This window comes from Chenopodium album, chromosome 12, assembly GCF_948465745.1.
Source record: "Chenopodium album chromosome 12, dcCheAlbu1.1, whole genome shotgun sequence".
NCBI lineage: Eukaryota > Viridiplantae > Streptophyta > Magnoliopsida > Caryophyllales > Amaranthaceae > Chenopodium > Chenopodium album.
The window spans coordinates 50,390,686-50,451,633 of NC_137845.1; the positions used below are offsets into that span (position 1 = coordinate 50,390,686).

The window sequence follows — 60,948 nt, forward strand, 5'->3', positions numbered from 1 at the left end:
TCAAAGCTACTGCCTACCCGCAGGGAACTAAGATCACAACAATAATGTGGTGACGAGGGCTTGATTCCTTCTTAGGCTCAAACTTAAGCAATTGAGCACCATTTGCATTACACAACTCCAACGCCTAAGAGTTTCTTTACTCTCCTAGTTTCTAATTGAGAAATTCTCAATGGTGTTCTTAAGTTTTTTACTTTTCTCAATAGTAAACAACAAAAAAATTAAATTATCGATCTTTACTAATTCGGTAGTGACATTAATGAGATTAATATAATCTACAATTATAAGCCTAATGATAGTTAATTAAAGGCGAATTGACTATTATATCCTTGAAAATTATATTTTCGCTTATTATTTTAATAATGAAATTATTTTTTAAAAAATCAACAAAAAAAACCCACCACCTACTCTTTCCCCACCCAGCCAACCAACCAACCCCCTGCCACCACCATCCCAGCCTCAATCCCCTTCCCTCAGCGCCAGCGCTACACGAACCACCAACCCCCTTCCTTACCCCCCCCCCCACATAAAACCCTAAACCCTCTAAAAACTATCCTCAACCCTCAAAAAACCCCAACCCGAACCCTAGCAATGGCCGAGGAGGGCCAATTAGGGTTTTTCAAATGTGGGTTGATGGTTTTAGGGGGTTTCGTGGGGGGAGGGTGAGGGGTTTTTGGGAAAGGGTTAGGTGGTTCAGAGGAAGGGAGATGCGACAGGGAGTTCAACGAGGTGCCGAGAAGGAGGGGTCTACATGTGCTGGCGCTAGGGGCGGAGAAGGGCGAGGTGGCTGGGCTATTGGGATAGGGTGGTTTATATATATATATATATATATATATATATATATATATATATATATATATATATAATAAATCAGTAATGTTATGATTAATCAATACTAAATTACTAACAATTCGTAATTAATTACCAAAGATAATTAGAGTTTTTGATATTCACCATTGAGAAAAATAAATAACTGATGAGGACCATTGAGAATTCCTTTCTAATTAAAGTATTTATAATCCTATTTGATGTTTGCATAGTTCCTAATGCAATAATAATATTGTAACTAAAATATTTCAAATTACGTACGCATTGCAAAAGGTATAAAAATTACTCGTATATATTTAATTGAGACCAAACTAGCAAGAGTTCACGTGTCTATGTTTTGAAGTATATATACTTAAGATATTGGATTTCATATGCATTAAAATCTCCCATTTTCCAAATAAGACAATTAATTAGGTACAAAGAAGGTATAATAAAGTCTCTAATTACGTATTTTAAGTTCAACTTTCTTTTGCTTATTTGATCTGATTGTCTGATTCGACTAACTTTGGCCTTATAAATACAGTAATATATAAGGAAAAAAATTAAACTTCCTCCGTTCTTTTTTTATTGCACCATGAGGAGTTTTCATGCTTTCCATTGCATTACTTTGGCTATTAATACCTTTAATTATACTTGTGTAAAAATTATTAAATTTTGATATTTTAAAAGTAAATTTCGAGACGAATCTAACTAGATACCACATGACTATATTTTCCCTAATGGATAAATCACAAAAGATGATCAAAGAAGATTAAGTGAATAGCGTTAAAGTCCTTATGGTGCAATAAAAGAAAAACGGAGGAAGTATCGAGTTTAATTTTGTTAAAATCGTAATAATGTGAATTTTCATAATTTTTTAAATTACGAAATTAAATATATATATATATATATATATATATATATATATATATATATATATATATATATATATATATATATATATATATATATATATATATATATATATATATATATATATATATATATATATATATATTTACCATTAAAAAATCGGCACATCTATATTATATTTATATACTCCCTCCGTCCCTTAATACAAAACCTCATTTCCTTTTTAAGTAAACCAAAATGCAATGTCTCTTTCTATTTAAAGATGATATTTTTGACATTATTACCCTCTTTTTTGATGAGTTGTCATCTTTTTTTCCTTTAGTTTTTTGTACTTTTGATATCAATTTCTAACACTTTCTCTCTCTATCTTTTCAATTATTTTCAACTACTTTTCTTTTTCTCTATCTATCTCTAGCCCCACATGCACATATCTACTTTTAATCATTAGTTTTAAAGAATTTACAACTTTCTTAATTCTTGCGCAAAAACTAAAAAAGGCTTTGTATTAAGGGACGGAGGGAGTATTAAAAAGCGTTCTTAAACATAATATGGGTCACGTGTCACCCTTTAAGGCTCTATAAATGTGCCAAGTTATCAATATATGCCAAGTGTCATCTTTTTAAGCACTATAAACATGTCACGTCACCTCCGCAACATGATTTAGATTTGACATCTAAAAAATGCTTTTTAGCAAGACTTGAACTTGAGACCAACAGCTATTACAATACAAGTCTTTCCAACTTAGGCTTAGCTATCCATCTATCGTGTGACCTTATTCAACCAAATTATAGATAACTTGGATAATATGATTAGTCCTTAATTGTATTATTTGTTATATATGATAAGATAAGTTAAAAACTTTAATTTTGAAATTTAGAAAATTGTATTGTTTTTCGATTTGATGAAAAAGAAAGATTTTTGTTAAATAATCAATAGTTAAATATCTTTGAAGCATACAGAGTAACATACAAAATATTGTATATGGTTCTCCTTATACAAATCTTAAAATACAGTATTAAAATTTCAAGATGATTCCATATATTAGGAAAAAAAAAAAAAACAACCAAACGTTACAATCAAATTAAACAAAAACTAACTAGAAACGGGGTATCATGTGAGCCACATACTAGTAACATAATATAATATGACCAAAACTTTTTTTTTTCTATTTGATGTAGTGAACTTATTTTTTCCTATTTGATGTAGTGAACTTAATTTTTCTAATATAATTTTATTTTTTAAAAAAAAATAGTAAATAAGATGAATTGCACATAGCATTATTCAAACAAATACAACTATACAAGTATGGAGTAACACGAGAATATGAGCCAAGTTGAGACACTGTGGCCAAGTTGGCATCAACCAAGTTGGGCATCAAGAATAAATCTCCGCTGAAAATGAGACCGTGTTAAAGCTAAGCTGTTGAGCACGGGCCATGTTGAGTCATATGGGCTGTGGAACCCAGCATGAATAACACGCATTGGCTAATTAGTTTGGGGCCCAAATGTAGAACACGTAGTAAAGAGTAGCATATCTTTTCTTGAATGATTTTTTTTTTTTTTTTTAGAGAAATAGAAAAACTTTCTTAAATAATTTGACATGCACATTTTGTGTACATGACTATTGAGTTATATTTGTACAATTTCTAAGGGTCTGTTATGTTTAGCTTAATTTCAGTTCAGTTTAGCTCCAATTAGTTCAGTTTACTTCAGTTCTTAATTTTCTTCTCTCATAAATAATTCATTTCAGTTCTATGCAGTTCAGTTATGCTCCAATTAATTCAGTTCAGTTCAGCCACAATCAGTTCAGTTCAGTTCAATTGTTTTCAGATCAGAACATGCCCTAAGCAGTAAACATTTAGTTTTATTTCCTTCTTTGATAATTATTTTCAAGTGGAGGTGTCAATTTGAACAATCGGATAGAGTTTAGATCGGGCCTATGCGGGTTAGATATGTTCGGGTCAATATTATTCTTTTAACTCGGATCGGGTTGGGTCGGGTCAATTCTAGATCGGTTCATGTTCGATTCGGATAAATTCAAATCGGGCTCAAAATGAATTTGACCGAGTTAATTTCGAGTCGGATGAATTTGAGTCGAGTTGATTTTGGTTCGGAAGATTTCGGTTAGGTCAAGTTCGGTTTGACTAAGATAAGGTTGATTCAGTAGTTGGTCAATTCTGATTCAAATCCTTTCCGTGTTTGTCTAGATTTTGGTCGAGTTGACCTAATTCAATATCCAAATAAGGTCATTTTTGAATTAGAGTAATTATTGAATTTTACTTTATTATTGGGTGATATCAAGGCATTCATGTGTCATTTCTCATATTGTGTGGTTAATTATTACAAAATGCGAAGAATTAGTTTTATCATTCAATCAATTCTTGTGTAATAGTTATCTTGGAGCCAAATTTAAATTGAATAATTATTGATAACTTATCATACCTACGTACATAAGTGAGACGATTAGTAATGAGCTAGTGATAAACTGATAGATTGCTAGATTATAGTTACATATGGTGATATTCTAAAAAAATGTCTTCTTTTTAAGGCACTACTCTTCAATTGTTTAATCTCATGAGGCTATGAGTACTAGCTATTAGTTTGCTTTATTACTAATTCATCAATTTTTATGAGATATTTGTCCGAGTTTCAGACTTTCTAACTTATTAATAATTAGTAAATTTGTAAATATATAGTAGTATAAGAACTTGAATAAATAAGGTAAATAATAGGTTAGGTTTAAAATTATGGCCGGGTTAAAATTGGACTGGGTTAGAATCGGATTGGTTTGTAATTGAGTCGGGTTAATATCAGTTCGGGTTAGAATAGATCGGATTAAATCGGTTATTTGTCGGGTCAAATCGGTTCGAGTTGAGTTCAAGTCGGGTCAAATCGGTTCGAGTTAAGTTCAAGTCGGATCATATCGGGTTCGGGTTGAGTTCAAGTTGGGTCAAATCGGTGACGGGTTAAGTACAGATCGGGTTAAATTCGGATTCGGATTAAGTTCAGGTCGGTTACAGATCGAATTTGGGTCCTGGATTTCTTGGGTCAAATAGGATCGGTTACAGTTCAAAACGGATAATTTTTTTTCGGATCGGTTTGGTTTTAACACCTCTATTTTCAAGTGTATGGTTATTACATTTTTACAAGTACCGAGCAAAAATAACACAAATTTCAATCTTTTAAAATTGTTATAGAATTTTATCTAGTGATTAATCTTTTGATAATTCAACAAATATTTTAGATGAATGAAAAATATCTTGTAATTTGTACATTATATCAATTCTTCATAGATAAAACAAATCTAGCTAATTGAATAACAAAAATGATAAAAGAAAATGATATAAACGTAGAATAAAAGATTATATTATTTCTTCGTATAACACGATGAGCTCATAAATGAAACGAAAGCGCAACCATATTTGTTAACAAAAACCCAATCTTATTACATTGCTTTCTTCATGTCTTTGTTAACAGATTGAGGGACACAAAGTCCAAAACTCTCCAAATCCATTACAAAAGATGCCATTGGCAAAGCTAAAACAAAAGGGTGATGAAATCAATCAAAAAACTTTTACACAAAACATTCCAAAGACAACAATTTCATCTTCAAAACTCAATCAAAGTTCATCTTGGTGGGTTTTGACGCATGAGAACTTTTTGCATGCACAATTGTCCACGCAATTGTCTGATGACATTAAACTTTTAAGCCAAACTTCATCACTAGGGTTGCCATAATCAGAGTCATCTTCGGTTCGGTACCATGCGAAGTGAGCCTTCTTGCTGTCGTATATTCTCAATCGCCCGTGCCCGAATGTTAGCTCTCTATGCAATGAGGTTGATGGAGCGGATTGCTCAAACCTACAATGTGTGTAGTGTTGGATTTAGAAACTTAGCAATAAATTAAACATTTAAGGGTATGTTCAATTCGCCTGGTTATAACTTTTCTAAAATTATATAATCTTATCTTATCTGAATCTATCTTAACTCATTAGAACTTATATTAGTTATCTGTAACTAGAATGACATATGCATGTAATATGCCTCTAGATCATCATAATATATAAGTTAATACTAAATGAAGAATTACGAAACTTGGGAAAGTGATTTTAGCACACTAGTAATTGATTTTGGCTCACCCCTATGTGAGAAGAGCATAGATAATTGTGCTCTCACATAGGGGTGTGCCAAAATTAATTTTGGTGTGCCAAAACCATTTCCCCGAAAGTTGTACATACTCGAAGTTTGGTTTGAAGCCAGCATCTCCAAGGGTGATGTAGACGGGCGCACAAGCATCGGGCTTGTTGTCATAAACTCTAGCCTGTTGTCAAAACATGCAACAATATTATTATCATAGCATATGCATATGATTAATTGAATATAAATGTTTAAGAAATTGTTAGAGTTAGTGTGAAAAAAAAAGTAGATAAATAATAATGTAGATTAGGGTTACTTACAAATCGTTCATAAGCATTGACACGAGAGGCAAAAACCACATCAACTCTAAAAGTGTAGAGAAGACTTTCCATGGCTTTCCTCATGGACTCGCCTTCACCCTTGTAGGCGACGTTAGAAGTGTACCATGGTGTGTTAACCACGACGATGACCCAAGGAGTCTTAGCCCTATCGATGTTAATCAAGTCGGCCTTAAGCCACTCGTATTGAGCCGAGCTAGCATCAAAGTCAGCATACGAACCAAGCATGATGAAGTGAGCTCCGGCGACATCAAAGGAGTAGTAAAGGTTAGAGGATGAACCACTCTCATGGTAAGGCATGAGCCACCTCGCATTAAAGGCCTTAAAGGGTTGAGGTCCTTTAGAAATTGTGCAAACACCCTCAATTTCGTATTTGCTAGATGTGACCATCCATGGCTTTTGGCTAGCGTATGGCTCAATTAATCGACCAAAGGAGTCCCAAAGTGATTGGTGACCATCGGCGTATGATAGGCCTCCGGCTACAACCAATGCATCATAGCATCTTTGGCTAATGCGGTCTAGTGTGGCTTTGGTCCATTGTGTTTGTCCAACTCCACCTATTTCAAGAAAATAAAAGACGAGTACATAAGTTGTTTAGCTATGTTAGTTCTTCTAAAATTTTATTTGTACGTGAACAATGATTATTCATATAGTAATAACATTGTTAACATCTTATTACTTGTAAAGTATTTGTGCAGCGTTACTTATAACAAAATAAGGAGTCACTCTTTATAACTAAAGTCATTTTGACCTTATAATAGCAAGTTATTATAAATTCGTCTGATATATGCTTGTGTCAATACAATTAAGTACTCAGTTAATTAATTATTGAAACATACCGACGAGGACAAATTCAGCGGGGAAGGCAGCGGGGGCAGTACGGAAGGAGTATTCGGGTCCGGTACCACCAACACGGTAGTAATAGGTGGTGCTAGGCGTCAAAGGTCCAATAGTAACGTAGTGAATTTTGCCGGAGACATAAGAATAATAATGGTAGCTAAAGTTGTCACCAAGTATATATTCGTTGTAGCTTCCAGACTTGGTACCAAATTCCACAACAGATGTTGCCATTTTGTAAGTTGTAATCCATGATATTCTCATGTACCCATTTCCTGCCAATGAGATATGTACCTACATATCCATACATAAGCACCAACTTTTAGTTTCAATTCATCATCAAAATTATTGCATTCTAGTGCTTTAATTATTAAATATTTTCTTGTCAAAAAAATAAATTTAATTAATGTAATAATGTATGTGCTTTCTTATACACATCAATGTTTAAGACTTTAAGGCAATCATTTTTATAGGGTGTGAATGAATAGGGTCTGTTCACATTTATTGAATTAAGCTGAACTGAACTGTACTGAACTGAACTGATTGGAGCTGAACTGAACTAAATTGAACTGATTGGAGTTGAACTGAACTGAACTGAGCTGAAATGAGTATTTCATGAGAGAAGGAAATTAGGAGCTGAACTGAACTGGACTAATTGGAGCTGAACTGAACTGAAATGAACTGAACTGATTGGAGTTGAACTGAACTGAACTGAACTGAAATTAAGGTGAAGTGAACAGACCCTAAGACATAAGGGAGTTACAAATAACAAATAGGGGGAGGGGGAGATTCGAATGTGTGACCTATCGTACACAGATCCTTAGTTTTAGGCTTTTAGCAAATAAATCATGAAAACTAATCCAAAGTATCCAAGACATTAAACTATTTTTTTTTTTTAATTCTAGATCTTAATTATTTAAAATTTCAAACCAAATCTTCAAGATGAATTTTGAAATTTCCCAATTTAAATACATTAGAATAGATTTAATATCAAAATTATCAATTATTATTATTCAAATCAAATTCTAATTTATCCCAATTAAGTAGATTCAAGCTATCAATTACTTCCTCTATCCCCAATTATTTGTCCCAAACCATAAATTCACTTTATTAAGGCTATGGACAAAAATTGGTGCACGTGGATTGACACAAATATCAATGAAGAGAGATAGAGAGAGTATAAGTAGGAAAACATGCCAAAAGTAATATGGGACAATCTTTGGGGACACCTTAAAAAGGCAAGTGGAGCAAACAATTGGGGACAGAGGGAGTATTCATTAGGTGTATATGCATGTGAAACCAATCTATACATGTAATAGGTTGTGACAATGAGATTGTGAGAGATTGAGACATTTATAGTTGGCTCTTCATACAGCAATGCATGACCAACTGGCAATTCTATGACCTTTATTACGACAGATTCCTTTGGCTTATTAGTCTCATTCATAATGCTTCGTATATATTGTCCACTTTCATATATTAAACAATTAGTTTTGATGATATAATCTAACTCCACTAATTACGGTCAAATTGGCTTTTCAATTGCTCACAATTTGTCCATCATTCTTGTAATTTGCTTTTTCAATTTGTCCACTTTCAAGGTAAGGTAGGCAAAAAAATTCATCACTTCTTTGACTGATTGTTATTGCTAGCTATAATTACTCTAATGAACTATAATAATTACATCAATTACGTCGATAATGGCCTAATGACTAAAAACTAAGGACATGTGCAATAGGTTACAGATTTAAATCTCTCTTCCTTATTTGTGATTTATAGTATAATAAAAGAAAAGGATAATATTTAAGCAATATTTATTCTTGTTATAATACGGGTAGGATTGCTAACTTTTAGCATAACATTTTTACTTTGATATATTGTGTAATAATATCTTACTTAAAAAAAAAAAAAAAAAAAAGCATAATGTTTAAATTTGAACATTATGCTACTTTGTTTCAAAATAAGCTAGATCTTATCACACAATATAATATGTCAATTTAAAAATGTTATGGTAAAAATTTGCAACCTTAGCGAAGTATGTTCTTACTCCAACATTGATTAGACATTTTCTTAATCGCTTGTTCGATCAAATAGTACTACGATTTTTTTTTTATTTTTAAATGTAAGTTGGCTAATTGCCTTTCTATAGTATTGTTGAACAAATCAAATTAAAATGATTATTCAACAAACTTTTAAGCTTTTTATTATTAATTTGTTATTATAATGATACTACATATGGTCGTTATGCTTTGGATCAAGGATTCAAGAGTCAATTGAAAACAATCTTTCAATTATCATAGAGGCAGGGCTATATAAATAATTTTAACCATTTATTATACGAATTATAAACTAAAGGAGCTGCCCATCTATGACATTAGTATAGATAGTAATGTTTATAAAATAGTTCCATAATAATAAAATAATAATAATAATAATAATAATAATAATAATAATAATAATAATAATAATAATTATAAAAAAAAAAAAAATGCCACTACTCATTCTACTGATCTTAGAATGCAACCATCTTAATTAGTAAGCATGATTGTGATTTACACGAATAAACACATTACTAACGGTTCTCATCAGAACAGTAAGTAGTAACCAAATAAGTGAAGATCGTGATTAATTTATCTAACAGTGGTGAATATTAATCGTATATATATAAGAATAATAAGATCATAAAATAATAATTATATAAGCAATAGACATGTATATACTTCGTATTAATCTAGTATGTAATTAAGTTCATTTAGAAAAATAAAGGCATATACATTATAATGCATGTCAAATCCATATTTCAGTAAGCTAGCTAGATAAATAAATGTATACATTACTCTCTCCATTTCTGAAAGTTCAACTTAATTTAACATTTTTTTTTTATTTTTTTTTTTATTTTTTTATAAGATAATATATCATGCCCAAACACGAAGAACTTTAAATTAGAGACAGAGGGAGTATGTAGAATTAGAAAGAGGAGAGAGAACGAAACCTGTTGAGGTTGAGAGTTGCAGGGGCTTGAAGTTGAGGTTGTTGCAACACATCCATTATCTGAGGCAAGAGCTTGCAATTGGAATAGCAACTGAGGGAGGAAGATCATAAGAAGAAATGTAACTTTCCTCATTTTTATTTTCTTATTTTTGTTCGTGTTTTCCTAAAATGGTTAGCTAAGTGTTGAAATTGATGTTTATATAGCTGAAAAATATAATGTCACTAGTACCAGGTCTTTCAGATGCATTATCAATTATTTTTATTATTTAAATAAAAAATGGATAATTATATCTGCTGGCTATGCATCTCTAAGGGTTACATATAAGCATTTATAACATTTTTGTAATTACTATAAACGTAATTGTTAATGGACCAACTTAACCAAAAGTTTAAGCTGATGGTTGAGGCCCAGAAATATGTTTTATACTCTATCAGTAGTCATCAATGGTTAAATTAACTTAATAATCTACTTCAAAGTCTTATGCAACATTTACAAAAACACTACTTTTGTAACAATTGTTACAAAAATTAATTAATCAGTCTCTTTGATGGAATACAATACTTAAAGCTATTCACATATTCTTACTCCATCCCGGGTGTGTATAAATTATTTCACCCATCCATAATGTTCTTATCATATTTTCTTCATTGCTTGTCTCAATTGCATATTGATTATTTACTATGCTCGCTTCAATTTTAATTAGAGACATTACTTTAAATGAACATTTTTGTCAATGCCTCACTGTTTAATTAATACTTGAATATAAATTACGACAAAATAAACTATATTTATTTTGAATTATTGATATAAACTCAACAACACTTAAAGTGATGAAATTTATTTTACATATTATTGAATACACAGTCAAAGTTAAATAAATATTTAAAACTTCAAAATAATACATCAAAATCTATTGGAAATAGATATATAACACCAACTTTTATATGTGGCTAGTCATCATATGGTATGGCTAGTTATCACACGGAGTGACTAGCCATCGTGAGGATTATTTTATTTGTATTTTAGGTGTACTCGGTCAGTGTTACAGAATTACTTGATCAATGTTATAGCTTATAAGAACTACTTTATTTTTATTTTTTTATGTACATCCACGTGATGTGACAGCCGCACCCAAAACGCGATAGATATATATACAATTAGTATGGTACATTATTACATAGATACCTAACGTATAAAACTTGGACATCCTTAATTCTTACCAACTCCAAATTGTCATTTCCTGCTAGGGATGGCAACGGGTCGGACTCGAAGCGGATTATGCTAAATCCGACTCCGATCCGACAAGAAGTCGGATGTTAAATCCGACATCCGACTCCGACTCCGACATCCGACTCCGACTCCGACTTCAATATCCGACCTCCGACTCCGATCCGACCCGACTCCGAGTTTCTTTTACATTATTTAATATACTTTGAGATGTTGGGCTATTTGGGCCTTGACAACCCACACCCAATGCCACCATGACCCACACAAAAATCCACTATCTATTGGAGTTGGAGTCGGATAATCCGTCAAAGTCGGACATTTGTCGGTGTCGGATTTTTTTCTCGGATTTTTTTTAGGATCCGACTCCGACCTTCCTCCGACTCGGAGTCGGATTATTTTAACGGAGTCGAACTCGGATTACTTTTTTCTCGGACTCGGAGCGAATTTTTTACCTCGGATCGGGGCAGAGTAGGGTCGGATTCGGACTGGATTGCCATCCCTATTTCCTGCTCATATTTATATGCTTTTATTTATTTATATATTAATTAGTTTATTTATTAATTTAGACTGAGCACCTGTAATATAATTCTGATTTGCACGTTTCACTCACATTTTCCTTTGAAATATATTCTTGTCTCCCTCAATCATGGCTGTACTCCTACTATTCTAGGTACCATTTAATTAAAGTCTATCCAAATTTGCTAATTTTTTAAGAGATAGAACTAAGCTGCTTAGTCGCTTAGAGAATTGGACAATTTGGCCGGTGTATTCAGGACAAGAGTTGTCTCTTGGCCAATATTATATATATATATATATATATATATATATATATATATATATATATATATATATATATATATATATATATATATATATATATATATATATATGCTAGCTTATAAGGATAATGTAATTTCCAAATCAAATAAAATCAAACTTAAATGTCTCTTTGAAATTTCTCTCTGTAGAATGAAATGTATTTAAATCTTATTTATTCCGTTCTTTAATAATTGTAATGAAATAAAACATTACATTATAGTGGTTGAAGTGCTTAATTACGTTAAATTAGATGCATGTTTGAGGGTCAAATCTTGACCCCTTCAATTCATTGTATTAGTCTAAAATCCACTAATGATGAGCATGGTTAAAAGTTGTATAAGATTAAGAATTTTTTGATAATTACCACCTACAATTATTGTCATTTTAGCAATTACCACCTACAGTTTTTTTTTTTTTTTTGAATTTTACCACCAACTACTTTTTAAAATATCAAAACTTCTCACCTACTTGGCTCTCAACTCAAATGTAATGTTATCTGGGGCCCACTAACTACCTTCCCTCACTTTCTTCCTTTCTCACTCGGTTTCTCATTCCCGTATACTGTACTCCTCTCAAAATCGAGCAAAATCGAGGAAAAACTTCAAATTAAATTATATATTCATGTTAATTATTTCACGAATTGAAGTGTTTCCCCAATATTGATAGGAATACAATACATGGGAATGAGAAATCGAGTGAGAAAGAAAGAAAGAAAGGGAGGAAAAAGGTAATTAGTAGGCCCTACATGACGTCACATTTGAGTTGAGAGCCAAGTAGGTGGGAAGTTTTGATATTTTGAAAAATAGTTGGTGGTAAAATTCAAAAAAAAAAAAAAAAAAAAAAAAACTGTAGGTGGTAATTGCTAAAACAGCAACAATTGTAGATGGTAATTGTCAAAGTTTCCTAAGATTAATCTAATTTTACTCTAATTTTGTTAAACGAGGTAAGATATGAAAATCTATCTTCCTAATTATTACTCCCTCCGATCCGTTTCGCATTAGTTGCAATAGTAGGCATGGCTTATAGTTTAAGATAATTATATATTAAACTTATACGAGTAATATAAAGTATTATTAATAAGAGATATAAATAATAATAATAAAAAGTAGTGTGTGTGGGGTTGGTAGGAAAGAAAAATAATAAAATATTTGTGAAAGTGGAGTTAATGGGAGAGAGATATTATAAAATATTAGTAGGTCCTTTTCAAATATAATAGTGTTGCAACTAATATGAAACGATCGAAAATAAAAAATGTTGCAACTAATGCGAAAGGGAGGGAGTACTATGTAATAAACTTTTTTTTTTTTTTTTTTTTTTTTTTTTTTGAAGAAATGTAATAAACTAGTTGATAAAGGTGATATATACCTTATACTTCCTATATTACATCAAAATGGAAGATCCAAGACAATATATTACTCCATGTTAACAAAATAATTTAAATTTTACTTTGGGTACTAATATGATGTGCTATATTTCTGACCCTCAAGAATTAGTCATTTTGGTGCAGTGCCTAATTATAGCGAAATAAAAATAACCTGGACACATGTATACTACAATCTTGGCAGTATCGTTCTTATAATATACACATTTTTAGATCGAATCTGATAATTTCATTTATGTATTCTTCTGTCCCCCTCAATTTCATATTCAATATTGGCAAATGGCAAAACTATGCATTACAATTTACAAGTTATGCAGAGCATGTACTAAATTAATTCATGTGCGATTCCTGACAAGAAAAATAAGATATAATCAATTTGCGTATATTTTTTAAGACTTTTTTGGATTTATATTTTTTAAGTCCTATGGTATGTGTGTGTGTGTGTTTTTTTTTTTTTTTTTTTTTTTTTTTGACGAGGAGAAAAAGGATTTTATTAATGAAAGATAGTCAAACGACACTTACAAACAATTCCTAGGAAATCTAAAATTCCAACACAAGTACAAATCACCTTAGAACTAGTTATATCGCAGATTCGATCAACGATCGCCTTAATAAAAAATTTCATCCGAAGTAATACAATCTGTGAGTTAGCACTAATTCGGCTTGAGATCCACAGATGTGTAGTTGTTTGGGTAAAAAAAAACTCATATGGCCTTCTAGATACGTTAGGAACGATGAAACCCTAAATCTTCAAACTTTAGCACGCGAACAAACAAAGAAAATAACCCTAATTGAATAAACACCATCATAAAGATGAGATCCGTTTATTGAAAGCAATTAAAAAGGCTTTTGGGGCTTACCACCAGTAAACCGGTGGAAGCCCCTACAAAAATTACAATTGAGATTAGAAGAAAAGAGATGAAAGAGAAAGAGAGAAAAGGAAAAGAGTGAAGGAAAACCTTCAAAAAAACATAAAAAATCTAGCAATGGAGGTTAGAAAGACCCTCCTAAGAAAAACCCTAAAGGGAACCAAAAAAGCCTTCCAAAGAGAAAAACTAGAGGAAATTACAATTGGTATATGTCATGTTAAGAATAAAAAATTAGTCTAATTTATTGAAATCATGATTATTAAGAAAATTGACAATTGAAAATTGAAAACTAATTTTTTTTTTTTTTTCTATATTTGTTTAAAAAAAAAAAAAACCAATTTTATTTTTAAATGTATTTCCCTTCTGTAAACGAAATCAAGATAAACAATAGTATAGATCTCTCTTAATGTATCATTACTTCATTGTTGTTTAATTGATTTCTCTTAATAAACTTAAGTGTGGATATGTCATGAATCAATAAAGTTATAAAAAACACAGTTCACTAATGACGACAAACTTAAGTGGGCTGAATAGAAGGCTGGATCCAGAGGACTGTGGAAGGATAATTATTCTGGACCAGATCCATCACATTCCTTGGCTTACTAAAACTTTTTTTTTTTTTTTTTTTTTTTTTTGACAAGGGCTTACTAAAACTCTAAAAGGCCCATAGAATTATACATACTAGTTTTGAGTCCATAAAATAAAATTAATTATCTAAAATCATTGATTACATGAATACATGACGAGGTTAATAATTTCAAATCATATCTACACAATATAGTTGTTAATGAAAATACAAATTCCATCAAATCACCCACTTTTAATTGCAAATCCTGAGGCTAAAAAAAAAAAAAGAAAAAATCCTTTGCGCATTTACATAATGAATTGAGATGCAAAGCTAAATATTCATTTCTCTATATGTTATATAGAAAAAGAAATTTTTAAAATTCATCGTGTTTAGTCATTGAGTCATTAGGCAAGCAAGAGGTGGAGGAGCTTAAGCTTTGAAGCCATACTTCATCTGCAATGGTTGAGGCATTCGATTCTTTGTTCCGATGCCATGACCAATGAGCTTTATTACCATCCAACAATCTTAGCCGTCCATGTCCGAAGCTTGCTTCTCTGTACTTCGAGATTGATGGCGCAGGATCCTCATACCTACATGTAAATAGTATGAATCAATTTATGTTGAGTTATGCACTTAAATATTGGAGAATCCGATTTCACAAGTCCAAGGTTCGTTCCATCACAAAACCATATGACAATAGGAAGAATAGCCCTTTAGCCTTATAAAGTGGTTATTCTCTCATCTTTAACCAATGTGGGACACTTTGTTAAAGCTTAAGAGTTTTGATGATGATGAGAATAAGCAAACTTCAACTAATGCGATTTCTCTAAGAGTAACCTACCTATGAAGACTCAATTCCAAGGAGATTCCAAGGAAAGTTAAAGAAAGTAGAAGAAGAGTTTCTTAATGGAACTAACTGAGTTCCCTAACAGGAACATGAAGAGAAGCTTTCCAACAAGAGCTTGACAGCAAGTTAAGAAGTCTGACTTGGTCTGCGTTGAAGACAGTAAGTTCTATAAGAACTTGGCCTGCGAAGTTCCAGCAAGGAGCTGGAGTATGAAGGACAGCAGGATCTTAATCCTAGACTGTGTAAATCCCAAGTATCCTTAACCTATAACAATTGACAAAATAATCTAGCTAGAATATAAGTGTATGTTAAGTTTATTTTTCTAAGGATTATTGTAAATATGCCAGTTTAGTTTATGCATGGAATTTATTAGAGGCGTGACAAAGCTTGGCAAGCTTTATAAATGGAAAGTTTATAAAAGATAAGTTTTAATTTAAGAAAAGATTTTCTATAGATTTTATTTTATAAAATCCGGTTCTACAAAGATATTATTCTTTTCATGAATTCATCTTTGATAAGTTTTCAAAAAAGATTTTCTTTGCAAAAGATTTACAAAAAAAATGAGTTTTATGAAAATGGTAGTTTTACAATTTCTATCTTTTGAAAAATCCTACTTTACATATAGAGTCCCACTTGTATATAAAGTAGAATTCATAATTAACACAACTTGTGAGTTTATGCGTGAAAAATCTGAAGAGAGCTCTAAAGTGTAAGTTTTCCAAGTCTAAATTTTGTCATATTAGTTTCGGATTCTATGTGTAGCTTTCCTATCACATATTAGAAATCAAGTGTTTGTATTGTTTTGGTTCGGGTGAGTGTTTGATATTATTGCATACAGTTTGTAGGCTTCAAGGTTGAAACTGAGTGAGAGAGTACTCATGGATTACTGAGTGAATCTGAGTCAGGGACTTGGGTTGGGTAGAATAGGGTTTTACGGTGTAGCAAGTTCAGTTTGGAACTTGTGAGTAAAGGTTTGATTATAATAGGTTGTAACTAGGAGAGTTTTCCCTATTATAGTGAAGTGGTTTGGTGTTTGAAATCCCTTAGAGGGTCGAGGTTTTACTTCCATTTGAGCTCTGGAAAGTTTCCTCGTTAAATTCTATGTGCATTGCTAAGTTCCTTTTTATGTTCTGTTAATTCAGCAAAAGTAGTCACTAGGAACTCACTACAATTCACCCCCCTCTTGTAGTGTTCGTCTCAACTAACACACTTACATGTGGTGATACTTGGAGGGTCTATTCTTCAACAGTTATACATTGACAAACATTACAGTATATACTAACGTATTATCTATAGTTAGTTAGGAATATAAGTGAAGTTGCAAGAAATATACTTACATTAAAGCAAGGCCTTCTCTATTTCCTCCATCTCCAATCGTAATATAAATAGGACCACACGGATCAGCCTGGTTGTTATAAACTCTTGTCTGCAATAAACCATAAATGAAAATTAATCGAATTATTTATCAAAACATGCTTAATAAACACACAAATCTATTAAAAGAAGGTTAGTTTTCTTAAGGTATGATCAATATAATTGAGTGCTAAAACTTAATGAAGAAAGATATATGAATTGACGACTTACAAAACGTTCATAGGCATGGACATGACCCGAAAAGACCACATCAACTCTAACTTTATACAACAACTCCTCCATAGCTTGCCTCATCTCCTCTCCTTCGCCTTTATGAGCAGTATTTGAGTTGTACCATGGTGCATGAAGCAACACTATGACCCATGGTGTCTTACCCCTATCAATTTTAGCCAAGTCGATTTGTAGCCACGCGTATTGGGCTGAGTTAGCATCATAGTCCGTGTATGACCCAAGCATTATGATGTGAGCTCCAGCTACATCAAACGAGTAGTAAAGGTTCGAGGAGGAGCCACTCTCCTCGTAGGGCATACGCCATCTTGCGTTGTATGCCCTAAATGAGTCGGCCACTAAGGGGATGAACTCAACCTCATGGTTTCCCTCGGTTACCATCATTGGTCGTTGGCTCGCGTAAGGCTCAATTAAACGTCCGAAGGTGTCCCAAAGTGGTTGTTGGGTATCGGCATATGAGAGGTCACCCGGTAGTAGAAACACATCATAGTCATATTGGCCAATATGTTCCAATGTCGATTTTGTCCACTCAGTTTGACCAAGATCCCCTATATATTTTTTTTGTAAGAAAAGGTATACAAGAAGTTAGAATATTAAATAATAAATGTTGAGTCAAAAAGTTGTAGTGTCTGTTTCAAATTACTCCATATATCGATAGCTTGTAAAACCATAATTTCAAAAGATTGAAATGGATCATGATAAATGAGATGACATGAAAGCATCACTTTACCATAACTAACAAACCATCTAACATGGAGTATCAAACTCTACTAAATTTCACATAAAGGCATGCATCTAATCATCTAAAACATGTACGTTACGTAAGTAGTAAACCAGAAGATTTGGAGTTTAGATAGCACAAATTTTTTGACTAAACTATAGCGTGCCGTTTAGACAAAAATTCTGTTTTTTTAAACTTCTATTTTTGGGGGGTTGACGACAACAAGATTTATGCTTAAAGCTTAAAATGGAAATTGGTGGATCAAATGGTACTTTGACAACCAGAAAGAAAGGCCAAACAGAAACCCACTTTAAGCAAAATATTGTTCATATTGCCAAACATTAGAAAACAAAACGCCAAGCCCAATTTGTTAAATGGGATAGGAAGTTATGCCGTAAAGTGAAACCCAAGTACTACTAAAGTACTAATAGACGCCTTAACTCACTTTCATTTTTTTATGTCACCATTTGCAAGTAGGGTACTAGGGTGTCCATTCTAAGACCCTCTTTAATGGTGAGACTCAAGTGAGTATTGTTAGAATAGAGAGAGTATTTTTTATAATGTATACCAATAAGTTGGTATCTAAACTTAAAAGAAAGTTGCAAAGTTTAGATATTCAACTTTAGAAATTAATTTTGGCACACCCTTGAGGGAAATGATTTTGGCACATCCTTAATTGATTTTGGCATACCCCTATGTGAGAAGAGCATAGAAAACTGTGGTCTCACATAGGGGTGTATCAAAATCAATTAAGGGTGTGGCAAAATCATTTTCCCTCAACTTGAGTCTCATTTGACAAAAAGTGTAGGGCCCTTGTCAATATTCAAATATATATTGTAATTTATTTAAGTTTTACATTTTTTTTTCTTTATTAATCTTATAGTATTTGATATTAAAAAAGAAATGAATTTGGTGGGCCATGAATTGAAAGTGACATTTGTATATTTTAAGTGAGTTTCACCGTTGGGAAATTAAACTTCACATGAATTGCTAAATTGAGAAGTGGATATGGTATCACCATTGGAGGTAAAAAATTACTCATTTTGTATTTCAATACTAAAACTTGAGTCTCTCCATTGGAGATGTCTAAACTCGATGAAAACCCACAAAATTTATTCAAATATATACTTATATTATGTGTTTATACCTTTTCAGTACATTATTAGTGGCTAAATTTTACAATGATTACGATTTAAAGTAATTTAAATTGTAACTAAACTTATTACTAATGAAGCTAAGGTAGGTAGAAGGATTGAGATTAGTCTTCTTAATTTAAATCTCACACTCATAAAGTGCATTATTTAATTCTATTCAATCACACTTTAAAGAGTATGCATCAATGCATGAATGTAATATAATTTACCTATTAAGCATAATATTGTTGGACCATTGAGCTCATTAATATATAATATAATTAATCAAATCCATGTTACTATCTTCAATAAGAAAATCCCATCCGGCATCCATTATGATCAAATATTTAACTAAATTTTGCTGAAGATATACAAGTTAAAAAAAATATAAATTATTTCGTATATATTATCGGCAAATACAAGTTTTGTTAATTTGGTGGCATTTCTGTAAATATATTGAAAAAGCATAGTCATTTATTCAGCACTTTTGGTGAGCTGTTTAATTACTGTTTGCAACTTTCATTTACTGTTTGGTGAGGAAATTACGCATGTACCCCTCAACTAGTACATGAAAAGATGTGTGTACTCCTTTACTGGTACTTGAAAAGACGATTATACCCCCAGATAAACAAGTATTGTTTATCTGGGGAATTTACTGACACAACTCATATATTATTACATATATATAATCCGTAGTTAAACTTGGATTTCATGGTTTTTAAAATATGAGGGTCTTATAAATATATCTTTAATTATTACTAGTTTTGTGCCCCGTGCGATGCCCGGGTTGTTTATTATATTTTAAGATAAATTTTTAATCTATATGTCAAATTTTAATATATATTATTGATATAAAATTAGTTAGGAATTAATGTGATTTTGTGACGATTTGCTATCTAGCAGGCATGTAATGACTAATAATAATGTTGGTGGAAATGTTCGAATTAATACATTAGAAAAATAAAAAACTTGAAAAAAATAAATTAAATAAAATAAATGTTCAAAACCCGTTGGGTTGACCCGAAAACAAAACTTTGGGCAAGTGTTGAACATTTCTTGACTCGTAATCTGAAGTGAACCAATCCGAGATTGCTCATGACCCGTCCCTAATTGACAGGTCTACATAGTAATAAAATTCTATTAGATTGTGAAGTATATTATTTTAACCGATTAATATATATTATAAATGGATGTTTTACGCTTTGAACTAATTCCTTCGCTCTAAAAAATATTATGATATAAAAAATAAATTTATATGATAATTTTTGAGAATTATAATTTAATATATTTTTTTTTGAATAAAACTATAATTCAATTTGTACATCTGAAACATTGGTTTTTTATAGAAAATAAAACTCTAAACTAACAATTTTATCCTAAAATTCCATCGAAATATAATTCTAAAATTAACTTTTTTATCTTTTGAAATCTATTTAAATCTATCCAACATGGCACGACACTTGGCGAAAAGTTCGAACGCCAAGTGTCGCTGTCTCGTGACCTGGCTAAAAGTTTAGTTTTATATATTAGTTACTAGTTTTGTGCCCCTTGCGATGCCCGGGTTGTTTATTGAATTTTAAAATCAATTTTTAATCTATATGTCAAATATTAAAATATATAATTGGTACAAAATTAGTTAGGAATTGATGTGCTTTTGTGACAATTTGCTATCTAGTAAGCATGTAATGACTAATAATAATGTTGGTGGAAATCTTTGATTTAATACATTATAAAAATAAAAAAAATAAAAAAAATAGCAAAAAATAAATAAATGTTCAAAGCCCATTGGGTTGACTCTAATCCAAAACTTTGGCAAGTGTTGAACATTTCTAAAATATTGGTATTTCATTGAAAATAAAACTCTAAACTAACAATTTTATCCTAAAATTTTATCCAAATAGAATTCTAGACTAACTTTTTTATCTTTTGAATTCTAGACTAACTTTTTTATCTTATGTCAAATTTTAAATGTGCTCTATCCAACGTGGCGCAACACTTGGCGAAAAGTTAGAATGCCAAGTGTCGATATCTCGTGCCCTGGCTAAAAGTTATATATTAGTTATATGATATGATTATTTTTGTTTTTCAAAAGTAATTTCTTATTTTAATGACATGATGGATGCATGAATAAATTTTTTCTCACAAAAAAAAAAAAGCATGAATAATTGAGTATTACCTCTTGATAATGAGCTACATACACATAGAATAAAATATAAAGGGAGCAACTTTTTTATTTTTTATATTTTTTAAAAAGGAATAATAACCATCATTTTGGACTGCATGTAAGCCACATATTGGAAGAAAATAAAATAAAATGAATGGCACACTTAAATCCCACGTAACCAAATTTCAAAATGAATTGGAAGAAAAAAAAGCAACGAAATAAAATAAATAACTTACCAACAACGACAAACTTGATGGGAAAAGAGGAAGGAGGTGTTTTGAAGGAAAACTCGGGCTGTTTTTTGCTACATCGATAATAATAAGTTGTGTTAGGCTTCAATGGTCCTATTACAACATTGTGTATTCTTCCCGAACTATACAAAAAATAATGGTACGTCTTGTGATCTCCTTTTGCATTTGACTCATATTCTCCTGACTTTGTTCCGTATTCCACTATTGATGGTGCCATTCCTTTGCCTTCCGTTATCCATGACACCCTCATTCGGTCATTTCCAACTAGTGACACATGCACCTAACACGCATTTTGAAACTCTATTAGTTTAAGATAAATGGTAAAGTTGGTCATGGGTGACAGTTAAAATGTTAGCCTAGACTATTATGGCTTGAGGAATATAATAGGGTCGAATAAATCATGTCACAAGACTATAGAATCGAGTCAAAGACTTATAATAGTTTCAACTTTCAAATTGACTATACGGGTTGGCCTAAGCCCATCTTATATTTAAATTCGAAAGAGATAGATGATAAACCTGTTGGGGATCTGAAGCGGAACGCTTGTGGGGAGTAAGGACAATGTTCCGAGCTGGTGGCCGGACAAATTCATCGGAAGACGATGCAGCGAGTGGTCGAGGGGTGAAGGAAGAGAAAACAAAGGAGTTGAGGAGGAGGGAAAGGAGTAAATTTGTGCACCAAGTCTTTGGTGTCGCCATTCTTTGTGGCAAAAATGGGTTTATGTTGGTTGATTTGAAGGTATGTGTAAAATTTACATATATTTATGTTGTTGAGTTTTATTATGGTGGGATTCTAATGACGTGAAGCAAGTCTAATCATTCTATGAAAATGACATGTTATTAATCAACATATTTAACAGAAAATATTATTCAAAGACAGTTGAAATGGACCATCTTATTCATAACTATGTATAGATCGAGGTACCTAAGCATCTAGCTTCTATATTTTCTTGTGCAAGTTTTCAATTTATTCTTCAAGTAGCTAGCAGAAGCTTTCTAAGCTTTAATTGCTTAATTAAATTATGAAAAGGAAGTATATACATGCATACATTGTACCAAAATTAAAATTGGCGTAAGCTAGCTTGTATGATCAAATACAAGTAATCCTTAAGGACCGTAACACGTACATGATAAATTTATCACACTAATTAATTTCAGTACTAAATGTAGCAAATATTTACATAAATACAATAAAAATTGATTTTGGCACACCCTTAATTGATTTTGGCACACCCTTATGTGAGAAGAGCATAGAAAATTGTGATCTCACATAGGGTGTGCCAAAATCAATTAAGGGTGTGTCAAAATCATTTCCCAAATACAATAATATGTCTCACCTATTTTGAAAAGACAGAAACATGAAAGAGGAGCGCAAAGCTACCTCATCTTTAACACTTCTCTTATTTTTAATATATTTTAAATACTTGTAACGCGTTCTTTAATGATATAATAATTTTGTCCCTTTTTTTAAGGTGAAATAATACATAGTACGAAATGTAAAATTAAAAGATAGGTGAGTGTAAAAAATAAAATTAATATAGATATACAATAAGAGAGAATGAGGGAAAATCCAATGATAAAATATGATTTTAATAATATTGAACAAAATATGAGTGAGTTAAATTAAAATGATGGCATGTACTTCAATTTTTTTTAAAAAAAAAACTTTAAAAAAAAAAAAGAAAGAAAGAAATAAAAATTACAACCAAAAAAAGAAAAAAAGAAAAAAAAAAAAAAAAAAGAACCAAACGAAGGGAGTGATTTTAAAATTCTCGTCAGTGAATAATCTCATTTTAATGATTATTGCTTATTTAATCATCAATGAACAAAAAAAATACCGTGTAACTTTAAATGCACTTTGCAACTTGCTTCTAAATGGCTGAATGTATATAAGAATTGGAAAAATTGTCTAAAAAGTATTTATATATTCAATATGTTTTGGTGAACAAGGATCTTATATGTTCAAAATGGTGAAAAAAGGTCTTTATAGATCACTTTTTAAACATCACGTGCATTTCATGATGGTCAACACCGAAAAAGTAAAGTTAACGACCACATTTCGACGTCAAGGTCCCTCCTTATAACAAAAGTGACTTATATGACTTTTTTCATCACTTTAAACGTATAAGGTCATTCTACGCAAATAAATAAATAAATAAATAAAATAAAATAAAATAAAATAAAATAAATATGAAAATGAATATATAAGTATAAGGTATCTTTCTGACAAATTTTTCATGAAAATTTTTAAATAATTTAATGATTCTTGTATGTTATCATTACATAATTAGAATTTAGAACGATTGTCTGATTGTGGTAGAAAAAGCTTGAATTATTTCCTGGTGATAGGTGACTTCACCAAGATCGTTGTATCTCTACCACATGAATCCTAGCTATAGCATGCCGACATGCTTAAGTTCGAACCGATTGACAATGTTCTTCAAACGAGATTTATTTTGTTATTTACGGAGTATTTTTTTTAAAGCAAATGTTCCATGTAAAGTAGTAAACTAGTAAAATATGGAATTTGTTTGTCATTGTTTGTTTTTCAGTAATAGGAAGTATTTTTGCAACGTCATTATAATAAAATCAACATAATTGTGAAAAATGGAATATGCCATTCGTATATACTAGCATAAATTTAGCCTTGTCCATGTATCTCTTGATGTAATTGTCTGTGATTGCTTATACAAAATAATTTCAAACGGAATATATATAAGGGATAAGGAAAGGATATTCTTACATTAGTCCTAAAATATTATCAATAACTAGTCTTAAAAAAGTCAACTTAGATCATTTTTAATGTAAGTTGATAGTTAATGAACAAATTTGAACATTCAACGGCTGAGATGATGCCATCTTCCCTGTCGGAAACGAGGATACTGGATCCAACGACTGAAATTCTTCAAGTGTATTGCATTCAAATGATAACAGTAGATGCAAAAGTTTGTAGTAATTATAACTTCAAGTGGATTTTTGGGATTAGTAGGGTTATATATAAGCATTTAATATACTTCTTTTTTAACATTAAGTTGGAAACTTATCAATAATTCACGAGTAAATCGGTGTAATAAATGTTTATTTATTGTCAATTTTTTTCTATTTTTAGCTTCTTATATGCATACATCTTTTTTTTTTTTTTTTTTTTTGAATGAGGCACAAGCTCAATATATACATGATTATTACAAATGAGAACTAAGCATTTAAATTTGTGACTTATCGTACACAAACCTCGTGTCATATCTATTAGGCAAATATCTCATTAATAGAACATGTGAATAATACTCTCTCCGTTTTATAATGTTTGTCTAATTTACGTATATCGATGCAAAATTTTGATTGTAAATATATACTTCGTGTCTTTAATATCACACTAGAAAAGATTTTAAAAATTAAATATTAATTATTTACTCATGAAGATGAATTTTTTTTTTTTTTTTTTTTTTTTTTTTTTTTTTTTTTTTGGTGAAGAATCATGAAGATGATAATAAAACTATATCACCTATGACTATATAATGTCTGTTTTTATATATATAGAAAGAAAAATTTAGAAGAATTCATTTAATTTTTAGGGTAATGCTATATGCCTGCTTTCTAAGAAGTGAGTGAGATCGGGGCGGGCTGCATATAAGCATTTCATATACTTTCTTTTTAGTATTAAGTTGAGAATTTATCGATAATTCACGAGTAAATTGGTGTAATAAATATATATTTATTTATTGTCTTTTCTTTTCATTTTTAGCTTCTTATATGCAGTCCTTAGGGTTGCATATATCTTTTTCCTTATTTTTAATAGTCAAAAGATTTTAAATGAGACTAACATTATTATGAAATGGAAGGAATAAAAATTTAAAACCCCCACCCCCAAAACTCATATGGAAGAACAACTTAAAAAATATTTATATTGAGAAATTTGCGTAGGGAAATGGAGAAATTAAACCAAACAAGATTCAATATCATATCTTAGCCTTATCTTTATAACTATAAACAATTGAATTAATTGAATAATTGTTGTCCATAATTAGACATTTATGTGACTTGGAAATTAAATCATGATCATATTCATCCTATTGTATTTATTGTATGCAATCTCTCAATTCCCTCCATAAAATTAGACTTTTATGTGATTTGGAAATCATGATTATAGACTTATAGTCATCCTAGTTCACTAGTTGTATACATACAATCTGTCAATGTCTTACCTCCATAAAATTAGACTTTTATGTGATTTGGAAATCATTTCCATCTTCATCCTGCTGTATTATTGTATACAATCTCTTGCCTTTTTTCATGTAATAAAATCTTGATGATTTTAGAAGAATAAGTGTTTTTTTTTACCATAATAATAAGACCACAATTCTTTCCTGTATATAAAGAAATTATCTCGTAATCTTATCCATTATTCCCAAGTATGATTGCTTTTACTCATTATTTTTGTCTTTAGATAAAAAATTTTAAAAAAAAATTCTATTTTTGTTGAATTCTACATAGTATCGAACCTTTTGTTTTATTTGTTTTACCTACATGCTATATATAAATTAGAGATCTTCAAAAATGATATTCTATGGTTAGCATACAAACAAATTATTTTCTAGTTTTGTAAAGGTGTCCAAATTGTCTGCATTTAAATAACCAATTTCTTCTGCATATAAAAATCAGATAAATATAACGCAGGTTCAATTTGAATATTCATAAAATATCTAGCTAGGTACGTATGTAAAAGACACTTTCCTCCGCGTATGAAACACAACAAGAAGTGGAGCCCGCATAGAGTTTGGCTACGGCAGGAAGTTGCGAGAGCATGGCAAGACTGTAGTACTTACAATTAAACGGTTGTCGACGTAACAAATATTTATTGCACCCTACATAACCAAAGCCACACTACACATACATCTCCTCTCACATACTTCGTCTATAAATACATACTATATTTCATCATAAATCAACCAAATCACATTCCCATTTTATTTCTTACATTATTGTTAAGAGATTGTGAGATAATTTCTTTAATAATAATCTTAATTAATGGCAAATGCTAGTGTATTATTAGTACTATTCTTAGCCGTCATTTGGGCTGCATTTTCCGGTGAAGTGACAGCGTACACCCGTCCACCACCACGAGAAGCACTTTCGATACCGTCGGACGATTCTTATGGCTCCACCACTCCTCAGCAGGTATACACCGCACCTCGGCCCCTATTCTTTTTTCCTCCATCTTACATGTTTTGACGAATACATTGACATATTTTTAATTGATTGTGTGTTTAACATTTAGGATGGTGTATATTAGCAAATGGAGTTATTATACAATAAAAAGTTTGAATTTCCTTACGTAATGTTGTTAAGTGTGTACTTTTACAATCTACATAAATATGAAAACATGTATGATAATGTACTTAAGAACACAGAATTAAACTTAAATGGTGGTAAACTGAATTGAATTTCTCATACTTTATTCTGTAAAAGCCTCTAAAGTAAATGTTTGGTTGATAAAAATGGTCAAGTAATCAACTGGTGATATAAGCCAATATATAAAACAAAATTTTGAGATATTTTGGTGTATATTGTACTTCATATAACAACAAAAATAATTGTGCTTTTTTTAGAAAATAATTAATATGTAATATATTCAACTTTATGTAAATATTGGTGAAATCAATCTCCTTTCTATTCTTATTCTTCCACTCCATTATTAAATTGGAATAGTATTGAAAATATAATTTGTGATTCATAAAATTTAATTTAATTTCTAATTGTGTTATAGAGTTTTTGAATATTTCAAATTAGTACCCCTGAGCTTTAAAATAATCGATTAGGGTGAGGTTTTGGTAATAAAAACTGTACACAAAAGCGTACAATTCAAGTAAATCCTATAATCAAAGTCTAAATGGGAGCATGTATGAAGAAATCTAATTCATGTAAGTCCTAATTAGGAGTATAAAACCTGGAATCAGAGTTAATGTGAAACGCAAAATTTGAGGCAAATACATGCACTATTCTCTGTTGTTTTAGATTGGATAAACAAACTAACGAATACGTGTCCTTGAATTATTACACACTTCTGCTGGCATAGTCTGCTAGATCCTTTATTGCACATTTGGAGTGTCGCACGAAAGTTACAACTCACGGCAAAGCTAGTCAACAACCAGGTGGATTTCATGGTTTAAATTTACAATTATGGTTAGTGTCTAGGTGTACGTACTCCACTGCATAATAAAAAATAGATATTGTGAAATTGCGCGTAAAATATGTTTAAAGTGACTACGGGCCTGTTCTCTTCATCTTATTTTCACTTCAGTTCAGCTCCAATAAGTTCAGCTTAGTTCAGTTCCTATCTTAATTTCCTTCTCTTATAAAATATTCAGTTCAGTTCAGTTCAGCTCCAATAAGTTCATTTCAGCTCACTTCAGTCAATCAGAACAGGCCCTACTTATGTGTGTCAATTTCATAGAATTCAATTATATATAGGGATTTGGATTTTGATCGCATTAGTCAATAATTAGCTTAGTTAATTGATACGTGTGATATTGCTCAAAATGTACGACCACATTTTTGAAAATTAGACTTACAATTAGTGACAAGAAATCAAATATTACTAAAAATGTTATAAACTTATAATCATAAGTGTATCCCGCATTAATTACACCCCTATATATGAAGTATGCTAGAAATTTTTGTTAGGACTGGAATTTTACGTTTATAAGAAGCTAAAAGAAGAAAATGCTTTGCGCGTGATTTTTTGTCATGCATTCCTAACCTAATACCAAATGTGGAATTAAGTTTTCAATTAAAAATTACCGTGTGGCTATAAATAAATTTTTGCACTCTTGAAAAAGAAAAAAAGAAAGAAAGGAAAAAAAAAAAAAAAAAAAAAAAGCCTCTACCTAATATCCTTAATTTGTGACATTGGTGTTTTTTTTTTAATTGTAATTGTTTTGTGGCATCATAAATTTCTGAATTGTTGTAAGGATCTTGCTAACGAACGTCTTATTGTAAATACTAAATACATAACAAAAATCCTTGGATCTAATGGAACCGTAATTGGCATATGTTGTTTTGTTGTATTGGTGTTAATTGTTATAGGTACATATCTCCAAGGTAGGAACAGACCAAATGAGAATAACATGGATCACTCGTGATTCAGCTTCTTCTAAAGTAGACTATGGTCTCTCATCTGGTGCATATAATGTTTCTGTTGATGGAAGTGCTTCAACCTACAAGTATCTTCTATACAAGTCCGGCCAAATCCACGAGGCAGTCGTCGGACCTCTAGAGCCTAATACGGTCTACTACTACCGCTGTAGTGAAGATGCTTCTCGCGAGTTCAGTTTTAAGACTGCCCCTGCTCAATTGCCCGTCAATTTTGTTGTTATAGGTACATTATTCTTATCACATTATTAAAACATGCCTTTGAACATGCAGCTGTTACATACCACACATAAATTTAAGTCACATACACGATAAAATTATACAATTGAACATTTGGACACGTACAATATTCTCGTTACAGGCTACACTAACATGTTACATCCAATCTCTACTCAGTCATCTCAAAAAATTTGAAAGTTCAATTAAGTTTATTTATGTACAGGTATTTTTTAATTTTACCCAAGAAACAATGAAATCTAATCAAAATTTGTAACAATTGACGTATATAGGTGATTTTGGGCAAACGGGTTGGACAGAATCAACACTACAACACATATCACAAGCTAAATGTGACATGCTCTTACTACCAGGAGACTTATCTTATGCAGACTTTTGGCAACCTTATTGGGACTCATTTGGCCGCCTCGTGGAACCCTTGGCTAGCCAAAGGCCTTGGATGGTGACCCAAGGAAACCACGAGGTTGAAAAGATGCCGGTAGTCCATAAAACTCCCTTCACTGCCTACAATGCTCGATGGCACATGCCTTTCGAGGAGAGTGGCTCTACTTCAAACCTTTACTATTCCTTTGATGTTGCAAGTGAGGTTCATGTCATCATGCTTGGGTCCTATACCGACTTTGATCAAGGCTCGAGCCAGTATACATGGCTCGAGGGTGACTTGAAGAAGATTGATAGGAAGAAGACACCGTGGGTTGTGGTGTTATTTCATGCACCTTGGTACAACACCAATGAGGCTCACTCGGGTGAGTACGAATCAGTGGCTATGAAACAGGCCATGGAGCAATTACTTTACGATGCAAGGGTTGATGTTGCTTTCGCTGGCCATGTACACGCTTATGAGCGCTTTGTAAGTCAATTTTTCTCTTACTTTACATTATATTTTTACTTAAAAACACGACATTGTTTGACATAGAACTAGTATTGTACTTTATACACGTCCAAAAATCTTAGTTTTATCGACCTACAAAGCTTTAGACTTGATTATTAGGACACATTTAGGTTATATAGAGCTTGAAATAATTGAAAATTAACATGCTTAATTAATCACTATCATACTTCATACGTTGGTATAATATGTTCTTTGTTCATCTTTAACGATGGTTGCACTTCAATTGAAAACAGACTCGTGTTTACAACGGAACAGCAAACAAGTGTGGTCTGGTGTACATCACTATAGGGGATGGAGGCAATCGCGAAGGCCTTGCCACAAAGTATGTTCCTAATCATATCTTAATTTATGTTTATATGCTTCTTATTACCTATTTAAACTTGCAGTGGTATGCTTGAAGAAGATAGAAAGTTAATCATGTATGTATGACAAAATTCATGTTTTGGAAACAAATGACGGTTAGCCAAGAGTATTTTTGGTCCTTGTCAAATGACAAGCTAGAAACTATATCATGAACCCTATTGAACTAATTATCTAAGACATATACAAGGTGTTTTGTTCAAGCTTACTATTCTAGATTAAAGAGTGCAATCTGTATAGTACACTTCCGCGGCCTATAAAAGGCAGTTAAGGCACAACTTAGTGGTCTAAGTAACACATAAATGTTACATGTACAATACATAAGTATTATATACAAGTACAGTATATAGGTGTTGCTTAGGTTGTCTTTTCCAATTGATTGTATTTAACTAAAAATGAATATTTCCACAGGTATACCGATCCAAAGCCAGACATCTCCCTTTTCAGAGAAGCAAGTTTTGGGCATGGACAATTACAAGTTGTTAACTCAACTCATGCTCAATGGACATGGCATAGGAATGAAGATGATCAGCCTATAATATCCGATTCAGTTTGGTTAACTAGCCTTATTTCTGATCCAGATTGTAAACTTTAGTAATTAGGTTAGGCTTTAGACACATTGAAAAATTGCTACACATTTATTTGTATTACCCCGTATTCAATTTGTTGGCGTAAATATAAGAAGATGACACCACAATCTTGGGATTTATCGCGTCACTTTTTCCTTAATTGAAAGAGTAATATTGATTAAACTATTTGTTCATTGCTTTTTGCTCAAAAGAGCACGAAATAAAGGAAATTACGAACTAATGGCAAGGGACATGATACTCGCATGCATGGGGATTACTTAATAGAGAAGAATGTTTTTACTTTATTTTATTTTATTTTATTTTATTTGACAAAGAAATTTCATGTTTACTACAAGTAATAAAACTATGTTCGAATAATGGTCGATCAGATCATGCACTAATTAAGAATTTTTTCTTGAGATAAGAATTCTGTTTTGTGTACATTTTCTATGTAAATTAATAGTCGTAAATAAAAAGAACAAATAACTATCAATTAACCAATTCGTTCAATTAAATTGGGAATAAAAATGCTTTTACTTCCTTGTACCCTTAGTATTCCATACAAAATTAAACTACTACTTCCTCAGTTTTTATTTAGTTGTAACACACCCTTTTGACACGCATGCTAAGAAAGATGATTAGACTAGATAAACAGATAAATTAATTTACAAAATTTTAACACCTATAAGAAGAAAGGGATAAGTTGTTACAGTTTAAATTTCATAGCATAATTAATTCGTTTACCTAGTTTAATCACCTCATCGATAAGCGTGATAAAAAGTGTGTTGCAAATATAAAAAAACAGAGGAAGTAATTTATTCAGCGTGAAAGCGGTAAGCCCTTGCCACGTTTTACAAACTTACTTCTTTCATTCTTTTTTTCCACTTTTTTTTTTTTTTTCTTTTTTAAAAATTTATACGAAGTATAAATTACATCTATTAAATTGAAAATTCAAACTTTTTTGGTGTGTGCATGTAGTATTTTGTATTAATATAATGCTATTACCCATTTCTAGCTCTTTATTTCTTTTTCATTTTCCCAAGTTTTCTTTGGGCGAATCATTACACAAAGTAATTATCTAATAAACTATTTTTACCTCAAGGGGAACTATATCTATGTGAGATTCAAATGGCCTACGGCCTAGTAAAAACTTTTAGAAATGAAGGGGTTATAGTTAAAGAACCTGATTAATATAGATGAAAATGACCAAATTAGGTAGGAATTTAAATCGTAACTAGTATAACTACGTACTATATATGGATCTGGATCGTGAATATACTACTCCCTCCGTTTTTAAATACTTGCTCCGCTTTTCATTTTCGGCTGTTTTTAAATACTTGCTTCATTTCCTTATTTGGAAAGCTTTTACAATATTTAATTCAATTCTCTTTCCTAGTGGACCCAACATGATTCATATTTTATTAATTTCATATTCTCCCTCCTTCAATTCTCTCTACTCCCTTCGTCCCATAATATAGTTCATGTTTGTATTTTTTTTCACGGTATTTAAGAAATAGGAGAATAAAGTGGATGAAATACATTAAAGGTAAAAAGTACAATTATACACAAAAATTAGAGAGAGAAAGTGAAAAAAAAAAGTACAAGGCATGTGCAAAATTCAAGGGTGATTTAGGAAATACAATAAATAAAGTTAAAAAATAAAGATATATTGGTTTTTACATACTATCCAAAAATAGAAACTGGAACAACATTTTGGAGCACTAAAATTGGAAAAACAGGAACTATATTATGAGATGGAGAAAGTACTACTTTTGCTTTTTACAATTTTTTATTCTTCCACCTACCCCCACTACCTCCATATTTTATTATTATTTTTTTTTCTTCTAAAACTCCGCGCATGTAGAAATAGAGCAAGTATTTAAAAACGGAAGGAGTATAATACATGTGTATAAATTTACCTTTGAAATAGTAAGGTCAACAACCTAAACACTTAGCACAAGATAAGATTACACTAGATGTTTGAGCAAAACCATGTAACTTCAAAAGTAGCTTCATTTTATGCCTTACACCATACGTTTACAAATGCACATTTATTCTTTTTATGCCTCTTTTTATACTAACAAATGAAAGCTCCTAAGCATCGAATAGGAGAAGTAGATTTATTCAACCCGAATTTACTATTTATATGTGAAATCACATTCCAAATTCTAAAAGTAATTAAAAACATGCTAGATTTCCTTAAAAATGCCAAAAGTCATTTATCTTGCATTTCTACGTATTGAAGTATTGAACACTTTCCTCCTCTCACGAAACATAAGAAATGGAGCCCACCTATAAAATAACTAACGTAGTTTGGCTACGTAGGAATTAAAGTTTTTTTTTTTTTTTTTTTTTTGACAGTGACGTAGAATTAAAGTTGTGAAAGCATGGTATTAAAGTTGTAGCACTACTTCATAGATGATTTTGGACGTAACAAATATATATATACCACATTTCTGACATTTGCACCATAACCTTTGTTACGCATTTTTATTCTTTTCGATAATTTTATTTATAATGAATATACAAGTCTACAGTTATCTTTGTTTAGTAATGCAGAGTAATATATATGCTAATTTCTGGTGCAGTGGTGCCAATTTCCATAAAATAGTAAAGGCCTAGTTTACTATAAGGGCTGGAGATAACGCATGCGCAGCCTGTGGAGTACTACTACTAATTACATTATTACACAAACAAAGAATACCAACATGAAGTCTGAGAACTATTAAAACTATAACTTAGATTAAATGAAATACAAATATAAATTGACTTACATGCCATGGTCCTTCCTTAAAGTGAGAGTGCCGATCAGCTGTACCGCTATGGTAATTCCCTATCACCACTTCATCTTCTTCACGTTTATCAGCAAAGAGATGCCTAAGAGAAGTCGACCACCATCTTTATCTATTTTTGTCATCTTGGTCACCAACGATGCAACCATATAAATTGTTGTCACCTTTATTACCTGTTCCACCATCAAATTTAAATCTGTAGATGATATAATTTTGAAAAATTGAAAATTAGAGCTGAAAATATTAAAAATTGAAGAAAAAGAAACTAACCAGAAGAAAGATTCAAGAAGAGAGTGAAATAAAGAGAGACAGTTGACCATATGTGATTGAAATTAACAGCACTTCCAAGCCTAACGACATTAGAAGCATTGTATTTAGCCAGCAACAATCAACATTAGAGAAGAAGGACCTTGCATTGAAAAGATGAATTAGGAACTTCATCCGATTATGCTTGATGACAAGCTTCTGGTATATATGATGCAACTTGCTACTTCTTTGTGGTTCATTATCATTGCTTTCATCCACGGAAACATCATCCATGTCAGGATCACAAATTGACATACCACGGTCCATTAGCTCCAGAAGAGGTAATTGAGCTATGGCAAATAGAATACCACCTGTTTGTTGGGCCTGGGTTCACCCACATTGTTGGGCCCGACGCACACTCCACTCCACTCCACGTTGGTATGATATTGTCCGCTTTGACGCAAAGATTTGTTTTTGGACACCTTTCCAAAAGGCCTCATACTAATGGAGTATGCTTCCACTTATAAGGAAGTCATCCCTTCCTTATTTTTTCCATGTAGGACTTGAGATGGACAACCCCAATAAAATACCAAGTTGTAAAGACCGGAAGGGGGTCACTATGACCCCACAATTCACACACAAGACAATCAACCAAGAATCCAATCTAATCGGCCCAAATTCTCACACAACCAAATCAACAATTAAGCAATAGCAAAACAACAATAACACCAGCAATACTAGGAAGAAACAATATCAATCAACACGCATGAATTATACGTGGAAACCCTTTCCTCATGAAGGATAAAAACCACGGGACCGTTACCGTTAAAAGAGTACTCCCTAACTTCTCTCATTGATAAATTGAAGGAAAAAGAATCTCAAGTCAGTTTACAAAGGATTCACACCCCAGTAATAATAAACAATAAGAAATTGAAATTAGAGAGTAAAAAGAATAGAATTCACCCAAAAACAACAGTTCAGAGACGTTTTCAATTAAACCAAAGCTCAAACCGACGATCCAACCGTCTATAATGAAGTCTTTGATGTTAGGAATAAGCTGTCCAAATTTAAGCACGATCCAAAGGTGGAATTTTCAACGACAGTTTTGTAAAGGCTCCTCAGAAAAATCCAAAAATGGAAACTCTTGTAAAGAACCCCCACTCTCTCTTTATTTTGTGTATGAATGCTTAGCTAAACTTACTTGGTGACTTGTTTACCACAAGATATCACCTCAAAAGAATAAACTTCAAATAGGACTTACAAAACTTTGTAAAATGTCTTGAAATGGACCAAATTATTGGACCCAAGTAAAACTCATTTACGTACTACCACTTGGGTGGACCCATAACAAATCTCCCCCCCCCCCCCGGCCTAACACGAGGAAGACGACCATGCTTTAATGATAACTTAAAGCTCAATCTCGCAAGCTTACTACAAACTTCAAGCTTGCTTTCAAGAACCATCTTTGTCAACGTTTTTGCACCATTCTTATTGGTGTGGACTTTCTTCGGTTTCATTTTCTTCTCTTCAATCACATTTTGCAACCAATGATATCGAACATCAATATGCTTGGTACGAGCATGACACACGGAATTTTGCTCAAATCCATAGCATTTTGACTATCGCAAAGTACTAAATACTCACTTTGCTTCAAACCCAACTCTTGAAGAAACCTTCAACCAAAGCATCTCTTTACTTGCTTCCACAGCTACTATATATTATGCCTACTTTTGTAACTTGGATGGCTCCCCCTGAAAATGTGAACACATAACTTATCAAGATCACAAGCCATGTTTGCATTTGTATAGCCCTCAGAATAGGTTTGCCACCTCCATAACACAAACAAAGTTTAATGATACCACGCATATATCTAAAGATCCACTTCACTGCATCCTAATGAGTCTTACCCGGTTTGGATAAGTATCGACTCACCAAACCAATATATGTACAATATTTGGCCTAGTACACACCACGGCATACATCAATGAACCAACAGCAGAAAAATAAGGAATAGAAGACATACTTGCTTTCTCCTTCTCTGATGTAGGACAAGCTCTCTTACTTAGCTTAAAATGAGGTGCTAATGGTGTACTAACAGACTTGGCATGCTTCATATTGAACTTGCCAAGCACCTGTTCAATTTATTTTTCTTGTGATAGCCACAATTTTCCAACTTTCCTATCACGAGCAATCCCTAAGATTTGCTTTGAAGGACACAAATCTTTCATGTCAAAAGACTTGGACAAGCTTGAAGTTTGGAGTAAGCTTGCAGGATTGAGCTTCAAGTGATCATTGAAGCATGGTCGTCTTCCCCGAATTGGCTGGAGGGGGAGATTTGTTATGGGTCTAGCCCAAGTGGTAGTAAAATGAGTCTTACTTTGAGTCCAATAATTTGGTCCATTTCAAGTCATTTTACTAAGTTTTGTAAGTCTACTTTGAGGCTTATTTTTGTTGCTTCTTTTGGAAGCTTTTGATGTGATATTTTGTGGTAAACAAGTCACTAAGTAAGCAGCGAGCCATCATACACACGCACATATTGAGAGCTAAGTGAGGGTTTTCAAGAGAGCTTCCAATTTTGGATTTTTCTGGCAGCTCTTACAATCTGGTTGTTGCCGAAAATTCCACCGTTGGATCATGCTCAAATTTAGACAGCTTATTCCTGACATAAAGAACTTCATTTTGAACGGTTGGATCATCAGCTTGAGCTCTAGTTTGGTCGAAAACATCTCTAGACAAAACTGCTATTTTTTAGGTAAATTCTACTCTTTTCACACTTTAATTTCAATTCTTATTGTTTGTTGTTGTTAGTGGGTTGTGAATCCTTTGTAAACTGATTTGGCATTCTTTCTCCCTCAATTCATCAATAAGAGAAGCTAGGGTGGACTCCTTAAACGGTCTTGTGGTTTTTATCCTTCACATCGAACGGGTTTTCCACGTATAATCCTTGTGTGTGTTAATTGTTATTGTTTCTTCCTAGTATTGTTGGTATTATTGTTGTTTTGCTATCACTCTATTGCTGATTTGGTTGTGCTATTTTGGTTGTGTGAGAATTTGGGTTGATTGGATTGAATTGTTGGTTGATTCTTGTGTGTGACATTGTACGTGTCGAGTGACTCCCTTCCGATCCTTACAGCTATAGGCAAGAAGTAGCGTACTTTCATAATCAAACAGATAATGTGTAACTGAAACCAACAATAAATACCAAGGTAGCATAATTAAGTCCAAACAAGGAATACAAATTTACTTGAAGTGATATTAGGGCAAAGCGCTAGCAATAATATTGATAAAGTTCAGGATAACACGTTACATATCATTCCAATGCCACTATCAATGATGCTAGGCCTACATCAACAAAATAACAATCTAAGATTCCTGAGGTAAACCAAGTAAACTAGAAACAAAGCCTAATCTTGCTGATGAATGACAAATTTGACTAAGCAATGAAATATGAAGATGAGGCATTACCCACTCAAGTCAAGCAACTCTAGCTTTGAAAAGCTGTAAGCAATAGCAGCAACAGAAGCATCACTGATGCCAGAGCCCAACACTAATGAGAGCATTCTAAGTCCCCTGAACAAAAGGAAAATGGCAACCAATAGAATTCGTTGAGCCTCATCATTATATTCAGTTGTAAGCTAGAACAAAAGGTGTACAACCCTTCCTTTTTTTTTTTTTATAACAAGAATAAAAAATATCTGTATATTTGTACCAACCTCAAACTTGCTGATGAGAGAGCAAGAACAGTAGCATGAGATAATCTAGGCGATGTAACATGAAAGTTCTGAAACCTTGGGCAGAATTTTCCCAAGATGTCCATCATGGTATCATTATCTTGATGAGAAAAAATTCAATGAAATCTCCTTCAAATTAGGGCAGTTGATAATCTGCAGTGATGAGACCCAAGTAAGCACAAAAAAAAGGAGGGGGGGGGGGGGGGGGGGGAAGATTTTATACTAATAATTACTGTCTTAGATAGAAAATGAAGATCAGAAAGCCAGAGTGTAGAAAGATTACTTGAAGAAATAATGACCAATCCTAGATTAGAGCATCCTTCCATCTTAAGACTAGTAACTTAGTACGACACTGTCTATCAGCAACAAAACGACCCAGCTCATCTCCACAGTACAAAAACAGCAATGTTAATGGCTTGATTACCAAATTTACCATGGAGTGTAAAATAGCCTAGGAAAAATGACATTCGATAATTTCAGGACATACGATATAGTGACAACACTACAACTAATGAACACTACAACTAATGAACCCCTATATTAAGTTATAAGCAACCTCCCTTCCCCCAAAGTTTGTCAGAAGGTTTCTCATTTGGTGATTGACATGTTGATCGTCACTTGAACCAATGAGTTAGCAGCTATTTGTCTGCCAAAGGTAAGCTATCAACTACCAATTGGGTTGCTCAGATCATCAGCCTTGCAAAATCATTTCAAGTTGAGAGCCACTACCAGTTGTGTTCATAGCGTTACATAAATTTTCTGTCTACTAGAAAAAGCACTAGAAGAGTTTGAACTCGTCTATCCTTAAAAACGTATAATTAAACCTAGATATTGATGGTCAATTACCAAAAAATACTCAGATTCATGAAATTCTCGTCGGAAAATAACCAGAAATCTAATTAATTGAACCAAAATGAATTAATCAAACACTAGAGAATTTTCAATAAAAAAAGAAATTGTGTAGTATAATTCAGCGTGATAAGGAAATACCAAAAACAGAATACATCAAACCCTAGATGAATTTTTAAATAATCAATCATTATGATAGATCCAACTGGAAACATAAACCCTAGAATCTGACTCTTGTTAATCACAATTCACAAATTGACTATAGAGAGTGATGGAGACGAGAGCATACCATAGGGAAATTGAGAGGAGAGCGACGAGTCATCTTCAAAGAAAGCTCAAAAGCCGCTTCAATGGAGAGCCAGAACGATCTCGCCTTGGAGGAGGTGGACGGCCACATAGTAAGAGAAAGAGGAGAGAGAAACCCTTGATCTTCTAAAATTGGTACAAGAGCAAGAGGTTGACAGTGAGGAGGAGGTTGACGGAGAAGGTGGAAGGCTGGACACCAACAAAATGAAGGAGATGGTGAAGAAAATGAAGAGATTTCTCATTTTTATCGATCTGATGAAAAAAATGAAGTACAGAGTAGGAGAAGAATGGCTAGCTGGTTAATTGTATTTTTTTATTTTCTAAATTATTTGCAGTGCCTACAATTAAAACGTTGCTTAATACATTTTTTTTTTTTGCAGCATTCAAGAGCAACGAACGTTGTTTCTTTTCTTTTTTTTTCAACTTGCTTTAACTTAGAGCGCTGCAGATAAGTCTCAAACAAATTTCCCGAACTATTTGCAGCGTTTTTAGTTATAAAGCGCTGCTACTAATAGATAAAATCTTTGGCCCACGTTTGCAGCATTCTATACAAAAAATTGGCAGCAAATAGTGTGCTGCAAATGACGTTTTGCCTACTAGTGTAATGACCATACAAGGTATCATTGCACTGTTTGCAATCTCACCAACAGCTAACCAATGATCAAAATTTTACAAACAATGAATTACCAGACTGTAACTGTTTTACAGAGCATCAAAGTCCTTGGTAAAGCAAAAATGTTAAGGTAGATCTTAATAATCCCAAAGAATATTTTTTTAAACTACAAAACAACCCATTCGCCAATCAACATGAGCAACCAGTAATTGTTTTTTGTAGGATTAAGAATTAGTTTATTAATTTTTAACTTAAACAAGGGATCTCTGGCAAGAAAGCAATGTTTTTGTATGCAAAATTACAAATAATTGTTATGGATCCACTTAGTAGTACGGTCCAGCCCATAAAAGTGTACTCAAGGAGACCCGAGCCATCAACGGACAACAAGGGGAGGCAAGGAACGGTCAACCATGAAGGTCAATGATGGGGACAACAAGTTAAGAGTCAATATCAACAAAGAAGTAGAGACAAATGTCATTAAGTGAAAAGTTGGGAAAGCAAGCGGCTAGTTTCATTTGTGTCTTTGTTTGGGTTTGCTATTTTAGTGATTAAGAGTCACATGTCTTATTTTTTGTGTTCTTGTGCTTTAGTTAGCTCCTAGTAAGGGTAAATTGTAATAGCAAGGTATCCAGAAATTGAGTTAGGAAATCCTTGAGAGTAGTAGCCTAAACCTACCATGAGATTGATAGCCTCAAGCCATTAGCTATCCCTTGTAATCCTTGTTAGTTGTTAATCAATCAAGTAATCAAACTTTCCCCTTAATTATTACAATTAATTAGTCTAATCTTGCTGTGAGGAACTCGGTCTTTTACAATAATCAACTTAAGTAGATGGAGAGGATGGAATAGAAACATGTCAGCACTTTTGGCCCTACATTCATTTCAGTGTCATGTAAAGATGCCACAGCAATGTGCAATAAGATTTATTTGCAGTAAATTCTGAAACATCAAAATTTCAAAACTAATACTTTGCCTAGTGACTTCAATATAACAAATGTTGTGCTTTCTTAAATTGTTGCAATCATAGGAAAGAAAGCAATGACCGGGTCTTGTAATCAACTAACCTGAAAATCCAAAGGACAATAGAGCAAGGGTGATTCATTGCTTCTGACTCAGTCTACATATTACTTTATAAACACGGTCTTCATAGCCTTTCAATCACACAAAGGTTCCTTGATTAAAAGATTCATCTTCTCCTGAAGAAACTTCAGGACATCTTGCCTCCGTTCTTTTATAAGTAACTGCCTCAGCTTGCGAAAGGTCAAAACTGGAGGTTGAATCCCCTTTTCAATCATCTCTTCCATATATACACATGCATCACTGACCTGGCCCTTTTCACACAACCCATTGATAAGAACTGAATAGGTATGCATGCTTGGAACAAACCTTTTTGACATCATGTACTTCCACACCTTCAGAGCCTGGTCCAACTGATCTCTCTCAAAAAACATCTTTATCATCATTGTATATGTGTCTGTGTCAGGCTCACACATCTTAATCATCTTTCTAAACACCTTAAAAGCCTCATCAGTCTTCCCCTGCCCAATCAAACTGTTTAATATTATATTGCAAGTCCTAGCATTAGGTACAACCCCTTTACCATCCATCTCTTTTAAGACCCGAAATACATTATTCAATTTATCTACTTTACAAAATGCACTAATTAGGGCATTGTACACTCCCACATCAGCCTCCACACCATTTTCGGCCATATCCATAAATGTATCTATGGCGTCTTCAATTCGATTCTCTATACCATAAGTATGAATTAAAATACTGTAAAGAAAAGATGTTGGCTTACAACCATTAGCATCCATGCTCCTAAGAGTTTCTACAGCTTCATCAGTTCTCCCTGATTTACAAAGGACGTCAACCATTATACCATAAGTCACAATATCAGGATTGCAACCTACATTAATCATTTGTCTGAAAGTCTCCCTTGCCTTGGGGAGATTTGGTTCCCTTCCCCAACCAGAAAGCAGTATGCTATAAGTTTTTGAGTCAGGAACAAATTGTTCATGCATTTTATCAAAGATCTCTTGGGCCTTCCTTACATTCTTAGACTTGCATAAAGCACTTAGAAGCCCATTAAATGCAGCTAAGTTTGGAGTAATACCATATTTTTCCATAACATTGAATGTATAGAGTGCCTCATCCACCTTCTGCATCCTAGCATACTTTCTCATGATGATGCAAAACGTCTCAACGCTTAGCACCCCCTTGTTCCTCATAGTGTTCACAAGATCCCACATAATCTCAAACTGCCTTATTTTAGCCAAAGACCCAATCATAATGTGATAAGCTTCAACAGTATGTGTGTAATAATGTTGCTTTCCTGCCCATTCAAAAAAAGAATAAGATATCATACCTGCATTTCCAAATCTCTTCAGAACATCCTCAACCATCTCTGGTGAAGCCTCAACTCCGCTATGATCAAGCCTGACATCCAGTCCTACTTTAGGAGATGACATCATGATTCTACATATTTTTTTAAATGTGGAATCAGATAAATTTTTGACGGCTGCATCAGATGTGTACATTCTAGTAACAACACCCCAGACTGAAGACAATTTCTTATAATGATAGTGAGCCCTAACCATCTCCTTTTATCACTTCAAACTCGATCACCTTAAGCATTAAAAAAGTTACATAAGAACAAGCTATATATCTGAGGGTAAATTCTATAATATATATATATATATATATATATATATATATATATATATATATATATATATATATATATATATATATATATATATATATATATATATAAAGAAACAACATGTTGCTACTTGCCAGAATAATACATCATTTTATCAGTAGATCAGGTGCTTACAATGATTGATTAATAGTAAGGGAACATGGTGCTTGAAAAAAAGAGAGCACAAAATGATACTCCGTAAGAAAACACAAAGTATTGAGGAAAAAATATATCAACATTACACGATCGATTGATTCAACTGCTATCTCTTCTTTAACTAGTATAGAATTAACATCATTTAAGCTAGAACTTGCTATTTATAAACCATATACCTCTCAATTAGGTTAACATTATTCTGCAATGTATTTGAGTTCTTTGTAATGGAAAGTGATAAATTGCAAAATTAGAGGGAAAGATTGGATCTTTAATCAATGGAAATACAAAAAGGAATTGAAACATGACTTTAGGCCACCACTCTCCAACTTCGCCCAAGCTTACAAATTTCTGGATACCCCCTCTCTAGTCTCTACTCTTTTTTCCTCAATTGATCAAGCTCACCAACCCCTAAAATGCTACCTAGTAAAAGGTATTAATTACTATTACTTGTCTTCTTCCTAATATGACAAAAGAGCTGCTCAAGCTCAGCCCACTACCAAGTGCTTGCTTAGCCTCCCGAGTCCTGGTTTGCCTGGTACCCTTGTTGCTGCTAGTGCTAGCATCGCAACCCCATGTAAGGGAGGGTCACAGATGGTCTGTTGTAGTTCACCGTATTCCCTTCACTAAATTTCCTCCAAATTTATGAGAAAATCATGTTTTCTCTTAATTGGTTTCAAAACTTTACTACTTTGGATTTATCGTGCTGTCATCCTTGATACACCATATTAATTTGTTCAAAATCATCTAATTGACTTTTTAATTGACACTAACACACTGTAATAACATGCTACTGGATAACCCACTTTATCATACATAACTAAATAACAGTTAAGAAGAGTAAATAACAGGCTAAACTTCAAAAATAGTATAAACAAGTTCAACCATGAAACCTACATTTAGAAATCAAATTCATCATCTTATAATTTAATAACCCAAGCAAGCAATTTCATCATTTGCAAGTTTAATCATGGCAAACCCAAAAGGAGTTCACCCAAAATCAGATTAAAAAAATAATAATAAAGATTGAATTTGCCAAATTTAAATTTCGAAAATTAAACAGTGGAACGAAATATAAAAGCAGTGAGGTCTAATTGACTAATTTCATAGTTCAATTCAGGGTTTTGCAATACTTTAGCACCCAAATTTGATTTAATTATCAAATAATTAGGAATATTTGATTCAATTATCAATTAGGCTCACAATTTTTATTATAGTAATTAGAACCAATAGTTCAGATTTTCGAACACTAAACTTACTCAACTGACAATTAAATTAAATTAGATAAAAGATAAAAGATAAACCCTAGATTGTGAAATTGATATGATGATTTACAAAAAGAAACAACAACTTACCTCAGAAGCTGCTTCAGTGGGGAATACAGGTATTTCAACGGAGAACGTCAAGTGCGCTACTATGGAGAACGAACCGAGAGAGAGAGTGAGGAGTAATTTTTTTTTAACTTTATTATAATTTTTTTAATAATTTTATGTTATTAACAATTAGAGCAATTTAATGGGTTGAAGGCCTTAAAGCCCAATTAAAAGCCCTGACCCAACCTAGTTAAAAATGGGTCAAATCCGTCCAATTAATAGAATGGGTGGGTCATTATTGAGTCATCCCAACTCCCAAACTTTAGGGTCTGTTCTCTTCAACTTATTTTCAGTTCAAATTTCCTTCTCTCATAAAATATTCAGTTCAGTTCAGCTCCAATAAAATTCAGTTTCCTTAAAAAAGACTTACAATAGAAAATTAGTAAAAATAATTTCAGTTCACCAAAAATAATTTCAATTCAGTAAAATTAATTTAAGTTTAGTAAAAATAATTTAAGTTCAGTAAAAATAATTTGCAGTGCCTACAATTAAAACGTTGCTTAATACATTTTTTTTTTTTGCAGCATTCAAGAGCAACGAACGTTGTTTCTTTTCTTTTTTTTTCAACTTGCTTTAACTTAGAGCGCTGCAGATAAGTCTCAAACAAATTTCCCGAACTATTTGCAGCGTTTTTAGTTATAAAGCGCTGCTACTAATAGATAAAATCTTTGGCCCACGTTTGCAGCATTCTATACAAAAAATTGGCAGCAAATAGTGTGCTGCAAATGACGTTTTGCCTACTAGTGTAATGACCATACAAGGTATCATTGCACTGTTTGCAATCTCACCAACAGCTAACCAATGATCAAAATTTTACAAACAATGAATTACCAGACTGTAACTGTTTTACAGAGCATCAAAGTCCTTGGTAAAGCAAAAATGTTAAGGTAGATCTTAATAATCCCAAAGAATATTTTTTTAAACTACAAAACAACCCATTCGCCAATCAACATGAGCAACCAGTAATTGTTTTTTGTAGGATTAAGAATTAGTTTATTAATTTTTAACTTAAACAAGGGATCTCTGGCAAGAAAGCAATGTTTTTGTATGCAAAATTACAAATAATTGTTATGGATCCACTTAGTAGTACGGTCCAGCCCATAAAAGTGTACTCAAGGAGACCCGAGCCATCAACGGACAACAAGGGGAGGCAAGGAACGGTCAACCATGAAGGTCAATGATGGGGACAACAAGTTAAGAGTCAATATCAACAAAGAAGTAGAGACAAATGTCATTAAGTGAAAAGTTGGGAAAGCAAGCGGCTAGTTTCATTTGTGTCTTTGTTTGGGTTTGCTATTTTAGTGATTAAGAGTCACATGTCTTATTTTTTGTGTTCTTGTGCTTTAGTTAGCTCCTAGTAAGGGTAAATTGTAATAGCAAGGTATCCAGAAATTGAGTTAGGAAATCCTTGAGAGTAGTAGCCTAAACCTACCATGAGATTGATAGCCTCAAGCCATTAGCTATCCCTTGTAATCCTTGTTAGTTGTTAATCAATCAAGTAATCAAACTTTCCCCTTAATTATTACAATTAATTAGTCTAATCTTGCTGTGAGGAACTCGGTCTTTTACAATAATCAACTTAAGTAGATGGAGAGGATGGAATAGAAACATGTCAGCACTTTTGGCCCTACATTCATTTCAGTGTCATGTAAAGATGCCACAGCAATGTGCAATAAGATTTATTTGCAGTAAATTCTGAAACATCAAAATTTCAAAACTAATACTTTGCCTAGTGACTTCAATATAACAAATGTTGTGCTTTCTTAAATTGTTGCAATCATAGGAAAGAAAGCAATGACCGGGTCTTGTAATCAACTAACCTGAAAATCCAAAGGACAATAGAGCAAGGGTGATTCATTGCTTCTGACTCAGTCTACATATTACTTTATAAACACGGTCTTCATAGCCTTTCAATCACACAAAGGTTCCTTGATTAAAAGATTCATCTTCTCCTGAAGAAACTTCAGGACATCTTGCCTCCGTTCTTTTATAAGTAACTGCCTCAGCTTGCGAAAGGTCAAAACTGGAGGTTGAATCCCCTTTTCAATCATCTCTTCCATATATACACATGCATCACTGACCTGGCCCTTTTCACACAACCCATTGATAAGAACTGAATAGGTATGCATGCTTGGAACAAACCTTTTTGACATCATGTACTTCCACACCTTCAGAGCCTGGTCCAACTGATCTCTCTCAAAAAACATCTTTATCATCATTGTATATGTGTCTGTGTCAGGCTCACACATCTTAATCATCTTTCTAAACACCTTAAAAGCCTCATCAGTCTTCCCCTGCCCAATCAAACTGTTTAATATTATATTGCAAGTCCTAGCATTAGGTACAACCCCTTTACCATCCATCTCTTTTAAGACCCGAAATACATTATTCAATTTATCTACTTTACAAAATGCACTAATTAGGGCATTGTACACTCCCACATCAGCCTCCACACCATTTTCGGCCATATCCATAAATGTATCTATGGCGTCTTCAATTCGATTCTCTATACCATAAGTATGAATTAAAATACTGTAAAGAAAAGATGTTGGCTTACAACCATTAGCATCCATGCTCCTAAGAGTTTCTACAGCTTCATCAGTTCTCCCTGATTTACAAAGGACGTCAACCATTATACCATAAGTCACAATATCAGGATTGCAACCTACATTAATCATTTGTCTGAAAGTCTCCCTTGCCTTGGGGAGATTTGGTTCCCTTCCCCAACCAGAAAGCAGTATGCTATAAGTTTTTGAGTCAGGAACAAATTGTTCATGCATTTTATCAAAGATCTCTTGGGCCTTCCTTACATTCTTAGACTTGCATAAAGCACTTAGAAGCCCATTAAATGCAGCTAAGTTTGGAGTAATACCATATTTTTCCATAACATTGAATGTATAGAGTGCCTCATCCACCTTCTGCATCCTAGCATACTTTCTCATGATGATGCAAAACGTCTCAACGCTTAGCACCCCCTTGTTCCTCATAGTGTTCACAAGATCCCACATAATCTCAAACTGCCTTATTTTAGCCAAAGACCCAATCATAATGTGATAAGCTTCAACAGTATGTGTGTAATAATGTTGCTTTCCTGCCCATTCAAAAAAAGAATAAGATATCATACCTGCATTTCCAAATCTCTTCAGAACATCCTCAACCATCTCTGGTGAAGCCTCAACTCCGCTATGATCAAGCCTGACATCCAGTCCTACTTTAGGAGATGACATCATGATTCTACATATTTTTTTAAATGTGGAATCAGATAAATTTTTGACGGCTGCATCAGATGTGTACATTCTAGTAACAACACCCCAGACTGAAGACAATTTCTTATAATGATAGTGAGCCCTAACCATCTCCTTTTATCACTTCAAACTCGATCACCTTAAGCATTAAAAAAGTTACATAAGAACAAGCTATATATCTGAGGGTAAATTCTATAATATATATATATATATATATATATATATATAAAGAAACAACATGTTGCTACTTGCCAGAATAATACATCATTTTATCAGTAGATCAGGTGCTTACAATGATTGATTAATAGTAAGGGAACATGGTGCTTGAAAAAAAGAGAGCACAAAATGATACTCCGTAAGAAAACACAAAGTATTGAGGAAAAAATATATCAACATTACACGATCGATTGATTCAACTGCTATCTCTTCTTTAACTAGTATAGAATTAACATCATTTAAGCTAGAACTTGCTATTTATAAACCATATACCTCTCAATTAGGTTAACATTATTCTGCAATGTATTTGAGTTCTTTGTAATGGAAAGTGATAAATTGCAAAATTAGAGGGAAAGATTGGATCTTTAATCAATGGAAATACAAAAAGGAATTGAAACATGACTTTAGGCCACCACTCTCCAACTTCGCCCAAGCTTACAAATTTCTGGATACCCCCTCTCTAGTCTCTACTCTTTTTTCCTCAATTGATCAAGCTCACCAACCCCTAAAATGCTACCTAGTAAAAGGTATTAATTACTATTACTTGTCTTCTTCCTAATATGACAAAAGAGCTGCTCAAGCTCAGCCCACTACCAAGTGCTTGCTTAGCCTCCCGAGTCCTGGTTTGCCTGGTACCCTTGTTGCTGCTAGTGCTAGCATCGCAACCCCATGTAAGGGAGGGTCACAGATGGTCTGTTGTAGTTCACCGTATTCCCTTCACTAAATTTCCTCCAAATTTATGAGAAAATCATGTTTTCTCTTAATTGGTTTCAAAACTTTACTACTTTGGATTTATCGTGCTGTCATCCTTGATACACCATATTAATTTGTTCAAAATCATCTAATTGACTTTTTAATTGACACTAACACACTGTAATAACATGCTACTGGATAACCCACTTTATCATACATAACTAAATAACAGTTAAGAAGAGTAAATAACAGGCTAAACTTCAAAAATAGTATAAACAAGTTCAACCATGAAACCTACATTTAGAAATCAAATTCATCATCTTATAATTTAATAACCCAAGCAAGCAATTTCATCATTTGCAAGTTTAATCATGGCAAACCCAAAAGGAGTTCACCCAAAATCAGATTAAAAAAATAATAATAAAGATTGAATTTGCCAAATTTAAATTTCGAAAATTAAACAGTGGAACGAAATATAAAAGCAGTGAGGTCTAATTGACTAATTTCATAGTTCAATTCAGGGTTTTGCAATACTTTAGCACCCAAATTTGATTTAATTATCAAATAATTAGGAATATTTGATTCAATTATCAATTAGGCTCACAATTTTTATTATAGTAATTAGAACCAATAGTTCAGATTTTCGAACACTAAACTTACTCAACTGACAATTAAATTAAATTAGATAAAAGATAAAAGATAAACCCTAGATTGTGAAATTGATATGATGATTTACAAAAAGAAACAACAACTTACCTCAGAAGCTGCTTCAGTGGGGAATACAGGTATTTCAACGGAGAACGTCAAGTGCGCTACTATGGAGAACGAACCGAGAGAGAGAGTGAGGAGTAATTTTTTTTTAACTTTATTATAATTTTTTTAATAATTTTATGTTATTAACAATTAGAGCAATTTAATGGGTTGAAGGCCTTAAAGCCCAATTAAAAGCCCTGACCCAACCTAGTTAAAAATGGGTCAAATCCGTCCAATTAATAGAATGGGTGGGTCATTATTGAGTCATCCCAACTCCCAAACTTTAGGGTCTGTTCTCTTCAACTTATTTTCAGTTCAAATTTCCTTCTCTCATAAAATATTCAGTTCAGTTCAGCTCCAATAAAATTCAGTTTCCTTAAAAAAGACTTACAATAGAAAATTAGTAAAAATAATTTCAGTTCACCAAAAATAATTTCAATTCAGTAAAATTAATTTAAGTTTAGTAAAAATAATTTAAGTTCAGTAAAAATAATTTCAATTCAGCAAAAATAAGGTGAAGAGAACGGGGCCTTACTAGGTTAGTTCACGTACCATGCACAGTAATTTTTATAACCACTTTTTAAAATATCATTATAGTTAGTTTTTTTATAAACAAAAAAAAAAAAAAAAAAAAAAAAAAAAAAAAAAAAAATCTAAAAATATTATTCACAAATTTTGATCAAAATAAAGGATTACAAAAGACTTGTTAAAAAATTCACTGGTTTAAATCACATCCACACCACATTTCAAGTGGAATTTATTTTGCGCCGGGTGGCCCAAGCTCCATCCAACCATCCATATTTTAAGCCCAACGGGCTCTCATGTGAAGATGCGTGAGCCGCGTGAATGCGTGATATATAAACGATTTTGGGTTTCAACCATCAGCTTAAAAGCCTTAAACTCTTAGTTCAAGAGGTCCTCTAACAAAAGTAATTGTAAAATACTCCTTTTTATTATCCCTACCTTATAAAAAGTAGAAGATAACTCTTAGGAATAGTGTGCTACCAAATATACCCTCAAAAATATGTATAAAAATGTGTATTTACTTTTTTACCCTTATTAATATGTTTGCTCTCATTAATATATTTAATGTTTTTTTTTTCATTAAACATATCATCAATTAATTCAAAGTTTTTTTTGTAACACCCCCAAATCTCCTTCTATAGAAATAATAGTGTAATATGTATAATTATACCATAGAGATAGACTTAGGCATATTACCGCCGCGTGATTACGCAAAGGCTACTCAATCTTACTAAACAAAACCAATACTTTACATCGGAAAACTTCAATACTCTTCTCTAATTAATAATAGACTATAAATAGTAACCATTGTCATGAGTACTCAAAAATAAACATAAAAACCAACGTTTCCTAATCTAGGTGAAACCATTCCCGGGACTCCATATGCTCAATTATTAACTCCACCTGAAATTAGTCAACACTGCTTACCATTAAGGTAAACAGGGCGAACCAAAACAAAATAAGAAATACGGATTAGCAAAATATGTTAAGTACGATATGTGCAAGATAATTAAACTCAATTTATTAGCAAACATGCTTTTGAAATCAATTCCATCCTTTCTAATAATTTAATCAATAATTCCAACTCAAAATTCCAAAACCAATTTCAATAATCAATTTAATAAATCAATTCCTCTTTAAAATCCAATTCCTTTAAAACCAATTCCTCACCCAAGTGTGCACACCCCAAGCTAGTCTTCTTATATTACAAGGTTATTCTTGAGGAAAGACCCGGTCATACAAAGTCCAAGGCCTTATCAATAAACCAAATCCGCATAGTGGGATTACCAACATGCTTGTAAAGCATTAATAATAATAATTCAATGAATCCTCTTTAAATCCAATAATTCCAACTTTTAATAATAATAATCCAAACTCCTTTTTATTTAATTCCACATGCTTTCAAAATCAAACCTTTTAAACATGAACAATAATTTTAATTATTCAAAACATGATATAAAATCAATACTCAAGTTTAATTATTAAAACCAATTATTTAAACATACTTTTATTTCATAAATCGTAATTCAATTCAATGTAATTCAATTTAATTCAATCATCATAAAATCATTCAAACATGCTTATTCAAACCAATCACTTTCAAGGTATCTAGCCACCTAATGTACCTTGATCCTTGCATAGCAAAATCACACAAAAGAAACCTCAAGAATCTTGATCGAACACACCCTACAAATAAATATAACCTTAATCAATATAAGGTTAACAAATAATCACAACAATTAAATTAAAAACCCCCAACTATATGTACATGAACCTTTTAAATTAATTTCTCATAAATATCATTAAAAATCTGATTTTATTTAATTAAAATTAGTTATAATAATTTTTATAAATCCCTCATGATAATTAAATAAGAAAAGAGAAGAAGAAAAGATAGAAAACCAAGGAAAATAGAAGAATTAGATTTGCATTGGAAAGAATGGGCAGAACTTACAAAGACTGTAACTCCTTCGATATAACTCCGAATTGGGTGATTCTTGAGCCTAACCTCAAGGATTTTTTGAGAGGAACAATTTTTCATGAAATAGCAAAACCCCAAAACTGGACAGAAGTGCCCGAAAATTGGCTCCAAAGATGTACGGGCTGATTTTCTTTAGAAAAGAGGAGGAGAGAATTGGTGTGAAGAATGTGAGAGGTATGAAGGGGTATTTATAGGCTAGCTCATGCAAGAATTATGGCAAGAGAATGTGGGAAGAATTATGGTAAAAAGATTTAAGGAATTGCTTGGAGAAGAGAATGAAAGAAATATGGAAAGTTTTGATATTAAGGTGATTGTGTATAATAAAATATGGAAGGTATGTTTGTCATGAAAAATGATATGGCAAGGACGATTACTTGGGAATAATCAAGAGGAATAAAAGGTAGGAAAATATGATAATCAAATATTAAGAAGATGGAAAAATAGAATTAAGGAAAGTAATAGATTTTTGGGAGATAATTAAAAATACAATTTACCAAAATAATTTCCCCCAAAATAATACAAGAGGGCCGAAAATCATGAGCTTTCTACAGCTCAAATTTTTGGATTTCTCTAGTAGTATTTAGGAAAATTTTGCTCGATTTTAAGGAATAAAAATAATTGTATAAATAATATAGAATAATTAATTAAATAATTAATTAATTAAATACCAATTATTCACCAATAAATAACTAAGAAAAATAAGATTTTCTATACATAGAAAATCCGAAATCCCTAGCTAAATAATGGGAATTTTTGGCCACCTAATATAATTAATAAAATATAATTTTGCTTTAATTAAAATATCCGAAATATATAAATAATCCGGTTTTTAAAATAAGATAAATGGATAATAAATCTTATCCAAATAATAATTAGATTTCAAAATACTTTTGGCGCCAAAATTCAAATATCATTTTGGCTCAAATAATAAATTTACTAAAATACCCTTTTTATAAAATAATTCCTAATTAATTAATTAGAAAATACGTATGAAAATACGGGGTATTACATTTTTATTAACAAAAACTTGTAATTCCTTTTTTTTAATATAAAAATTATACTTCATCTGTTATTATTATTATTTAAAAAGAAAAAAAAAGTATTAAAGATGCCTTTTTTAATATAAAAATTATCTTCATATGTTATTATTATTATTTTAAAAAAATATATTTACGAGGAGACTGTTTATTAACAAGAGACTGTTAGTAGAAAATAAGTCTTAAGAATGGTGTGCTACCAAATATACCCTCAAAAATATGTACAAAAATGTGTACAAAAATGTGTATCTACTTTTTTACCTTCATTAATACGTTTGCTCTCATTAATATATTTAATATTTTTTTTCATTAAACATATCGTCAATTAATTCAAAGTTTTTTTTAACAAAAAACTTGTAATGCCTTTTTTTTAATGTAAAAATTATACTTCATATGTTATTATTATTATTTAAAAAGAAAAAAATGTATTTACAATGCCTTTTTTTTAATATAATAATTATCTTCATATGTTATTATTATTATTTAAAAAGAAAAAAAAAATTGCATTTACAAAGAGACTATTTATTACCAAGAGACTGTTTATTTTTACTCTTTTGTGGTTGCTCTTCTTATTTACAATCTTGTTGTCCTTTAATTGCAACACTATTGATTAGGTTTATCAGCTTTTGAATTGTACATTGTTTGATGGCACATAAATAACGTATGGAATTTGAATGGGATTCATATTAAATAGTGATATTTAAGCAGATGTTATCAAGAGGTGTAAAGAATTTAAAAATCCTAATCAAGGGAAATCGATGAAAAAAAAAGAAAAAAAAAAACTGGTACGGAGTATTAATTATGGAAAGAATTTACAAGGAAAAATATAACTAAGTAGCTGTTGATTTAGTATTAGATATAGATATTAGATGGTCGTAGAACAATAGAAAACTTAGGGTCTGTTCTCTTCAACTTATTTTCAGTTCACCTCAGCTCCAATAAGTTCAGTTCAGTTCAATTCTTAATTACCTGATTCTCTGATAAAATATTCAGTTCAGCTCCAATATGTTTAGTTCAGTTCAGCTCAGTTCAGTAAATCAGAACAGACCCTTAGATTATTAAGTTTTTAGTTAAAACGAACATTTCACATATTATTACTCCATATGACCAGAGCTCGAAAAAAAAATTCATTTGAAGAAAATACACTAGATATTATTGAATCATGCAAATCAATTAAGAGTTCTAAACTAACAATAGTTTAAGATATGAAGGGATGCAAATCAATTAAATATTATTTAATAATAATTTTGAAATAACAATGTCAAACTTTTGAGGGTTTCAAAAAATAATTGTCATAAAAGATTATTTTGATGGCTTTTTTTTATACTTTTACAAAGTCACCACATAGACACATAAACCAAATAGTACGTATTAAAACTAGCATGTCTACCACCCAAACTAAAGGTGTAAATACACGCCAATACAATTTCTCTACAAGAGCTAACTCCTTCATGCGCATCACGCGCGTAGGCCACCCTAGTTAAATAAAAATTAAAAAGAGAATGTTTCGTCTTTAATTATTCCTTTGATGTGGATGTTAATGGGATATAACTTTTAATCGCAGTTGAAAGGTTTAGAATCTTGAGTATTAATTAAGAAACATTAAGCAACATGAGTTTAAACCTTAAAAAGACTAAGGGCTTGTTTTGATTTACTGAAATGAGCTAAAGTGGATTGTTTATGAGAGAAGGAAATTAGGAACTGAACTAAACTGTTTATGAGAGAAGGAAATTAGGAATTGAATTGAACTGAAATGAGTTGAACTAAACTGAATCGTTTATGAGAGAAGGAAATTAGGAACTGAATTGAATTGAGCTGAACTAAACTGAACTGAATTGAACTGAAATTAAGCCGAAGAGAACAGGTCCTAAGAATACATAAGCACAAGCTCATGTAAAACTTTATAAAGTTCAAATTAATTAATCTCTAAATTTTATTAATGAAAATAAACATATATACATCCCATGCCAATTGCCAACTATGAATCCTCTAACTATGATTCTAAAATAATAATAATAATAATAATAATAATAATAATAAACCCTAAGATAATCCCTAACAAAGTGAAATCTTGGGGTTTATTTGGTATCATTTTGGTTTTTTGTTATTTGTTTTTTTTAAAAAATAAATCATATGATATATTTCATATAATGAATTAAAAATTGGTTAAACTTAATAAAATCATAAAAATTTGAAAAATTAACAAAAGAAAAGTAGAAACACCTTTTTCTTCAAACCTGTTTTTAGTTTTTTGTTTTTTTTAAAAAAAAAATCAGAAAACTGGAAACAAAAAATGATGCCAAACAAGGTTTTAATTATATATTTTAAAAGATAAAAATTCATATTTTCCATTTACTAATAATTTAATTACATAAAGGACTAATTAATTATAAAAATAAATAACTACTTAATCTTTTAACCATGCGTAACTTTTGGATTGACACCACTCAATCTCATAGTTAATAGACTACTCGAGAAAAATTAAAGAAAGTAATTAAAATTTCAATAACTATGATGCCTTTGATCCACATCATCCTTTTTTTTTTTTTTTTTTTTTGAATAGCGATCCGCATCATCCTTAATCACAGTGCATAATACCAAATGTGGCAAATAAAAAGGAACTAATGGAATATTACTCATTTTTAAATTCAAGTAATATTTTGTGATCCGTATCATAATTCATTCAATACTTGAAATTCTCAATAGATTCAATGTAAGCGAGTTAATAATCACTCTGAAAGTATTTTTCATTCAATATTTTTATGAAAAATATGTATGTATGAGGGAAATGTGTGGAAAAAAAAAAGGAAAATGCTATATATAGTTTTAAGGGCTACATATAAGCATTAAATAGACACTAAAAAGTTGTATAAAATTAGAAAATCATAAAATTATAACACTAATTACACTCATCTATGCGTGTTTTTATCATGAATTCCTAATTTTATATAATTTTTAAGAGTGTATTTAATGCTTAGCCTTATGACTACATATTACCCCAAAAATATTTTAATCAAAAAAATATAATTAAAACATACCGTAACAATTAAAGGAAAACGCTTAGAAGGACAAACATAACCCTCTTTCAAGTACAAATAAATTAGTATTCCGTTTTTACGAAGGGGGTTGTATGATTTTTTGACAAAATCAATTTGGGAACAAGAAGGTCGTAAAATGGGGCACTTGTGGTTAAGTGCGTATGGCAAATAGAAATGTAAACACACGGTGCTCCGTAAAGTTAAATTAAACTTCCAAAAAATGTACTCAATTGGAAGCCTAAATTCACGTGTATAGGCTATCAATTGCACTACTACTACTATGGATTTCTCTCATCATTAGCCATGCAGACATTGGGACTTATTTGATATCATTAATATGACCTCATCAAATTAAATTTACTCCAATAAAAAAGAATTTTTAATTTGTCATTATATCTACTACGTATAATTAATTTCATGGAGCTTTTTACTCCACTGTATTTGAGTATATTCATCGTATAAATGGTTACAAGAACACAAGGTACTCCATATAATCAAGGCAAGATACGGACTGTAATTAAGACGTAGGTAAAAAAAAAAAAAAAAAAAAAAAAAAAGCATATGTTGTACCATCCACGAGATACATATTAGTTATTCAATTTGACTTTTGAAACATTCAAATCAAAGGTAATAATCTTTTAGTCATCAACTTAATAAGAGGCAAGTGGACTGTCCCTTAGGCAAATCGAACATGTTATCAAGACATTCGTTCTCTTCTTTCTTAGTTTTGTTAGGCAAATTGCACAACGGTTTGGATAGTTAATATAGGTCCTTTAGTATCTAGTAGAGTAGTAGTATGGAAATTGATGTTTGTAATAACTCTAGTTTATTTACTATCATTTTTTCCGATGATACATTAGGAATTCGCCTTGGGAGAAGGACTTCCTAATGTTTATTTTTCTTACCTATTCAAAATAAATAAGTACAACTGATTTGCACCTATATAATTGGTGTGTACGTACTTAAAGAGCTAAAGGTAATTAGTACATCTTTAGTTTAAAGCTATATATTTCAAATTTCCAACCCATACTCGTGTAGTCGTGTGGGTGTTCAAGAGAGATTTTCGTTCTTCATTTTTTTTTTTTTTGAAAAAATAGAGTAACAGATTGGGATTACTGCACAGCATTTGGTATGTGGTATTCTAGACTTAATCATAATCAACAAACATGTCATTTCATATGTCTCGTAAAGGTAAGGCCATATTTGAAAAACAAAGGTAAAATTAGCCGTCAATATTATTGTAGTTTTAATGATGTAACACAAATATATAGACAATTAGACATTAGATCCATAAATTATTCTGATGATTATAATTAACTCCCTTACAATTTGCCACTAAGCTAATTATCATAATTATGAAACTTACTACTTTACATTATTCCGCCCTTTAATTTACTTCAATGAATTCTATCAACGTCAAGGTCTCTCACTCTCTCATAATATTCACACCTGGTCATTTTTTTAAAAGTTAAAGTTCAGATTGAACGTATAAACACTCCCCGTAATTAAAGATATCTATATTTTAAGGACTTTTTATTAAAAAAAAAAAAAAAAAACAAAACAAAACAAAACAAAAAAAAACCACCTAATAAAATCCAGAATTTGTGAGAAACTCTAATTTTGAAGGTGTTTTATGGTGGGTTAATGCCGGAAAAGTCGGTCAAAGATTGAAATCCGGCCAAAAGTAATCTTTTATAATATTTTACCTTTAACTAGATTGTTTCTTACAATATTTTTTTTATTAGGTAGTTTCTCACAAATTATAGGGTTTATTAGGTAGTTTTTCGCATAAAATCCATCTTTTAACTTATTTGCATGAAATTAATTATGATACATTACATCTACTTGCTGACTTATACTTATCTCATCTTATCTTATTTAAACTGATTTGAATTTAAATCAACTAATTTGTTTTTATTAATATTTGTCCCTATTAACCTTTAATAAGTTCAAATAAGTTTAGATAAGATAAAATAAATTTAAGTAAAATAAAATTAGGGTCTGTTCTCATTCACTGAAATGAGCTGAACTGAACTGAATTGAACTTATTAGAATTGAATTGAACTGAAATGAAATGAATATTTTATGAGAGAAGGAATTTAGGAGTTGAACTAAACTGAACTGAACTGAAATTAATCTGATAAGAACAGGCCCTTAAAATATTATTAGGGCCTGTTCTCATCAGATTAATTTCAGTTCAGTTCAGTTCAGTTTATGTCTAATGATATTGCTAATGATATAAAGCCAAATTTTATACTTTTAAGCTTATATTACAACAACGACAATAATAATGCTAATAATAATAATAATAATAATAATAATAATACTTTTAAGTTTATGTCCTGTGCATGGTGTTAAGTTACTGGGTGGCCCTGTCAGTGCTGATTCCTCTTTCTGTGGTGAGCTTGTTTCACAGAGAGTGTCGAAGACCGTTGTGCTAATGGATGCTGTTGCTAAGCTCGATGATCCCCAATGCGAGTTGTTGCTTCTTCGTGCGTGTGCTGGGGTTTCAAAACTCTACTTTGCTATGCGCACTTGTCCTCCTCGTCTTTTTGAAACAGCACAGGTTTCTTTTGACTTGGCCCTTCGGGCTTCTTTGGAGCGCATTGTAACAGCTTCGGGGCCTGGTTTTGGTGATTGGCAATGGCGACTTGTCACCTTACCTCTTTCTTATGGTGGTTTGGGTGTCTATTCGGCGGGTGATGTTCGGCTTTATGCTTTCCTTGCATCACGTCTGCAGTCTTCTGGTCTTCAGGCTACGCTTCTTCGCCATTCTGGTATTGTTGGTCCGGGACCGGCCTTCGATGGTACTCTTAATCTTTTTAACAGCGCTGTGGAGACCGACCTTATGAGTAACCCTAGTGAGATCGCTGCCCCCAAACTCATGAAAAATTTGGCAGATATATATTTCACGAAGGTCACTGCATCTGCGGATTCCACTTTCTCCTTAACTCCACGTCAGGTAGCCTTATGGAAGTCCCAGCAGGGGGATCACTCTTCGGCCTGGTTGCGGACGGTCCCGATATCGGGTTTGGGTCAGACTATGAATGGTAAGACTTACCGTAGTGTTCTTTGCTACCGGTTAGGTGTTCCTTTGTTCTCCGTTTCAACTCTGTGTTCTGCTTGCTCAAGGGTTTTCGACGGGGATATTTATGGGGATCATGCAGTGTCTTGTGCTGGGATGGTGGGTATTAAACATCGGCACAATGTTGTTCGTGACACCCTTGTTGATATTTGTTTTCGGTCTGGAATCTCTGCTCGAAAGGAGGTTAACATTGGGTTGATTGGAGGAAATGACGGGGCTCTACGACCAGCAGATGTGCTGCTTTATTCATGGGATAGAGGCCTTGATGTGTGTGTTGATTTGACGAGGTCTTCACCTTTGACGCAATCGGGGTTGTCTGACTTCGTTCCTGGTCGTGTTGTGTCGGCGGCGGCTCAGCGGAAGCGGGACAAGTATGGGATGCATTGCAGGGCTATTGGCTATGGTTTTCTTCCTTTCTCCTTTTCTTCGTTGGGGGAATTAGAGAAAGATGTTGTTGCGTTGCTAAAGCGGGTTCAGGCTTTCGCTAAGACTCAGGATATTGGTGCTCGTGCAGCTGCTCACATCTTCAGCAGGATAGGGTTCGCTATAGCTAGAGGGGTGGGGGCCCAGATTGTATCTCGGCTCCCCACCAATTTCTTGTAAATTGATTGACTCTGTAGGTTTTGATTTTTGATATAATAATAATAATAATAATAATAATAATAATAATAATAATAATAATAATAATAATAATAATAATAATAATAATAATAATAATAATAATAATAATAATAATAATAATAATAATGACTATTATATGGTTATAACATATTTCACTTAATAACTATTATACCATATTTCATTATTTGACGAGCTAGGAGTAAAAATAGGATCAAGTTAGTTTTTAAATAAGACCGGCCCAACTCTTTTTTTTTTTAATTATTATTTTTTTTTTCATTTTGAGAATTTTTTAAAAGGTGTTTTGTGTTCTTTTGTCATTTTAATATTTTATTTTTTAATTATATAGTATATGTGTTTAAAAATGTTTCGGGGTTCCATATTTTTGATATATTTTTCATAAATATTTTAATTATATAGTATATTTTTCTTAAATATTTTAATATGTATATTTGTATATACACACATATATAATAATAATAAATAATCAAAGATCATTAATCCTAGTTGAAAATCATAATTAATAAGTTCAGTTCAGCTCTAATAAGTTCAGTTTAGTTTAGTTCAGTTCAGCTCATTTCGGTCAATGAGAATAGGTCCTTAGTTTGTATAATTTCATATGAACTTATTTATTCAAAAAAAAGGGGGTGGGGGGTTGATAAAAGTGAAAATCAGATGAATTACTGTCAAAAAAAAAAAAAAACGGATGAATTGAATAAACTTTTGTGATAAATCGATAAAAAGAAATTCAAGAACAAAAAAAGTTACTACCTCCATTTTTTTTAATTGACACGTTTTGAGTTTAGCACTATTCACACAGTTACACACACTTCCCTTAAACCGTGTTTTGTGATTTATACGTAATGAAAAATATAGTCATGTGGGGTCTTGTTAGATTCGTCACGGTATATATTTTCAAAAATATCAACTTTTTATAATTTTTGCTTATCAATAATTAAATATATTAACGGTTGAATTTGTGCATTGGCAAACGTGACTAAATAACCATGTCAACTAAAAAGAAACGGAGGAAGTATAATTAGGGCTGATAGTTTAGATATTTTCATAGAAAAGAAACATGTGAATAGAACATACTATCCCCCCTTTTTTGTATATATTTTTTATACGGTAGAGTTGGGATTTTCCACTATTCATATGTTATCATTGACTTAATTTTTTTTAATTAATATATAATATATAAATATAATCATATAAAATGTTGTTGGATTTATCATAATGTCTACTTTTACAAATTAATTTTTTCAAAATTTTTACTAACCTCTAATTAATGATATTGATGGTCAAAGTTGTGTCTTGACAAATGAGCAAATCTAGCTCTAGCTTATATAAATATAAAAAAATAAAAAAATAAAAAATAAATAATAATAAAAAAACAGAGGGGGTACCAATCAAGTATCTATCTACTCTCTTCGTGTTTTAATAAGTGTTACACTTTGACCAAACACGCATGTTGAGATATAACTTTGACCATTAATTTATTTAAGGGTAATGATATATGTAGCCCCTAGGGCTATGTATAAGCATTAAATATATACTTCCAAAAATGGAATTAAGTTGGTAATTCGTGACAAAATCACGTGTAGATCAGTGTAATTAATGTTAACCTTTCTTCAATATTCCTTTTTAAGCTTCTTATACATAGCCCTAAGGGCTATATTTATCATTTTTCTTTTTTTAAGGGCTATATTTATCATTTATACATAGCCCTAAGGACACTAAATTTCATTAATTAAAGTCATACAGCATCTACAATTAATAATTAACAATAATGAAAACGAATTTTACAAAATCAAACAAGAATTAATCGGGGAAGGGCTAAGAATCCAAATACATGAATATAACAATTCGGCACATTCTCGATTCGTTGTCTCATACAACTTTTTGAGTCGCCTCACAATTTAGGGAGAAAGTAAATTCTTGTGCTGATTTTGTAACCCGAATCCGAGCCATAATAAATCTCAGCCCCGCACAACCGGAGATCAAATTAAATACAAATAAAACATGTCTTTCGAAGGAGTCCGAAAAACTGTCTTTCGAAAAAAATCTAAAAAACCTTGTCTTTCGAATGAGATAAACTCTTTCTTTCGAGTGATACATTATAGTAACCTAAGAACAAAAAAACTTAAAAGAAAATAAAGATTGGGGCTTTCCACTAGTGAAATCCGGTGGAAGCCCCTTCAAAATTGACAATGGAGGCTAGAG

At 31.9% G+C, this 60,948-nt stretch overlaps 3 protein-coding genes and 2 pseudogenes across 7 annotated transcripts; 1 reads left to right on the forward strand and 4 right to left on the reverse strand.

Annotated features, from left to right (window-relative positions):
* Nucleotides 1-5,101: 5,101 nt before the first annotated feature.
* On the reverse strand, nt 5,102-10,159 carry LOC145572524 (purple acid phosphatase 22-like). Its single transcript, XM_081631495.1, has 5 exons — nt 9,981-10,159; nt 6,991-7,282; nt 6,134-6,708; nt 5,915-5,997; nt 5,102-5,537 (listed from the first exon to the last, which is right to left on the reverse strand). Exons 1-5 carry the CDS (start codon nt 10,110-10,112, stop codon nt 5,297-5,299), a joined length of 1,323 nt encoding a protein of 440 aa, XP_081487621.1. The 5' UTR covers nt 10,113-10,159; the 3' UTR covers nt 5,102-5,296.
* Nucleotides 10,160-14,920: 4,761 nt separating this feature from the next.
* On the reverse strand, nt 14,921-22,279 carry LOC145572525 (purple acid phosphatase 22-like). Its single transcript, XM_081631496.1, has 5 exons — nt 22,081-22,279; nt 21,548-21,842; nt 17,276-17,841; nt 17,029-17,117; nt 14,921-15,434 (listed from the first exon to the last, which is right to left on the reverse strand). Exons 1-5 carry the CDS (start codon nt 22,258-22,260, stop codon nt 15,218-15,220), a joined length of 1,347 nt encoding a protein of 448 aa, XP_081487622.1. The 5' UTR covers nt 22,261-22,279; the 3' UTR covers nt 14,921-15,217.
* Nucleotides 22,280-26,562: 4,283 nt separating this feature from the next.
* LOC145572526 (putative purple acid phosphatase 20) lies at nt 26,563-30,904 on the forward strand. Its single transcript, XM_081631497.1, has 5 exons — nt 26,563-26,736; nt 28,645-28,936; nt 29,220-29,797; nt 30,073-30,161; nt 30,611-30,904. Exons 1-5 carry the CDS (start codon nt 26,587-26,589, stop codon nt 30,792-30,794), a joined length of 1,293 nt encoding a protein of 430 aa, XP_081487623.1. The 5' UTR covers nt 26,563-26,586; the 3' UTR covers nt 30,795-30,904.
* Nucleotides 30,905-34,542: 3,638 nt separating this feature from the next.
* Nucleotides 34,543-43,620, reverse strand: LOC145570587 (pentatricopeptide repeat-containing protein At1g77360, mitochondrial pseudogene; annotated as a pseudogene). Of its 4 annotated transcripts, XR_014096527.1 has the most exons (7): nt 43,517-43,620; nt 40,369-41,932; nt 38,676-38,881; nt 37,821-37,921; nt 37,520-37,690; nt 37,272-37,376; nt 34,543-35,557 (listed from the first exon to the last, which is right to left on the reverse strand). The product of XR_014096527.1 is annotated as a pentatricopeptide repeat-containing protein At1g77360, mitochondrial pseudogene, transcript variant X2 (transcript). The 4 variants fall into 4 exon arrangements; XR_014096526.1 differs by lacking the exon at nt 37,821-37,921; XR_014096529.1 differs by lacking the exons at nt 37,821-37,921; nt 38,676-38,881.
* A 413-nt stretch (nt 43,621-44,033) lies between these two features.
* Nucleotides 44,034-48,548, reverse strand: LOC145572527 (pentatricopeptide repeat-containing protein At1g77360, mitochondrial pseudogene; annotated as a pseudogene).
* Between the last annotated feature and the right edge of the window lie 12,400 nt (nt 48,549-60,948).

What these genes read in the sequence shown, in the direction of transcription:
- LOC145572526 (XM_081631497.1), top strand. Translation starts at nt 26,587, where the DNA reads ATGGCAAATGCTAGTGTATTATTAGTACTATTCTTAGCCGTCATTTGG. An exon ending in GCTCCACCACTCCTCAGCAG is followed by an intron (nt 26,737 to 28,644) that starts GTATACACCGCA and finishes TAATTGTTATAG; the next exon opens with GTACATATCTCCAAGGTAGG. An exon ending in TACACGCTTATGAGCGCTTT is followed by an intron (nt 29,798 to 30,072) that starts GTAAGTCAATTT and finishes AATTGAAAACAG; the next exon opens with ACTCGTGTTTACAACGGAAC.
- LOC145572524 (XM_081631495.1), bottom strand. Translation starts at nt 10,112, where the DNA reads ATGAGGAAAGTTACATTTCTTCTTATGATCTTCCTCCCTCAGTTGCTA. An exon ending in GCAACTCTCAACCTCAACAG is followed by an intron (nt 7,283 to 9,980) that starts GTTTCGTTCTCT and finishes ATGGATATGTAG; the next exon opens with GTACATATCTCATTGGCAGG. An exon ending in CGCTGAATTTGTCCTCGTCG is followed by an intron (nt 6,709 to 6,990) that starts GTATGTTTCAAT and finishes TTCTTGAAATAG; the next exon opens with GTGGAGTTGGACAAACACAA.
- LOC145572525 (XM_081631496.1), bottom strand. Translation starts at nt 22,260, where the DNA reads ATGGCGACACCAAAGACTTGGTGCACAAATTTACTCCTTTCCCTCCTC. An exon ending in CATCAAGTTTGTCGTTGTTG is followed by an intron (nt 17,842 to 21,547) that starts GTAAGTTATTTA and finishes AAAAATATATAG; the next exon opens with GGGATCTTGGTCAAACTGAG. An exon ending in AGAGAAGGCCTTGCTTTAAT is followed by an intron (nt 15,435 to 17,028) that starts GTAAGTATATTT and finishes ATTTACATGTAG; the next exon opens with GTATGAGGATCCTGCGCCAT.